Raw genomic sequence first — 72,089 nt, 5'->3', positions numbered from 1 at the left:
GTCTGCATTTTAAGTACAAGCAAGAAATATTGAATCCATTTTTTTTACTACACCTGTTCCATGATAATCATTTCTCTTGATAGGAGTCTCACATGATCTTTGGTTTTGATGTCTTATCAGGAAATAGAACTTCCTATGTTCTTCTTGTCCTTAGAATTGTGATGAATATTGATATGAGAGTGCTTCTCCCTCCATTTTCAATTGAGAGCTTTATTTGTTTGGCCGCATTTGTTAAAGAAGGAGGTAAACCAATTATGAACTGTTTGGCTAAACCCCATTGTTTCTTTCACGGTTTTTAAGAGAGGAAACTGATTGACCTTATCAAATACAGCTCTCAGTTCAAGGAGAATGAGAAGCTAGTAGTCTCCCTTACAAAGGATTTGCAGTCCATCAGCCACTGTTTGAAGAACAAAGGTCCCTGGGGCATATTTAAGAGCTCCTAGCACCATCTACTGACACATTAGCGTAATTTTTATTTATGCTAATATTTCGTTAGATGGACAAACTCCCTGCGCCATATTTACAAAGTGGTGCAATGCGTGCATTGAGCCACTTTGTAAATCTTTGGGCCACATTATGCCTGCGCGAGGCATAATGTATGCAAGGGGTGTGTTACCCCGTTAGGGAGTGGAGGTAAAAAAATGGCGCAAGGAAATTTAAGAGATTTCCTGGTGCCATTTTGTTATGCACTTTTAACGCCTGTTCAGAGCAATAAAAGGGGGAATACCATTATTCATAATGGACCCCTATGTTCTCTGCATGAGTAGCGCCAATAGTTTGGTGCTACACCTGCAGAGTACATCAATAGTCTAATAAAAAAATGACGCTATTGCCTCCTACCCTGCGCCATGGTGCACCATATTTTAAATACAGCGCATACATGGTGGTGGTAGGGAGGTGGTAAGGAACGCAAGAAATATGCCCCACTGTGCTTCATCCATACCTTAACCCAAACTGAAAATCGTCAATAAAGTAATTTTAAGTGTATAATGTATTTAGCACTTTTTACATGCACATGTCTATGTTTTTGGCATGGAACTGTAGGACAGAAATAGGCAGGATGTTTAAGACAAGGGCTAACTCTGGCTTGAGGAAGGAGTTAATAAGTTTGGTACAGAGAAGGAAGATGCTGATGGGTTTCAGAGGGTTAGTGGGTATCAGGTTTAGGATTCAGAGCAGGGTTTTAGATTTGCAGTTTTCATCTTCCGGTTCAGATATTTAAACTACCTTTGTCTTATTATTTTGCGTTTTAACACTTTAGTTTGCATGTTACAAGATCGACAGGGATCTCGGCCATAGTCTCAGTTTTCAGAATGTCCTAATTAGCAATAAGGAGACCAATGGGGCACCTCCTCCATAAGTGTGGGGAGAACACATTTGCTTGATCTGATTGTTAAGTAGGAGTTATTAAAGTCTGTATAGTGCAGATGAAATACTCCAAAGAAGATGTTATTGGAGAAAGAGCACAGATTAGCAACAGTGGGTTCCATCAAACGTATAATTAATGAGTGGGGATTTCCGAGGAGTAGTATACTGTTTGAAATTTGATATTTTTCGAGTCTGCAGTTTTCATTTCCTCTGACATTTAAAGGTCAAACGCTGTTCACAATTCAGGCCTTTGCATTGTTTGTGAATTTTGTGTGCTGTCACCTGCAACTGAACTCTCCTACCGGGCTATGGTGCTTCACCACAATCAATGGCATTTCACTAAGTTTTCCACTCTAAGTGAGCCATCTGCAACATAACCCAGTAGGACAATCCCAGTGTCCAGTTCCAACTGGAAGCCAATTATGTCCACAATTATCCCAATTACTTTACGCAAAAAATTAAACTACATTACGAGAAGGGCTGTAATACACTCGTTTAAGAATTTAAAGTGAAGTACCTTATGTCTCTGATTTGGGAAACGCTTTGACCTGAGAACCACAATACACCTACACCTTGTCTTCAATGTCTGCGCAAAGTTCTATTTCCCAGCACCTCTTAGCCGGTGGGGTTAATTTTACCATGGGGTTTGTAAAGCTTACAGAGCTCAGAGACCCATCTATGGTCGCTAGTTCAGGTTAACATATCTGCCAAGGGGATAATCTCAGGAGGGGCCGGGGCGAATATGCCAAACACCACCTTAGTGGGCTGCACAAGCCTAAAGTAAGTGAGTATATCCAATGTAGCGGATTCACCACTCTATTAGAATTATTCGAGGAACAAAAACTACCCCAGGAAACAAGTATCCAAGCTGGACACAATTCGAAAATAAAATCATCACCGAAGTCTTCAGGAAGCAGGAGGGTTCTGTTAAGAGGATTAGCTGTGGAGTTAAATTGGTCCAACCTGTCCTAACTGGTTAGTGCCCAGCAAGCCTTAAGTGCACAATGTACCGTGTGTGTTTTAGAAGCTGGCTGAATATTGCTTGAAATACAGTATATTTTGCAACATACCTAGTTCAGACTTGGGAAACAATAATTATTCGGCAAAATGGGCCTGAGCTGTTAACTGGTATCCGTAAAGGACTGGTACACCCAGCCCCCCTTTATCGAGGGGGTGGCTTAAGGTGTCCCCGTTCTGGACTGCTTCTCAGACCATCTTAATCTGGTAAGTAGGGATTGAAAGGCATTGAAGAAGCACAAATTCAAGGCCATCGGTCAGTTGTAAATAAGTAAAGATATTTGAGGAGAACCGCCATCTTTACTAATGCAACCTCATTAGTCCTCTATGTGCCCAGACGTCGTTTTTAATCTAAATAAGCCGGCAACAACTGATCTTTCTTGGAGTTATTAAATCCCCGACATTACATGATACACACTCAATCATTTATGATGACCCCTACAGATCTTGCATTAATAGCTGTAGAAACATAATTACATTGTGACTGTCACCGACAAGAATTGTGAAAAACAGAATCAGTAGCTATTAACGTCCAACTTATTAAACCATATCAACCACCCAAACTGGCCACCTCCTTCACACTGTATTTCCAAAATTGTTTACATTCAAATTGTTGCATACTTGGACTTTGCAGAAAGCACTAAGAGGCAAGATTTCCCCACCACCACCAACATAATCCAAACTACAAATAGTTGAAGAAGAGGCCTGGTTTACCAGCTCAAGCATCATCTAGATTCTAAGCAATGCATCATCAACATATACGTCAAGATTTGACCATAGGCTAGAACCCCCAACAAGTATCTCAATAGTGTGCAACAGATCACCTGCACACTCCACTTCACTCAATGATCGTTGGAAACTATTTGACGATAATGAGGCAGTATCAATTTTCTCTTTTTAGTGAGATTTCGAGCAAACTTAAGAGCCTTTTCCAGATCATGAAGCGGAATGTGTGAACTTCCGAAATCATTGTGAGTTTGGCAGGATAAAGCATAGAATATTTCAGTTCAGGTGTACCTGTTGTCTTCTTAACTTTCGTAAATGAACACCTGGCTTCTTGGACTGCTGCTGTGAAAAGGGAGATATTTGCCCCATGATATTGTATCTGACCATCTTCTCTAGTTAGCGCAAGATGAGGTGTCGATCTCTAAAATCCAGGAGGCTTGCAATAATTGGGAGTTCTGGGACTCACCCTGTGGTGGTTTTAGAGCAAGGTAAAAATGCTCCAGCTTGATGAAAAAGCACTGTGAGAACTTGTCCCTTGACAAAAGTGTCTGAAAGTAATTTTTCTACAAAGAGTTTAGGCTTTGCAAAGGATGTGAATTCAACAATCCCCATTATGAGAATATTCTTGCAATGGGAGTGCCCTCTAAATCCTTGTTTTTTAATTACTTTAATCATGGTAGCAGATTTTTCAAGGCAGATGAGCAAATCATTGGAAGTTCTTGTGCAATCCTCAGGGTCTGATATATAATGATCTACTTCAGTGGTTCCCAACCTTTTGACTTATGTGGACCACCACTGTATCTTTACGGGATCCCAGGGACCCCCACTGAATCATTATTGGAATCCAGGGACCCCCCCACTGAGTCAGTACTGAAAGCTAGGGACCTAATCTGTTAATATTATTTAATTTTCTAAGCAGTCAAGGACCCCCTGAGGAGGCCTCGCGAACCACCAGGGGTCCCCAGACCACAGGTTGGGAGCCACTGAATTCTACTTCAGCCAGTCTGCTTGCTTGTTTTTCAAGATGTTCCTTCACTTGGTCTAGACACAGTGTCACAGTGTCCATTTTCAGGTCTATTGCTTTAAGATTATTTTACATGCCCATTGTATAGGCTTTTATATAAAGTTGATGGATCTGGTAGCAGGGAGTTTCACAATGCGGAGCCTGTTGAGTTCACTGCAGTGGAAGCTCTTCAGTCCTCGAATTAGATTTTGGCCTGTTTGCCATTGTTTTTCTCCATGGTTTGGACCCAAGGGGGTATCTTCAAAATCAAAAATGGAGTCCCTAACCAATGTCACAGTCCCACCGCCAGCATAGTCCCAACTCCAAAAGGAATTCACCACACTTCACTATGGGCAGTTATGGATATCCTACTGCTCCCTCAACAACCTTTGGCAGTGCCAGTCACTCGGGGTTTGAAAACCAAGAGAGTGCTACCAACGATAGACAAGAAGAATTATATTTCACAGAAATGTTGGTATTACAGCTGCCTGGCCTACTATGGTATTCACTGACATAGTCCCATTGTGCAGCTTCATTTATTCAACTTGTGTGGCTCAGGGGAGGGTCACTTTCTGTAGTTTATCCATTGTAAGCAGGCTCACTCATAGAATCAGTCAGACAGAGCCGCAACATGTGGGGTCCAAAGTGAGCCCTGGCCCACCTACAAGTGACACACAGTAGTGGGCTGATGGCGCTCCAGGTGCTGAGTCCCAAAACCGCATGACCCACCAGTCAGGGTTGAGACCCCAGAGCCTCCTCCCTGGATGGTGAATCCCCACACCACCGGGCAGCCCACGCAACAAACACTAATCAAAGTATGGATGCCTCTTCATGTTGGTAACTTTGGTGGAATTTGGTATTATGGAGAGGGAGCTTCGGCGGCCATGGGATTGCCCACGCTGCTCTCAGGATAACGATATTCCAGAATGCTTTGCAGCTGCACCTTTGAGAAACTCTTCCGTCAATGTCAGCTATGCCCAATTAACTGTGATTATGCAAATTGTAAATTGTCTATCCACGGCATAGTGCAAAGTGTCCTGCAATACTGAGTACCATCTACTCAATCCCTTTTCCACAACTTCACCATAACCCCTGGACTAGTAAATGTCACCTGGGATTTACTATTGATCACACAAGACCGACAATATCACACAAATAGGTTGAACAAAGTGTTCATCCGATTTGTCTAGGGGAGGTAGTTGGCTTGTAAGACAAGGGGCGTGGGGTGTGTTGTATTGGCAGTTAAGGGAAAATGACAGTACGATTACTGAAGGTGAACTAAGGGCAGCATAAGAAACAATATAGTACAGAGCAATTAACTGAGTGCATGCCAACAGCATAAAGTGGTAGCATTCATGAGTAGTTGTGCATGAAGGTCAGAAAATTTAAAGAGGAAGAGAAAAGTAAAAGATGACTGCAAATGCAGCTTATATGGAAGAGGTGTTGCAAGTTCACAATATAATAAGGAATAGTAGAAAGTGGTTAGAAATCATGACTGTATTGCGCTGCACAAAGATATGCAGTGTTTGAATGTGAGCTATAAGTTAACTACTGTAAGTTACAGGATAGAGGTCAACCTGGCTTCTGTAATTCGACTCACCTCTGAATATCTTGAGTGCCTCAACCAAGTGAGTGGGATGTGACAGGGGTCACAATGGTAAAGTCTTAACATTCAGGAAGCATTGTATTGTCCAGAGAGAATAATGGTGTGCAAAGGTAAACACATGGGCAGACACAGATGCAAAATACTGTGGGAGAGTGATGAGAATGAGAGGAACTAGCTCTAGTCTATTGTATGGGGGAGACTGGTGCAACAAAAGATGTCTGAAAGAAACAAAAATTGGGGGAAAAGCATGATGGCTTCAAAAGGAAAAGATAAATAGCATTAGATATTAGTTCTTTGCACAGTAATTCTTTGAAAGGGTTTGAATAGGGGTCTATGTTATGTTAGGTAGATTTATATTGTGCAACTAGTCACCTGTGATGGGATCCAATCGCTGGAGCAGTAATGTAGGTTGGTGGAGCTCCTAGTTGAATAGCCAGTTCTTCAGTTTCTTAACCGAAGATGAGTTGCGCAGGGGTGGTCGTAATGTGTTGGGGAGTTCTTTACAGGTCTTGGCTGCGATGTAGGAGAAAAAGCACCCTCCTGACTTGTTTCTGCAGATGTGAGGGACACATGTGAAGGCGAGTGAGGCTAAGCGTGGCTGTCTAGTTGGATGGTAGAGCTGCAGTGGGTCCTTGAGGTATGCAGGTCCAGTGTTATGGAGGGCTTTGTAAGCGTGGGCAAGCAACTTGAATTGACATTGTTTCTGGATGGGTAGCCAGTGTAGTTTGGTGAGGTAGGGAGTGATGTGAGCACTTCTGGGGACATCTAGGATGAGTCTGGCAGCTGTACTTTGGATGGTCTGGAGTCTTTGAGTGAGCTGGTTGGAGATGCCAATGTAGAGCACGTTGCCATAGTCAAATCTGCTGGTTATGAGGACCTGGGTAACAGTGAGTCTTATGTGAGTGGGCAGCCATTTGAAAATGTTGTGGTGCATTCTGAGAATTAGGAAGCAGGATGAGGTCACTGGCAGCCACTGGATTAGCAAATTCTCTGCAGTGTCATAAAGTTATTTGCTGGAGTTGGAGCAGGATTCCAGTCTGAGTGCGAGGTCTGCTTTTCTGCATTCTTTAGTCTGGCTGTGATACCTTCTGAGTGCAGATTCCTAGGTGTCACTTGAGGTGTTCTATTGGCTGGTTCTCCATCTTCTCTCTAGTAATTTAAAGTGAAGTTTGGAGTTTCTTAAATCTTCTGTGTACCAGCAGACTTGGGCGATATTTCTTGCTTGCCTACTTTTCCTGAGGGGAGCCACTGTGTTGCCGCAGTTTGAGATCCAGTTGTTAAATGAGGGGAAGTTATTTTGCAGGTCGCAGGTGAGGATAGGCTGGTTGGATCCGAGGGTGTGGGTCCAGCTAGCCTCTGCTATTTTGTTCAGTTGTGTTTGAGGTTTCTGGCTACCGTCTGCTTGCTGGAGTGGGGTGAATTGATGTGGAAGTGTACAATGGAGTAAGGTGGCTGAAGACATCTTGCTGCTGGCTGAAAAGATGGGTTTGCGGGTGTGTCCTGTGTTGTGAGTCAGACCTTGGACAAGCTGTATGAGTCCAAATCTGTCAAAGCTTTAGAGAAGGGATGTGGAGTTGGGGTCTATTGGATCGTCAAACAGTGGTGGCTCCTCCTTGAGGCAAAGGGGCGCTGCCCTCTCGCATGAGCATCAATGAGCCACCACATGTAAAGCACCTGTTAAATAAACGTTAATGCTTAAACCCATTGCCTCTGTGTTGTTGGTCTGCTGTTTAGGGCACGACGGGGCCAAACCAAATTATTGGCAGGCAGCATGGGTGAAGGCAAGTGCGCATGTCAGATAGGACAGATGCCTTACTCTGACCTGCCAGACATGCGCACTTAAGGCTGTTTGAACGCACGCTGTGTTGAGCAGCTGGGGAAAAACAGCACAGCCCCTCTGGTCTCATGTGGAGCACTGGATTTACCTGACCAAACCAATCCTTGTGTTGTTCACATGCTCTTCACTACTATAATAAACAGCTTAAGAGCAGAGCAAGGATTTGTTGTCATCACAGTGCTTCAGTCTGGCCTGTCCTTGCAGTTCTGCGCTTTGAAGTAACCACGAGGGAGGATCAATTTAAAAAGTGCCCAATCACTGTGTGGCGTCATTTTAAAAGCACACAGTAGTTGGTCATGCCAGTTCCTTTACGGGTGACGTAGTGCTTTTCACCTCACGCACAGAGCCAGTGACGGCATTCTGTATAAGGACAGCAGTTTCATGTCGTCTTCCAGGTAACGCACGTGTTGCAGGCCATCCCGAAATGGGAATACCGACCGAATGAGATAAAATAAAACTGAAAGTAGTGGGAAAGAGGAACCTCGACAGTGAGATGTCAAACAGAGGGAAGCTCACTTCTGAGGTATTTTTAACTGATGCAGCTAACTAATGGTAAATGCAAAGGTTGCAATAAAAAATGTAAACTATAGTACTTGCTAATTAAGTTTCCTTTAAATGTGAATCTAGGTCAGAGCGCGTTATAGAAAGATACTCCACATTGGACATTCATAGGAGTAGGCCGGGTCTGAATCTCAACTGTTGATGCTCTATTCACGCACCCGTGATCCACGGTAATCAGTTTATAAGTCATGCCAAATATTAGGAATAAAAATAGCTTTTCTTTTCATAATAGAAGGGTGCATCTGAGCAAGGCAACAAACTAACAGGGCGAGATGCGCCATGAAACTGTAAGGTTGGGGCACGTTATGAGTTTAATCCGTCCTAACAAGTATCGGCAAAAGTACAAAAAGTGTAGGTACTATAACTGATCTGCGCTGCAAAGTGGTGGAAGGAGAGTGAGTTGTGTGCGGTGCTGTTGCAATTTCTGTCTTTGTCAAGCTCCGATACTCTCTCCTGTTCTGTGATTGGCTGCCTCGACGACCAGCTTTTGTATCGGGTGGCACCCGGTAATCCGTCACTGTTTGAACCCTTACAATTCCTAGTTTTTTTTAAATCCTATGATTCTCTCACTGCTGCCCTTCAGTGGTACCCTGGGCCCCTCTGTCAGATTTGCTTTCTTTTGTACCGCTACTTATCCCAAAGTAGGGTGTTGGAGCGCTTTATATCACACATGCACACGTTGTGTAGAGACTGTGAACCAAGAGTGTATCCGTGTATGGGAAACGTTGTGAAGGACAATGGATGCTCACTGTATGAGAATAGTGCATCGTCCACACTAGCGCCCACTGTATGTGGAAAGTATCTGTTCTGGGGAAACACAGCTCGGGGTTTGAGACAGGACATCGTGGCTGGGGTTGTCTGTACTAGTGGGCGTTCATTAGTGCCCAGGGAGAATCCTTCTGGAAGCCTTGAAATAGGGAAGGATTGAGAGAGAAAAAAATGTTTTTGAGTCAGTGCATGCAGCGCTGATTCTTGTTCATGGTTCACTGTGCTACATTTGAAGGATTTGAAGGATTGCGCCTAGGAAATGCAAGTAACATAAGGATTTCTGTCTGTGACGTGGATGGTGACCCACTGAGCTGTTTACTCGTGATACAGACCTATGATCTGCATTTTACACGTTGTTCTTAGCAACAGGCACATTGACCCTCTGTTCTACTTTGTGATGGGTTGGAACTGCATTTGGATGGGATATTGATCTCTCCACAGAGAAGTGAGAGGCTGTACAGTTTTCCATGACGTCCAAGTAACTTTTTAGAGCTGCTACTCAAACTGCTGGCATTAACACTCTAGGGTAGAGCCTGATGTCTGTGATTGATGGATGGCTTTGTTGCCTCCTGAGATTCCCAGCGCTCTATGAAGAGTCAACAACCTGAATGATAGGACTGACATCTATGGGTATGACTCACTCTGCACGAATAAGTGGCTTTTTTTAATATGCCGAAGAGTTTCACATGTTTAGATGAAATTAGATCACGGAATTAATGGAATTTATTTAAAAAGATAGTTTTTAAATAGAAACTTATTAAAAACATTATGCCCCCGTTTGTCCCTGACCTGACAATAATGCCATTAGTGAATTATGGAAAGTCATTTGTCAAGTACAGCCAACATTTGGCAAAGATTCATGCTCGACATGGAAAAACGTTGTAATCTAATAAATAATATACAAGAGGTTTTTGTACGTCCTGAACTTCTATATTTGAAACTTCTCTTATAAGTGTTAATGAAGATAAAGGAGGGTCTCTGAAATAACATATCTGCATAGAATCACGCCGTTTGGTTAAGTGGGGAAGCTGGGATTGGCCCCACATATTCTGTATTCACACTATGCAATTCAGGCCATGGGTACATTTTTCCATTTTATATCAAAGGTTAATGCTCTGTCTTTACTCCTTTGCAGATGAGGTTAGAATGTGGGTGGCAAGAAGAAGCTACACAAAGGCTTGGTTTGATTTGAACCGCAAGGTCAGCCAGAGCCAGGCATCTGGCTCAAGTCTACAGTCATTGGCCCTCAGTTTTATAGTGGTATGCAGGCAGCGTAATTCTTCAAGATATGGTCACTCTTTCAGTTTTTTTAATATTAAGATTACATAAACAAAATTGCTTTTTCACCAAATTCTTTATTAAAATGATCTTTAAAAGGCAGCATTTATCCCTCTATATTAAACATTTTCATTGGGGGGGAGAAATTATGTCCCCCCAATCCTTCTATGTCGGTCTTGCTCGCTAACGTAAACTCGCAACAACTTTTATGCCCCACCACTTCCAAAAGTCACCAGCCACCATGGTTGTTGAGATGAAGGTTGAGGTCGCTGAGCAGTAAGAAGTTGTTAAATCTGATGGCAAATGGATTGATGCAGCCAGTTAGGAGGTTGCTGAAGGTTATGCGTGGTCTTGATGGTTGGTAAGCGAGGGTGCCTGTGATAGTTGTGGCATGGCTGACTTGTAGTCAGAAATGCATGTGCTCAATGAACGCAGTGGGTTCACCTGTAGAGGTAGTGCAGGTGGTGCTGTCTCTGTGGATGGCCGCAAGACCTCCTCCAGGTTTGTGGTGTCTGTCCCATCAAGAGGTCTTGTAGGCAGGAAGGATGGCCTCAGCGATGGCAGGGGCAGATGAAGCACTGAGCCAGGTTTCTGTGAGAAAAAGGATGTCTGGGTAGTGCGTGTTGACGAGGTTCCAGATTTCTGTGGTGTGCTTGCTGAGAGATGAGGCGTATGTGGGGGGAGATGTGTGAGTGATGCGGCAATGAGAGCATGGTTCTACCATAGAGTGAGCTGTGGAGCAAGGACAGCAGTCATTGCGCCCTTTGGTGTTGAGCGCTTGCAAGTCGGAGGAGATGTAGTGGAGATATTTGGACGGACCAGGGTCTATGGTTCTAGGCGCAGTCTAGGTGTAGATGGGTGTAAAAGGGCTTGCCTTTGGCACGCCACTGGCGTGGTCGTGTAGCAACCACCATTAAGTAGGTCCTAGGAGGGGGAGGAGTGCAGGAGGTCAGGGCAGGGGGTGGGAGGAATCAGAGGCGGGAGGAGGCATGCCTGAAGACGCTGTAGAAACAGGTAAGGAGAGGGGGAGGTGGAAGCACTGGAGATGGGAGAGTCCGTGGAGCAGGGGGAGAACAGTGGGATGAAAAGAAGAGAAAGCACACAGAAAGGGATCAACAGGTCCTGGAAGGCCTGTCAGGACAAACTCCTTGACCTTTCCGGACCTCTGTATAAGATACTCCATATGGCCATTTCAAGAAAAGAGACTGACACTCCTATCGATCCCAATATACTGATGGGCTCGACTCAACGCACTCAAGGCCTCTTGAACAATGGCAATTGCGCACTATCACCAGAGCGCAGATGCTCAGTACTCATGAGTATAGCTCCTAAACTCACAGAGCTTGCAAATGCCGAACCGGGCCATCAGGCCAACGGAATGCTTTTTGGCGACAAATTCATCAAGAATCTTGAAAAATTTGTGCACACCTTCACGGCCTTGGACAAAGCCCAGACCTCCCTCCAGAAAGTTTTTCATCAGCGCCTTTTTCCCAAGGCCGGCCAATACAGAGGGCGACCCTCTGGCTGAATTTCATTTTGCAGCCCCCAATGTTCCTCTGCAGCCAGAGGCCATGGTTATTTCACCCAGGCATGAGAAACTTTCTACCCTGCCAGCGCACGTGGTGGCCAACCTCGCTTCAGCAGGGGTTCCTTCAATTCTCAGTCCAGTTACAACTCCAGAACACATACTCAAGGTAACCCTGATTCAACCCTCCTCTGTTGTGTTGGGGGACAGGACTCATCATTTTCTGACCAACTGGTCTTCCCTGACATCTGACCCATGGGTACTAGAGACAGTAACTGTATTCAAGATGGAATTCTTTGGGGATCTCCACCAATCTCTTCCCCACCAATCCATTTTCCTAACTAGATTAGTCCCATATTCAACAAGAAATAGACCAGCTTTTGACGAAAGGGTCAAGCTGTCCTTGCCAACCAGATCCCTCAGGTTTCTGCAGCAATATCTTTGTAGTGACCAAGAGAGGAGACGGATCCTGCTTGGTCATAAACTTGAAAGATTTTAACAGCTGGATCCTTTACGGTCATTTCAAAATGTAGGGGATTCATCTCCTCAGAGATATTCTTCAGGAAGGTGACTAGATGGTTTGCCTCCATTTGAAGGATGCATATCTCTCAATTCCAATTTTTCAACCACACCAAATGTTTCTTCAATTCAGGTGGAATGACCAATGGTTCCACTTCAAGGTTCTTACCTGCAGACTCTCTTCCTGCCCCCGGTGGTAGAGAATCTATGATCCAGAGGTGTTCATCGGAGCAGATATCTAGACAACATTGTCCTCATGGCAAAGGATGTACAAACCCTCCTTAGTCATCTGGACTGGACTATCCAGCTCCTACAGGAGCTAGGTTCCCTCAGCAGTGCAAAGATGTCTGTTCTTTCCGCCTCCTGTCGTATGGAATTTCTCAGATTGCAAACTGACTTCTCTACTTCCCTCCTGTCCCTTCTCTCCCAAACATTGAAACAGTCCTGAAGTAGATTTGAAGCACTCTTCACAAAGACAAAACGTTTCTGAGAGCTTTTGCCAGGATAGTAGGACTGTTGGCTTTCTTTATCCAATCGATCTTTCGGCTCCACTACACCACCGGGCCCTTCAACGCCTAAAGATACAACATCTCCAAAGAGGCATAACATACTCAGAACTAATCGTGCTCACTCCTGAGACCAGAATCGAACTCCAATGCTAGTTAGATCACATGTCAGCCTGGGACGGCAGAGCCATATTCAGCTCTCGGCCGGGCATTGTGTTACAATCAGACGCCAGCCGATGGGGCGCCAGGTGCCGTGACGTCTTACTGGAGGGCAGTAGTCCCAAAAGGAGGCCCACTTGCACATAAACTGCTTTTAGCTCTTATACGGGCCCTTCGCAATAAAGACACTAGCACCTCGCTCCAGTTGTTGTGTCCTGCTGAGAATGGACAACCTCTCGGTAGTCCGCTACATAAACAAGCTAGGAGGGACAAATCTTGAGTCCTAGTGGAGATTGCAAAGACCTTCTGGCATTATTGTCTCCAAGACTTCTTATCAGTAACAGCAGAATATCTGCCAGGTCAGCGCAATGTAGTAGCGTATTAGAACTCGAGGTAACTCATGGATTCCAGTAAGTGGAAGCTCCATCATGCAGTCTTCAAAGCCCTTCAGGCTCGGTAGCGTCAATGTCACACGGATCCATTCCACATTCCGGCTGTCCCACCAGTTAAGTCAGTTCTTCTCCCAGAGACCGGGTCCGATGGCCATAGCCATGGCCACTTTCCTTCCATGTTGGAAGAGTCCTCTTCAATACGCCTTCCCTCCCTTTTTGATGATCCCGAGGGTCTCAGCCCAAATCTCCGTCAGCTGGCGGAACTGATTCATATCACTCCCTTATGGAGAGTTCAGTGCTGGTTCCCTGTACTGTTGGAGATGTCACAGGATTTTCAGGTCCAAATTCCCTTGTTTCTGAATCTCCTGACAGATCCAGCACACCTGTCCCATCCTCTTCTCCTTCAGGGCAACTTTCAGCTCATTGCTTGGCGCATTTTAAGACACGCTGATTTGCGCCAAACCTTACGAAGCAGTCTATTACCTTTATATCAGCATCCTGATCTGACTCTACCCATAAACTGTATGCCTCAGCTTGGCAGAAATGGTTGGGTTGGTGCGACACATAGGGTTTGGAACCCCTGGGGGTCCCCGTTACATCTGTTGTTAATTTCCAGGCAGAAATGGCATCTAGTAACCTAGTCTATTTTTCTGTCAATAACTATCGATGCACAATTTCTGCGGGTCATTCCCTTATTGAGGTTAAACCGATTGGTGAGTCATGAGAGGTATTCGCCTATCCAATTCTCCCCTTCCGAAATATTCTTACCTGTGGGATGTTAACATCATTTTCAAATTCCTCCAAAGGTGGCCTGACAATTTGGATCGGTCTAGGAAACAACTGTCAGCTAAAGTAACTATCTGACTATGCTTGGTGTCATGTAGGAGGGTGTCAGATTTAAAGGTCTTAGCCATTTCAGGCACAGTTTTTCCCCAGATGCAGTCACCTTTTTCCATAAGTAGATGGTTAAAACCCTTACTAGACAAATTACTTATCCCCGCTTTCCAGATGATCCAAAACTTTGTATTGTTCATTGACTGAAGGAATAAGAGGATTGCACTAGATAATTCTGTCAGTCTAATGGGGGTCAGCTCCTAATTGCTCTCCAGAAATCATTCCATTGTGTGTCATCTGCTACTTTGGCTTGCTGGGTGAAATGGATTCTCTCTGAGACAGGCATAGATACTTCCAGGTTTGGTGCCCATTCAGCAAGAGGTGACTTGGCATCAAAATCTTTTAGCCTAGGTTCTCACCTTCAAGATATAATGAGAGCAGCGGATTGGTCTTCCTATTGTACATTTAAAACTTTTTATTACAAACCGATTTTAGATGTGACTTCCATAGTCCTATAGCAGCTTTGAAAAAGCATAATCCGAAGCTTCTGGCCCCAACATAGTATAAATAAATGTCTAGCTAACAAGTCAAAAATGTTCAGTTCCATTAAGGACATGGAGGACATGGTCTGGCTGGACAAGAGAAGGTGCCTACCAGACATTCCTGGGATAAATATGCTATCCATTTATGAAGCAAATGAGGGATACTACCAAGCTTTTCCCTCTAAGCAGGCAATTGTTTCATGCAATAAAACAAACATTGACAAAGCCAATTATTTTAGCTTTATTATTGTGAAGAGGTTTATACAAAGCTTCACTAACACCCAGAACAGGTAAAGCATGGACAGCAGAATTGGAAGGTTAGGGTGACCAGACATCCTGGATTTGCCAGGATATTCCTGTTTTTGTTTTTACTATCTTCCTCGACACATTTAAATAAATTTAGCACATGTTCCGGGAATCGACAGAGCACAAAGGGAAGCAAGTTTACATGTGGTCCAGCACAGAATTACTTGGCAGCTCTTAGCAGAAAACTATTTAATTAACACCAATGATTCTGTATGTGAAGATGGCATTTAATTCCACTCAGTAACTCACTGCCCTGCATTTCATGCTGGTGAGTGCTGTCTGTTAACTCATTCTGTGTCTCCCGGTCGATGCAATATTGTTGTCCTTCTTTAAGGTTTGTGATATGTCCCAGATTTTAGTTTTCAAAGCATGATCACCCTCAAAAGAATCCCTAACACAAAGAATGGATACAGGAAAGGTGGGAGCTGCAGAGAAGATTTTCCTTCTTCGCAGAACAATGGCAGAAGACAGCAGTAATGGGCACTACCATGCCCCACAGAACAGAGACTTCATGGCAGCCGTAGTGCAAGCTTTCCTCCATCACAGAACATGTACAGCTGAGGCAGCAGCAGTGCAGGCTGCCCTCCCTCACAAAACATGCACAGCTGAGGCAGCAACAGTGCAGCCTTCTGTCCTTCACAGAACAGATACAGATCAGGCTGCAGCAGTGGAAGCTTTCTTCCCTCACAGAACATGCACAGCTGAGGCAGCAGCAGTGCAGGCTGCCCTCCCTCACAAAACATGCACAGCTGAGGCAGCAACAGTGCAGGCTGCCCTCCCTCACAAAACATGTACAGCTGAGGCAGCAGCAGTGCAGCCTTCTGTCCTTCACAGAACAGATACAGATCGGGCTGCCACAGTGGAAGCTTTCTTCCCTCACAGAACATGCACAGCTGAGGCAGCAGCAGTGCAGGCTTCCAACCCTCACAAAACATGCACAGCTGAGGCAGCAGCAGTGCAGCTTTCTGTCCTTCACAGAACAGAGACAGATCAGGCCGCAGCAGTGCAGGCTTTCCTCCCTCACAGAACAGATGCTGCTCGGGCATCAGCAGTGCTGGCTTCATTCCCACACACAACACATACAACATAGGTAGAGCAAGTGAAAGTTTCTTCTCTCCCTCACGGATCAACAGCAGTAATAAACACTTTAATCCCTCACAATACAGGGTTACTATAGCAGCGGTAGCGCAGGCTTCCCTTCCTCACAGAACATGTCCAGCTCAGGCAGCAGCAGTGCAGCCTTGCATCCCTTACACAACAAGGACATCATGGCAGCAGTAGTGCACGCCTCCCTTCCTCCCTTCCTCACAGAACAGTGCAGCCTTGCATCCCTTACACAACAAGGACATCATGGCAGCAGTAGTGCACGCCTCCCTTCCTCACACTCACAGAACATGTCCAGCTCAGGCAGCAGCAGTGCAGGGTTCCCGCTCCCTTAGAAAATGTACAGTGCAGCAGCAGTCGTGCAAGTTGCCATCCCTCACTAAGTATATTCAGCACCAGCATCAGTGAAATGCAGATTCCACACATATTTCTGCAGTAGAAGCGCAATCAACTGATCTGATTGTAAGGATGTAGGAGTGAGTGCTTCTGTCACTCTCATTCAGGTATGACACCCTGGCAGGGTGGCAGCCCTGACACCCTTGCGTTCACTCTCTCTTTCCTCCTTTTGCTTGCAGTGTTGGAGTCATGTTTCTTTATCTATAAATTCTGCTCAGCCACTGTAAGTACAGCTGTGACCCAGGCTGTTATGGGATCCTGCAATATGTTGCTGCTATGAATCCATTCTATCCAGTGCTTAACCTGTAGAACAATAAGTGTTGGTGCCCAAAGTTCTGCTTTGCGGTCCAAATACCAAAGCTGGGTAGTCTTGATTCTAACTCATGGCTCTTTAAAGCACCACCAGACACTGCCTACCTCCTCAGCACACTCTTCCAGGTTCATTGTCATCCCTACTTCCTCCCTTTGTCATTGTTGTTCTGTATCTGTCTTCCTCTTTCTTTCCCACTTTTGTGTTTCTCGCTCTCTTGCCCTGGGTGAAAGTCTGTTGACGAAAAATAGAACAAAAAATAATCTGATGTCTCCGACTCTCACACACAATCTTGCACTCTCTGCTAGTCTGGATGTCCTTCCAATCGCTGTCGGCCTCTTACGCTGTGTTACAGCAGGAACCTCTACACATTAGTGGGTGCAGCTGTACCTTAGAGAAGCACAAAGATAGCTCAAAGGAGGGGGCATTTTGCTCTGCAACCTCAGTTACTGCATCTGATGAGGCTGCTCAGTATCCAGGGATGTGGAGATTGGAGGCACGTCTTGCATAGTGAAGCTCTGATCAGGGCACCTTCTGTTGAGATCTTCCCTCAACGCCTGCTAGCAAAGCTCCATCTTCCCACGTAGGGACATCTGGTCTGAGGAAACAGGTGACGTGCACCAGAAGTGGATGCAGGAGCAGTGCACCATGAGGAGCAAGTGCTTAGCCATATTAGGAGCTAAAAGAGTCCAGTGCTGGGAGGTCAGCAGGCTCTTCATCAAGCTTGAACTTTCTCACATTTACTGGGTATCCCCTGGTCTATGGCTGGCTACTTTCATACAGCTCATTCTAATGCTGAAGCAGTGTTTTGTGCTGTGGACATTCGCCGCAGTGGGTATACATGACTCCAGCTCCTTCACTAACATAAATGGTTGAATGGATGAGTATTCTTGTCTGACAAAATGTTTCTTGGCCCTAGATCAATAGGCCAGTAGACACACAAAGAATTAGTAGAATAGATGACTCAAGTGAAGATTTTGTGACCTTCACTGAAAGAAAATGTATGGGCAGAGCTTTTCAAGGAGAGGAAGCGGTGCCGAGAGGACAGTCACCTTAATGATTTGTTTTAAAGCATGCAATACTCAATCACAAAACTGATCCAGTGCACAGAGGTCTCTTGGGTGAATCTCTTGGCAACAGTTTCTCCTTTACAGAAGGAATGCTCTCATAGATAGCTTTATGGACTAGGCAAAGTACCTTAAAATTAATCCTTCTTGAAATAGGCGTCCGCAACCCTGACTAACCTTGTATAGTAGAAAGCAAGCCATACTGCAATGTCCTGTACACTTTGCAATTTGATAATTGGCAAAGTGGGTAGATTAAATAGCAGGTATTTGAATAATTCATTCTAAACCCAGTGAGGTCATTGACAACACAAAATTGAAATTTACTGGGGTAAAGGGAGGATTTCCATCAACACCCTCCTCTAATGGTGACACACTAAAGTTACTGGGTTGGTCTGCAACATTAAGATCTTTATCTAGCCAAAATCCCAGCGTCTTTCCCTTATTGACGGGACTTAGCACCGCTCATTCACCAAGGGCCACACATGTGAAGACACAGGGAATTCTGCCCAGGCAGCAGCATCTGCCTCGTGGAGGACTTGAAATGTAGAAAGCTGAAATGTATCCATTTTTAAATGTCAGATGGACAACCTGCCAGGAGTTCTTGTACTTGTTATGCTGGCTTGTTGAATCTCTGGATATTCTGTGTCATCATCACAACAGACCGCTTGAAATCCATAGGCTTGTATGATGTTGGCTAATTGGTAAAGATACATATTAACGAGACTAGGGAAAAGGGATGACCCTTTGGGGACACCAAGCCTGAGAGGCAGCAATTCTAAATGGAAGTGGGAGAGAGTTAGCGGCTGGGTTCTTTCCAATATAAATAAGGTAAGCTATTGGCTTGCCACTCCTTGAAGACCCACCTTCTCAATTTGCTGACCTAAAATGGAATGATCTACCATATCAAATGCAGCAGAGAAGTTGAGGAAAATGAGGCATGGGGCAGGATTTTCGTTTAGCATCAAAATAAGCTCATTAAATGCATTCACTAATGCCATATTTGTTCGAAAATCAGGTCTAAATTAATTTTGGTTAATATCTTAAAGATGTTGGTCTTTTAAATGACTGTAGAGCCAGCTGGTTGAGAATTATTTCCCCAATTTCGGAGGCTGTTGGACGGAGGGAAATAGGTTTGAGGTTCACTTTAAATGAGGTGGCTGAGTGTAGTTTATTTTTACAGGGGATTGACCAGTCCCTTTGCATTTCGTGTACATCACCCCATATGTAGAAGAAATTTAGAATGACATACGAGGCAGAAACCAAGAAAGATTCTAAGAATTATAGGACCCTAACATGACAAATGTTATCTGGAAGGCCTGTTTTTTCTGAGGTGAGTAAAGCATCCTCTTTAGAGATTGTGAGAAGTTTCCGCAATAGAGAGAAACAAGGCAGAAGGCCATTCTATGGTTTCTTGCCCTGGAACAGGGAAAGACACACACATCTTCGAGACATCACAATAAATGTCCTTAATCTTTTTGAGAAAGAAAGTGATTGGGAGGGTACAATATTCATCTTGACACTGTTAAGGTCGCGGTGCTCGGGCACCACTTGGAATGGTGCCCTCAAAGAATTTCGTCTCTGAAATCAAATTACCATGATGGGCCGTGTTAACGATAGTAAGACGTTGTGTATAGGTCCTAAGCTGTTGGTGGAAGGCTCTGCAGAACTCCCTAATGTGGGAGCGGTGTCTGATTTGCTTGACCTGCTGCAACACGTGTCCGGGTGTATTCACACGAGGACGTATTTAGTGAAAGGTTTCAGTGATGCATGCAGTGAAGCTATGACACAGTTCCAAGGGGATGGCCAAGTCAATGCTACTTTACACTCGCATATATTGTGTTTTTTTCGTACTTTCCTATATCAGTAGGCTCTTTTGTGAAAGGAAAGATACATGACTGGTTCTACTACTTCCTCCTTATACTCCCATTTCAATACCACTAAAATAGTTCTCCCGTGGCAGCGCTACACAGCCAGAACACCAAGATGTAACATTCTTCATTTCTGGATCAAACAAGAATGCTGACTGAGGAAGAGAGTGAGTGAGTGAGTGAGTGTGTGTTTGTGTGTGTGTGTGTTTGTGTTACTAGTGTTGATAGTAGCACTTGTTCAAGTCCCCAGAAGGATGGTTCTAAGCGCAGAATTAAATGACAATATATTTGCAAATTTGAAGCAGGATCCTGAATCCTGATTTTTTTCTTAATATTTTTCTATTCTTATTATATTTTAAAAACATTGGGAAAGGTTAGTCCCCACAAGGCAGGGATCCACACAAAGTCCTCACAAAGATGGTAACACGTGTATGTGTGTGTGTGTGTGTGAGAGAGAGAGACATAGAGAGAGAGTCTGTCTATCTGTCCTACTGTAATCGGAAACCGTGTGACACTCCTGCCATGCTGTCCTGTTAATTATGGGGAAATCTTGACAGGGATGAACAAAGCGCTGCAACAGATTGTGACAAGAACACAATAGATCATGGGGAGATACTAACAGAGAGGAGGTAAGATTGTTAACAGATAAAGAAAAAATCCAAGTGAGAGTTAGGAATTTCGCAGAGGAGAGAAATTAGTGACAGAAATAGAGTCAGGCAGGAAGAAAGGATTCCAAGTAAATAGATTGACTGAGCGCAATAGAATAGGACATACATTTTATGTACTTTTTAAAATAGGCAGCTGGCAGATAGTGGTAGCTCGAGCAGGGCAGTAGAGGTGCAACATGAGTGAATGCCCAATGAATGGCACAGTATCTGAGAATCATGCAGGATGCTGGAAGGAAGAGAAGAGCTTTGGGGGAAGGTTTGTGCACTTTGTAAATGATCACACAAATTCGCCAGGTAGAGGTTGAGCAGGCTCAGAACCAACGTTCATCCTTGTTGGAGTCCATTAATAGGAGGAACTTTCTTATGTAACATGTCACCATATCTAAGCAGATTCCTCACCCATAATCCTTGAATTAACCTAAGCAAATTGAGCTTAATATCAAAGACTTTACGATTATTCCACAGGATGTGAGGATCTATATTAGCAAAAACACCGCTATAGTCTTCAGAACAACTGTGTAGAAAGGTATCTTTTTTAGCCGATACTTTGAATGTCATCATCCCTCATGCATTCAGGTTATCATTAATCATGTTACCTACTTGAATGCTTGCTTGGGACCACTGAATAAAATCTTTGATTTTTACACAGTCAATTAGATATGTGGAAAGTATTTAGTTTTCCCTCTGAGATAGGGAGGGAAATCATTTGGCAGCTTTTTGGATCATCCCAATTCCCTTCCTTGAAAATTGGGAATCAAATGCTTCCCTGGATATTTTATTAGTGATGGGACACATATCCACGTCATTCAAAATCTCGCTGCGCAACATTAGGTCTTTGTACACCTTAGTGTTACGGTGCAATTTTCAGTTCTTCACTCTTGAGGGTGGCAGGCAGTTATCTTTGAGTCCCAATGTAAAATCATATAGTAGCTTGCATCGAAAGACCTACCAGCTTCTCTGGTCTTCCTCTTAGTTCCTTGTCTTTACTGCCAGTTCTTATACATTGAATGTGTTGTTTTTCGGCGTAATGTTCAGAATCACAGGCCCTCTTGCCAAATGGCGTAACTAGTAACAAGTGCACTTTAGGTGGCACACTTCTGCAGTCCTCGGACGACTAGGGTCAGCACAAGGTGCTCTTTATAAGTGATGTAGAAAAGAGAGACAATTTTCAAGACCCGGATCCAGGAATGTGGCCTTCCTGTCTCTCAGTTCATGACGTCAGCCCTTCCCTTCTCTAAGGAAAATGTGGAACATGAACTATTCCAGGCGCTGGAATTAGATACGGTGCTTAGGAAAAGGGTAAGTATCGAATGTTCATTTTTCAGGCTTACTCTAGCACACACAAACATGCATTTGACAATGCCACAGTAGCGAGAAAATGCCCTGCAGGTGTGATCTTTGAAACAAACTCTGTGCAATACTGTGGACCTAACTCAAAGTACCAATGACAACAAAACGGATCTCGGCTATTTGGGTTTTCAACTGTGAAAAAGTAACAAAATAAAGTTTGGGATAATTTAGAAAGTTCTGGGCTTTGATAAAGTAGGTCCCCCACACTGAAGAGAAGTACTTTTACAACTGCGAGCCTAGCAGGTCAAAACCATTAGAGGTTGTCCAGCCCCCTCCCAAGTAGCTACATACAAATCAGGCAGCCACACCCCTGCCAGCCTCTTGGAAATGTTTGAAATAGCGCGCTCCAGGAGATCCAGCTTTGGTGTTTATTTGTTCAAAAGTTAGGTGAAGATTTAAACAGCTACGTGTGATAGACATTTTCATTTATTTGGTTAATTTAGACACCTAAGATGAAGATTTAAACACCCGTGGTAGACATTTTCATTCATATGGTTAATTTATTCACCTAAGGTGAAGATTTAAACACTTACACGTGGTAGATATTTTCATTTATTTGGTTCATTTGTTCAGCTAAGATGAAGATTTAAATAGTTACGGGGGGTAGGTATGTTAATTTATGTGGGAGTGGCCTTAAATGTACTTTATACTATATGGGGTGACTGGAAATGCTATGTTTGCTGTAGACACTGAGCAATGGTTTTGTTTTTCCATCACTTTTTACAAGGGTATGGTGAGAAGTGTTGTGGTCCTAGCTTTGTAGCTTGCGGTGCCAATTTTGTTTCTAACAGGAGATAGCCCAATGGCTGACGGCCAGTGATTAGACAGATAACTTAAAATCGTCAGCAGGGTCGCCTGGGCTTTCTGCAAATGGGACTGGAAGCCCGCCGTGGCTTGACAGCTGGAGAAGGAAATTATATAAGAAGGATGCAGACTTTAAAGAACACGCACTGACATTAAAAATTAAATTCGAAGTATCAATGGAGTCGAAGAACAGATGCGTTGCATAATTTCATGATCCAATGTGAGGTTTCGGTATACATCACTCGGGGAGCCAACCTGCAAATAGTGGCTTCATCTGATAACAGAACTAGCAGACGGAGCAGCTGACACGACTGAACACTGTTTAATGGGGTTATTTATTTTTCACTGTTGCAAACTGATTAGATTGGCCTTTGTCTTACGTTTGACGTCCCTCCTCCCCCGAACCCCCAGGGCCAATCTAATTAGCTTCTCACTTTGAGGAAACTGATTATAAATCTGCAAGTAAAACGCGTTTACATAATTTAGAATGATAATAGACAGCCACAATTACAATGAGCTAAGCCTGTTGCTAATATCAAATAGGAAGCACAGTAAGCATGAACACTAGTTTGGTGTGCACTGCTATAATATTCAGTATTTAACATTCTCTTAATTTGCACACAAAATGTCACACAGTGCCTTTTATAACTGGGCATATAGTTTCCTTTACACATACTGCAGTGCAGTTCACTAGGGCTTTGGGAACTCTAGGGTACTGGGCAATTATTATAACATATTGCCTGTTGTATCTGGGATCACTGAAACCAGATAAAAGTGGGAGCTCACTGAATTTGTAAGGATGTCCTTTGCATGCGGGAAGGATGGTCGAACAGTCAATGTTTACCCTTGAAGGTTGTTTGCAAGAGTGGAAATTCCGCTACAGAGCACTTAAACAGTAGCTTGAGTTTTATGGCACAGGAAACACAGGACCTGCGTCTGGACATACACCTTGCACTGAGGAAAACAAAGAATTAAGCTACACCCTACTGGAGAGGCTCAAATAGGCCGAAACTGGTCTGAAGTTACTTGTGTTCCTGTACACAGGGGCCCTGGACATGCAGTTCGGGTTGGAGAGTTCCCATTGGACCAGCAGCAAGAATGATTTACATATGGCCCGTTTTCTGTCTGAGGTAGCTTGGTGGGCAAAAAACACACAATGGGCTGAAATGCGGCCCAAGCAATAACCAGTAGGTGAGATTGATTCACGCATTCCCCTCATCTCTTTTTTGTTTTCTGCAGTGTGATGTCCTAAGTGTGACAGGTATGCCCAGACATGGGTATTGTACTCACTGTGCCTTTGGAATTAAGCTACTGAAAGGGCCCAGATAGACTGCAACCCGTCTGAGATTTCTTGTATTCCCCTACAGAAGAGACCTAGTTTTGCAGTTTGGGCTGACTGTTTTTAGTGGAGTAGAACTAAGACTCATTCCATTTGGCTGCTTCCTGTCTGAGGTGGCATGGTGGGAAAAAATTATTGACTATGATGAGGTCCTGGGTTAATAGGAGTGGCTGAGATTATTACAATTATTTCACCCATCGCTTTTATTGCTTCTTTCAGTGTATTTATTTGTATTTAGAGCTTTTGATCTAATCTAAGGTGAAGGTACCTGCCTCAGAAAAGCACTTGCGTCTGTCCCTCTCGGTGCACTTATACTGTTCCTTTAAATACTTGCACATGCTTCCACCCTACTGGTAATGCTGCATAAAGTGGGTGGACGTTTCCCTATGCAGAACCTCTACAAACTTCCAGCTTCAGGTTCTCATTTTATCCTATTTTATCCTCAATCACACCAGGAAAAAGGATTAGGTTGCCCGTCAGTTAATGGCAGACAGTTCATACTCTGGGAGGACAGAACATTTTCAAACACACCTGTCAAGCCACTGTGTTCAACTGGACCCCCGACCCCCACATTGGAAACATCTCTTATCACGAAGGTAGATTAAATTAACACAGGTTACATGTGCTCATTAGTGGTGCTGGGGAAGGGATATGTTAGATCATGCAAATGGTTGGGGGGGTTAATAGATGTGCTGGGGGAGATTAGGTGTTGTTAGGTTGCAGGGACATGACTTTCAAGGAAGAAAAGGTTGTGATGTTTGAAATGAGTTGTGAGTAATTTTCAGAAATACATTAATAAAGATTAAGGCAAACATGCATGTGGCTTAGAAGGTCATGCTCAGGGAAGGAAGACGTGCAAAAAGATGTAAGGGAAGGCAAAGGACATTTGAAAGAAGAAAAAGGATACAATTAAATGCTTTGAGTTAAGGTCCATTTTCTTGCTGTATTTAAAACATATAGAGTATGCTTTTTGAGGTAGCATAACATTTGAGGCGCTAAGAGTGTAGAAAAAAACATTTGCATGTGAAGATAGTGCCATATTAGGTGCTTGTGACAGGCAGACAGGCCTTTTTATGAGCTTAAATGCCCTGCAACACAATATCCCACGAAAGACGAAACCCAACTTACTGCTGACTTTATTCATAAATGCTTTAGTAATGTAATATGTCATAAAGTACATTTCACCCGTGCCCTGCTTTGTCTCAAGGTGAACAGTCTGTCTAATGTTTGGCTGCTGTAGGATCACTGTTTTAGCAAGAAGAGCTGATCAGCTCAGGGGTTGGAAGTGTAAAGTAATGGTTGGATACAAATACAGGGAAATCATGAAATGTATAACCTGTGTTTAAAGGAGGCAGTAACATCAAGATCATATCACTGTAAGAAAATGGATGGATAAATGCTGCAAACATTGTAAAAGGAGATTCTGCCTATGCTGGATTGGAAGCCTTTTGATGTTCGTCTTAAAGTATGGTGTAGTATGGTGCAGGATATGGACAAAACAAATAAGTAAATCCAGTATATTTCCAGATATGACTTCAAGCTTCTTTATTAAGATCCACAGCTGACACACGCGTACTATTCTCATGAAGATAGGACCGCAAGTGCCAACCGAACAAAATAGAATCTTAAACGACATTCTAAAATGATGACACAATGAACAGCGGTTGATAAATAAGAAAGATGCAAAGGCACCTTCAAACGTAAACTCACATATTACCCATAACACAAGAGTTACCTGTGACACCTACATACACATATGACATGCATGTGACAACATATGACATCAACATATGACATATGGCTCACAGTATTAACCACAAGGCAAAGTGGAATCCTCTATTTTGACATTGCACAGTATGGAGGACGAGCAGAGCTTCCTCAAACAGTATGTATTGTCTGCATTCCTGTGGCTAGTGGGTAGATATCCAGACACTGTAGCAAGGGGTATGGCCACAGGCTCCTTTTAGAAATTCAGGGTGAGGAGTGGGACTGCAGATTCTGTTGTTCAAGCTGAATAGGAGGCTTTGGGAGAGGCATACACTTTTGCCTTTATTGATCACACTTTTGGTTGGGCTGATGACAGATAAGTGCACAGTGCTTAATTTGTGCTTATTGTTTCCGGTGGTGAGCACCAGCACTTATTTTTGAGTGCCGGCGCTTCTTCTTCTGCCTCAAGCATTTGCTGTGAGCAAAAGACACATATGGGAAAGACGGAGGAACAGAAAAACGAAAAGACGTCACACAGGAGAAAGCAGAAAGCTGCCAGAGTGAGCTGAAGGAGCAGGGGATGGCTATAAATGGATTGAAAAGGCCCGAGATGGCTTCAGGATTACGCTGCCTCAGTATTCCGTTCTCCCGCATTTAAATGCAGCTGCCGTGTGTGTAAGAGGAGGGCTTTGGGCACCGGCACGTTTTTATTTACAAATTAAGCACTGTAAGTGCAGCAAGCTCATACCTCTTTATGACTCTGTTGTGGCTGCTTATGGCCAGTGACATTCCTGCTGCAATGGGCAGCCTTACACAAAGGTTGTTTTCTAGAGAGCAGCCTGAAATATGTTAATCAACACATATCCCTACCACTAGGAACCTGAAGAAGTGCTAGCTCACAGGGGATAGGAAGTAGGCACTTCAGTGGCACTATCATCACAAATGAGAAAGCAGCGTCAAATAAAAGACTGCCGTAAGTAAGCTTGATTCCAATACATGATGTATTTGGCATGCATGGGTTAATTGAGTGGTTGTTCTTCCCAACTCCAGTTGTCTTTCCTGATCGAGTTGTTGAAAATCTGACTTTGCAGCATCAAGTTTGTCAAAGAAACGTTCAATAGTCTGATTTTGGGCTGATTCTGAAAATTTATATATTGAAAAGTTGTGATCATGAAAATCAGGCAGTGGGGAACACCAAGGAGGAGGGTTCTCACAGACAAGGCAATAAACATTTTTGAAGCCATTATCAGAAGTTTCTGATAGAGGCCAGATGAACAAAGAGATTTAGTGGCTGCAAACTCTACAATCTGCTAAATCACAGAGTTTGCGACCTCTAAATGGCTTTTTGGAATGTACTAAACCTATTCAGTAACAGGCTACCGAATCACAAAATGGCTTTACAATGCTGTAACGAATCACTATTTGAAAGGGGCATCTTTAGGGCGCCTCTGTAAGACAGCAACTCATTATCATACGTTTCAATGTTTTGCGATCAACATCTGGTTGCAAAACATTGAAATTTTCCAGACTCCCAACATGGGGTTGTAAAGCTATAAGCAAAGGGGTTCCTTTGGGACCCCATCCCTTTTTGGTAGAAAATAAAAAGATTTGTTGTATGTAGGCAGTGGTCCAGGGGACCATTGTCTAGTCTTAAACAAACTATTATAAAGTTTAAAACTTTTTTAAAACACAGCCCAGTTTCCTTGAAGGAAAGAAAACCATAATATATAAGTATATATATATATGTGTGTGTGTGTGTGTGTGCATATATATATATATATATATATACATATGTATATATATATATATATAAATATGTATATATAAAGGTATGATGTTCTGCGGACCCACGCAGCCTACCATCCTACTGATGACCTCCAGCCGTAGTGGGTTGTAAATTGTGACCTACCTCATGAATATTTGTGAGGTAGGTTGGATTGCAACCCACTACAATTCAGAATTTTGTGAACTGACGTACTAGTACATAGATGTATTTATAAAACTCTTTTCCATGTACAAAAAGTCAGTGGACATATTGCAACCACTTTTTGCAAGTTGATATTTCGTACTTTTGGCCCCAGGTCCCATTGTGAAATGTTTGCTACTTTAAGCCACAGGTGTAGGAATGACAATCTGTAAAACTGGGTGTTATTGTATTTCAGTTCTATCTTAACAGGAATTTCTGTTTTTTAATACTTCTACATTCATGTAAGTTTTGAAAATCATGTTTCAGTTCCCAATGGAAAACAAATCTTGCTATGAGACACAGACTTCCAGTTAGTGTAGTAATTGGCTTAAAGATGGCTGCTGAAGGCTAAATGAATAACCATTAGAACAACTTACACTTTGTTACCTAACAACAAATGTTGTACTAGGACCTGGGAAAGGTTTTATTGATGTGGACAGTAGTGCAGAGCCCTGGTGGCCTTTGTAGAAAGGTTTACATGCCACAACTGTTTAGAAGTCAAGGACTGTTTAAGAGCTGAGGAGTAAATGTGTGCCGCATCCCTGTCCCTAGACACTAATGCAAACCCAGCCTCCACTCCTTCCAGGCCACAAGATCCCCAATGCCTGCCTCAATGTCATGGAGGACAAGTGCCAGTTGAGATGCTAACTGGACAGAAGTCCCTCCATGGAACACTAGAGGGCCATGAGTCCTTTGGTGAGTTCTGAAATCAAGCCTTTCTTCTGATTATAACGTCCTCCTTGCAATGGAAATTTAAATTTGAATACCTATCTCACAGGACTAGCATGTGCTTTATAAACAATGGCAAGTTGACCACAATCACCTGGCCAATCACATTCAAAGATGCAGTCAAAAATTTGGGTAAAACAGTCAGTACCAGTCATGTTGGCAACGTCCTGGTAGAACAGCTTTCCGACAGATTCTGGGTTCCTTGGAAATGTTAGGAATCCCACAATGTCCACTGGCCATGACCCAGGCTGTCTCTGGCCAATCAGGGACTGTTGTTGAATTCATCTCTCTTGCCAGCCCTGGGCGATGTATGCTGCGGATGAGCAGGCAACCCATTTCTTTTGTGAAGCTATTTTGCTTTGGCGTTGTTCGCAGGTATAGTCTTTTGGCAATGGCTTCTCGCTCTATTAAGCCATAGGTCACCCTACTGGAACTAGCTTGTTACAAGCTAGGTGAAAACAAAGAAACCTTTTTGCTCCATTGAATGGAATGCAAATCCAAAACCAGAAACCTTGTACCTGACTTAAAGCAGCAGATACACAGCGGGGGAGGGGTGATAGGAGAGGAGCAAATGCGAAGAAGCAGAAAAGAGGGGGATAGGATACCCTCTGATATCACTAATCCTATCAAGTACATAGCAAACCTGGGGATACTTACATAAAGAGGGACTGTCATATTGGGATGACCCTATCCTCATGTATCAAAGCACTTAGGCTCGGATTATGAGTTAAGTAATTTATTCCGATCCATGTGTAAAACTCTTTATGCACAGGTTAGAATGACAAATTGTAAGGTATTTAACACATCCGATAATTATTGGATGCATTAAATACCTCAACCATTATTACATTTCGGCAGGTCAAACCTTCTGAAATGTAACAGGGGAAAAAACATACGGTATTTACCATATCATGTGGATTTAGGTGCATTAAACACAAAAATCTGCATGTTATTCCCCAACAACTCGTAAAAGGTGGTATTTATTGTACTCAATGAATACCGCACCAGTTGGGATCGTTCTTTATCATGTGCGATAAATTTAGGCTATACTTGTAATCAGGCCCTATGTGTTATGGTCAGATCATGGGATGGTGGCCACTCATGATAAAAGGAATTCACCTTTAGGTGGATCCCTACAGTCCAGCAGAGTTCAGAACAGTCTAGAACACTTCCAAAGAACAGCATCAATATCTCATAAAGCGCTTATCTGTCCTCTCACAGGAAAACACAACACAACATATCAATCAATCAATCAATCACTTGTTAAGCGCGCTACTCACCCGATAGGGTCTCAAGGCGCTAGTGGCTGGGGGGAGGAAATGAGCAGGACAACACATGACTTTTCTACCAACACATAACCTCGATAGCAGAGTTGGTTTATTCCCATTATTCCTTAATGAATGAAGCACTTATTGGCTCACTTAAAGTTTATCTTTCTTTGCAGTAAAACTACAAATCGAAAAACGCATTAGAATACCAAATAATAATGCTGTGACCTCGAATTTAGGTTTAAATGGCATCAGCAAGCGGACATCTGCAACTGAAGAACCCTTTTGCTAGTGCTATCAGCCACGGCTTTCCCATGCAGTGAAGTGGTATCATCAAATCTCTAATGTGATAAAACATGATTTAAGCAGCAAAATCGAGGTAATTGCACACATTTAGCACCAAATTTGTGCTCTTCCTACTGTCTTTAATTGAGGGACATGCAGTCTTTTGTAAACATTGTACATTCCATTTCTGTGGTGCAAAACATCTCGATAAGTGCTGGATTTGTGTGTCCGGGACGGCATTTAAACAGGGACTGACTTCCCCATTGTTGGAAATGCCCATTTTCGCAGGGTTATCCCTAAACCTTTTGCCTTCGTCCTCTTATTTTTTCAGATGTGTCTTGCTGGTTTATTGTCTCTGTGCACTTTAGCACTGCAAATCAGTGCTAAAGTGCAAGTGCTCCCGGTGTCAATTGTATTGGTGATTAGTAAATCCATGATTGGCATATTTAATTTACTAGTAAGTCCGTAGTAAAGTGCACTAGAGGTGCCCATGGTCTGTAAATCAAATGCTACTAGTGGGCCTGCAACACTGATTGTGACACCCACATGAGTAGCCCTGTAAACATGTCTCAGACGTGCCACTGCAGTGTGTGTGTGCAGTCTTGCACTGCCAATTTGACCTGGCAAGGGCACCCACTTGCCAGGCCCAAACCTCCCCTTTTACTACAAATAAGTCACTCCTACGATAGGCCATATGTAGCCCCACGGGCAGGGTGCAGTGTATTTAAAAGATAGGACATGTACTGGTGTGTTTTACTTGTGTGAAGTACTGCCAAATTTGTTTTTCACTATTGCAAGGCCTAGCTCTCCCGTAGGTTAGCATGGGGACTGCCTTTAAATATCTTTTAAGTGCAGTTTCCCGTTGGGAGCAGATGGAGATATGTAGTTTGGGGTCTCTAAACTCACAATTTAAAAATACATCTTTTGGTGGAGTTGGTTTTTAGATTGTCTGTTTGAAAATGCCACTTTTAGAAAGTGGGCATTTTCTTGCTTAACCATTCTGTGCATTTGCCTGCTTGTGGAATCCACATCTGGGTCAGACTGACATTTGGGCTGTTTGTGAATTCCCTCTAGACAGTGACACAAAAGGAGATGAGGTGTGTCCTGCATATCTTGATGAGTCTTCCTGGGCTAGAGTGGGGAGGGAGGAGCTGACACCTGCACCTGAAAGGGCTGTGCCTGTCCTCACACAATGCAGTCTCCGACCCCTTGGAGTGCATCTGGAGCCAGGCTTGTGCAAGGCAGGTGCTTGTGAACAACAGAGGCTTTCTTTGAAGTTTGCCTACTTTAAAGGCAGAAATGAGTATAAGTAATGGACCCAAAACCTCAGACTTTTAGAACACTTCTGGATCAAGAGGAAACTCTACCAAGGAGAAGAGCTGAAGAGCTGGAGGAAGAGTACTGCCCCTTTGCTGTGTGTGCTTTGCTGGGTGGGCCTGCAGTTGCTGCTTCTGCCTTAAAGAGGGTAAAGACTGGACTTTGCTGTGTATCCTGCTTGTGAAGTTTTCCAAGGGCTTGGAGTAGAGTTTGCCTCCTGTTGGAAGTCTCAGAGACACCAAAGACTTCAGATTCATATGCCTACAGCACTGGGGACTGTGTCTTTTGTGATGCAACAGAAAAAAACCACCACAATGCCATCAACGACACTACTGCCTGCACCATGACCTGGTGACGCTGCAGGCCGCACCACCCCACTTCGCACCGCAACCCTGGTCTCACCGACAACACCATCTGACACCATCACAGAGCCACTGTTTGCACTGGGACCTGTGGGCCCCGCACTCCACATTGCCTTGCTCACATTGCAGCTTTGCTATCCCCGACTATGACACTCTACATTGACACCGGTGCCGCTGCCTGCACCGTGGCCTGAGGACCCCGCTCGTAAGGTACACAAAGAACCATCCCGACCCGCACTACAGCCCTGATCCACCCACTCTAATGCCATGGACTCCAGCTTCGTCAACAGACACCCCTACCTGCACCACAACCCGTGGGCACCACACGGAGCTCCCCCCATGTCGTACCGCCACCTTGGGCCTACCGCCGACAGTGCTTCAGCAACAGCGACACGACTGCTTGCACCACGACCTGGAGACACTGCACGTCGCAACGCCCCGCTTCACACCTCACTCCTGGTCTCAACGATGCCACAGGATGCCTTCACCGAGCTGCTGCCTGCACCGGGACCTGTGGGCATCGCATGTCACATCATTCCGCTTCGCACCGCAGCCCCGATGCCATCAATGCCAGTGCTCCTGACTTCACCATCAGCCCGGAGTTTGATCTGCAACGTGTGTGACTTCAAGGGCCCGATGACTCCTGCACTGACCTTCGGAACCAACGCCTGCCGACACCAGCGACACCACTTTCCAGATCTCATTGCGAGGATCACGATTCTCTGCATTTCCAAGGTATTGTTTGCAGGTCTTCCCGACACCGTAGCTGGCCCGTGACCCAGCGGTCCGCCTGCACTGTTGGATTAGTTGTTCACGACACCATGGTAGCCCCAGACAAAGCTATCGACTTCAAGGAACTGTATTTTTAAGTAATTCTTGCAAAATTCACATCTTTATGACTGTATGTTGGATTTTTCTCGTTTTGGTCTTGTTTTACACAGATAAATATTGGCTATTTTTCTAAAATTGGTGTGGAGTCCTTGTGTAGTGTTTGCACTGTATTACTGAGTGTTATGTGCAAATGCTTTTGCTTCTGAGATAGGCCTGACTGCTTGTGCCAAGCTACCAAGTAGGTGAGCAGGGTTTATCTGAGCTGTGTATCTCCCTTACCCTAACTGGAGTGAGGGTCCCTACTTGGACAGGGTGTAAACCGACTGCCAACTAGAGACCCCATATTCACCTTCTTCCTCCTGTAGTTATCACCCTTAAAGGAAACTTGTGATGCCCAACCTTCTGTCCAGCATTCCCTAGATTGACCCTGTTCCACAGAGGCTCCAAAGTCTTCTTCTGAACCAAGCACTCATTCAGCCATGCCTAGTTGCAAATTATTTCATCCTTAGCTACTGAAAATTCCTGGCCTGAAAACAAAACAAACTTTGGAGAAAAGGGTAACGTTTCCCCACATTGCGTTGCAACCTGATACTATTCATTGGTTTGATGGGCAAAAGGTTCCTTCTGCTCTTAAAAATTGTTGGAAAAACACTGATATAAACATTGCAAATTGCAGCACCGTTTTTCCAATATATTGATTAGGCAATTTGGGGGCTTTTTATGGCAACTCTACAGCTGTAAATGAAGTGTACTAGCTTGTAGTCTAGTGGGAAACACCAGAGTGTCTGAAAGGCCAGTCTACCCATGTTTACATGAGTCAGAGATTGCCTCGGAGTCTGGTAGATCCCATCATCTTGGTTGGTTGGGCTTCAGGACATCTCCTTCTCTTCCTTCTAGTATAGATGGACTGGGTGACAAAGACGAGTCAGACAAGGCGATCTATTTTGTAAGTTTTTTTCATCCATCAAGTAACATAAACATTAGGGCTGATCAAGAACTATCCAAGGGACACCCACAGCACTGCTGAAAATAAGCAACCACCACCAAGTAGTTTCCTGTCAATTAGCATTCCTTCCTGGCTCTCTTGAGTGAAGAAAAATGGTATGTTTGTAGAGCAGTACTAAGACTGTCAGGAGTCAGAGGTTAAATATCTCCCACAATTCTAAAGGGGTTGCTTCCCTTCATCTCGAAGACTCCTCTCAAGGAGGCCCAGGCAAAATATTTTTTTAAAGCCTCAAATATTTGTTTTGGCTAAAGGACATTCTTCCAAAAACACTCTTGTAATGGTGGTTGAATTTAGGGGGGGTCTTACAAATCTATGCTGGTAGTCAGCTAATGACAATAGGTTAGTGGCAGTCCTACCTCTGCCTACCCTGGGGCAAACAGCCATACCCTATATAAACTGGTCCTCTGATCTAGTGCATCATTCTGGCAAAAATGCTTCAGCTGTAATTGTGGGAGCATTTTTAGCATAAGAAAATACAGGCTGCCATATCAAAGCAAAAATGTGTTTCCAAGAAACAACAAAACAATGTACCTGATGGAAAGGGAGTCTTCACATTCTGCGTGGGGGCCATAGTTGAAAATTTGCATCAGCAGGTCCTACTTAAATTCTGAACTAGGTAATGATGACAATCGTGTGGATAGGCTGTAGCCAATGATGGACGTTAGAGAAGGAGACGGAGACTCCGTTCCAATCAGCAATTTTTACAACTTCGGCAGGGTTGGAGCCGGCTGAATTATGGATAGGTTCCTACTTCACCAAACACCTAAATGAACCCCTCAGTGTTGGTTTCGGCTAGGGTTTGCAAAAATAATTGCCTCCTTTAATTACTAGATTTTGGAGACTAGGGTCAGATTTATACATTGGCAGAGAGGGTACTGGATCGCAACAGCGGCTAAGTTCCTTCCCCCCAAGATAGTGGTCTTCCTGCCATATTTACATATGGATGGACCTTAGGGTTAATCATGGCCGAGACTACTCTGTCTCCCATTATTAATCCCCTCTGATGGCCTTGGGAAGTCAGGGCCGCCGGAGAAATGGTTTCATGTATTTAGATGGGAAGACATGTAGGCATTTGTTACTGTTCCTTACCCCAGAAGAAAAAGTGAAAACATTATAAGCCTCATGGCCAGGGGAGCATTTCTTTTCTTTTCTTAAAGAAAATCCCATTCCTTGGGAAAAGAAGAAATGAATATTATTTGTTACAGGACTGAGTCGTTCTTACGCAGCCCCCTACCAAACAATAAAATGCACTGACAGGAACCACAGTGACAGTGGTTCCTGACAATGCCTTTATTAATGACTGCGAGATAGGTGGTCGTTTATAAATGTGGTGGGCCGAGTAGTCTTGGCCTGGCAGACGTAAATCCCTCCGCCAAGCCAATGGAGAATACTCCGTCCGCCAGAACGTAAATTGGTCCCTAAGACACAATATATAAATGAAAGACATCATGGGCCTGACTCACAAACATCTGGGTAGGGTTCATTATACATGTTCATAATGTACACCTGTTTAGCTAATTCACCCACCCTTTAAGTGAGACAAGCATTAAGGTCAGTATTTTGCAGATACTAGATATGAAACAATGAGACCGGTTGCATGTCTTGAGAACCCTAGCAATCGTTCCATGTGTAAAAATTCTGTGAGCTAGGGAGATTCAGGAATTTCATGTTTTTATTTTTATTGACTTTTCCTTTTTCATGACAACGTTTTTCTTGTTTCACAACAATTTGTTCAGAATCTGGTGCACTTTTCCAAACCTTTAGCAGTACGTAGAGTGGTATAGTCCGGATATAACTAAAATGTAATATAATAATGGGATATGTCTTTAAAAATGTTTTTGAATCCTCATTAAATTCACCACATTTGCATGCATCCAACAAACCTCTGGCATCCCCACTGGCCTGTCTTAAATACAGTGAAATTAGGACTTTTTGGGGAATAGTTACTTGTAGCCTATGAGTAGCCCAACCTCCAGTGGAGGAAAGAAGTGGACATGTGGGGCCTACATGTGGTTGCTGTACATTGCAGAGAGCATTATGTACAGTACTTCCTACTACCAAAAACAAAACATAGCCGGTCATTACGACCCTGGCAGTCTTCAGACCGCCAGGGCTGCGGTGGAAGTTGGACCGCCGCCAGTGTAGCAGTCCAGCAGCCACATTACGACTGTGGTGTTTGCGCCACTGTTGGACCGCCAGCCCCGCCACTTTTTTGGCCACCCGATGGTCTGGCGGTGCTGGTGGTCCCAATCCAGGTAGTGCTGCCCTGGGGATTAGGGTCTGCCGGCGTTTACATGGTGGTTGCCCCACCATGTAAAGGCTGGTGGAGACGGGATGCAGGGGGCCCCATAGAGGCCCATGCACTGCCCATGCACTTGTCATGGGCAGTGGAGGGGCCCGCATGGCCAGCCCTGTCACGCTTTTCAAAGCGCAAAGGGTGCTGGTGCACATTACGCACTGCAACATTGCCGCCGGCACAATTATGAGCCGGCGTCAATGTTGTGGGCTATTTCCCGCTGGGCCAGGGGGTGGAAACTCTGTCTTTTGAAGATGGCCAGCTGCCAAGGACTGTGCATATAGGCTCAAGTGTTCCTCTAGAAAACAGCACATCTACATGGACTCAGGCCTGCATAAACCCTGCTTCAGAGCTTCTCAAATGTAGAGATGCATGTTTCAATTTCCTCTAGGTTAGACTATATTTGATGCTATTCTAAAACTCTGATTTGTCGTAAATGCTGCTACTTACATAGCCTGCGTGTAATCTCCCAGCCAGCAAGAGTAATAGATCCAGACAGAGAGCTCCAAGAAACCATCTCTATTTTCTACTCATCAAAAAAGGCTGGAGGAGAGCTAGTTAAGATGCATAAGATCTATCTACAATTGCAGCTTGAGAGCCCTGTTGACTCTTTTCAGTCAAAACACTCTCTAGTGTACCAATGTTGTAGCTTTTCATCTTGAGTGGGGCCCCCGTGTTTCGTACGCCCCCCCAGCCTTCACCTGAGGTGGTGTAAGCACAGACCCAACACTACCCTGACTAGGCTGCTTGCTAAAACAAGCACCCCGGGCCACATGGTGCTTCTCTGACTCTGCCTTGCTGTTACGCACTCAGCATCCTTCTATGCTGAATGCTAGCTAGATCCAGAAGTCCTGCATTTTTTTTTTAAAGTGTTCTATGGCACGAACAAGACCCTTTTGGGTGACAGAGCTCTTTACAATAATAACGTGAGGATGTTATGAAAGAAATAATATGCTATATACATAAAAGTGGACAGTGAACATTGTTATCGTGCTGGCCAGGGGGGGCTCTGCACTGCCCAATCTAAGTGCTTGGGCAGTACAGGGGCCCCTCTGGGGCCCCATGCACCTGTTCTCTGCCAGCCTTTTCATGGCGGTGAAACCGCCATGAAATCGCTGCTGGAGAACAAAGTTGTAATCTCTGGTGGATTAGGACCACCACAACCGCCAGACTGCCGGGACGACTAATCCTGGCTGTACTGGTGGTCCAATCGTGGCACAACCAATGCGGTTGTAATATGGTGCTTGAAACGCTGCATTGGCGGCAGTCCGACCTCCACCGCAAACCTGGCGGGCATGAGACCGCCAGGTTTGTAATGAGGCCCCTAGTCTTTTGAGATGTTTATTGAGTCCAAAAGGTGTTGGGGTGGTGTGTGGTTAGTTGGGCTACAGGCAGCCACCGCATATCTCAGAGATGTGGCTGGGCATGTTAAACAGAGCCACATGCAAGCAGGTTCTTTTAGATATGCATCACAATTATCCTTGAGAAATAAATACAATTACTCCCTTTGATATCAAAGCTTGACCTCTGTCGACATAGAGCCATTAACCAGGTGTCATTGGCACCTTTGGTGAAATTGGCAGAGTTCTTTACTAATTAAAAACCATGTAAAACCCAGGTTTTCTAGGATTAACAAGACTTGAACGTAGAATTTTAATTTTACCATACCTGGGAATCATAACCCTGCATTGCCTATGGGCCTCATAGAGACCAGTACAAGCCTACATGTCTTCTGTGGCACTTTCTCAATACTTGAGATCAGCATCCTTGACCCAGGGCACACAAGCCAAAGGATTCTTTGATTGTCTTAGTGTTTGCGTCACCATTGAGGAAATTGAGCTGTATGTTAGGAATGGGGCAGAGGTAAAGAGGTCCAAGATTTCTTTTTGCAATCAGTTGGAAGGCTGCTGTCTGAAATAGAAGGAGTGAATGGCTTAGAGTTAATGTAAGTCAGCTGAAATCTGATTTTGGTGAGCCTTTGATATAGTTCTTTCAGGACTTGAATGGGGTGGCCAAATTTTCTGGTATCTGACAGTCATCTAGCTGCTGAGGGTAGGATTACAGTGAGAGGAGAAAGCATGGTTTTAGGAACTCCCAGAGCGGCATTGCCATAATCATTATAGTAGACTTTAAGAGCTTGGACCATTGAGCGCAAAGTCATCTGTTGACAAAAAGAGTTTTTGTTCTTAGCAAGAGTAAGGAGACTCTTGCAACCTTTGCTGTGTGATCATTCTGTAAAGGCATTGATAGGAAACACTAGATCCAGAAGCCAAAGAAATGTACTTTGTTTGAAAAAGAGAAACAGCACTGAAACATCAATACACCACTTTTGTGATGACATTCTTCACATCATGGATGATGGTGTGACATATCTTACTGCGCTTTTGGGACATGACACAAAGCCAATCCAACATCTTCTCCACCAGAATGGTTTTCATTCTTTGTCACATTAAGGTCACATCTCATCCCAGCCCATCCCATGACCTCTGGCATTCTTCAAGCCTTCATCCTCTCCTCCTTCTTTTTCATACTTTACCTGGAGCCTCTAGGTATATTGCTGCTTCATATATGAAACATTCTGATGCTACAGCTCTGAAAATCCCCATGAAAGTGTTGGAAAATAGGATAAGTGAGTATCTGGAAATCTAAATCCAATTAAAACAGAATCCTACTTTTAAAGTCCAAGGAATCTCCACCTGAATTTTTAAAAATGGTTTGAAAATCCTTCACACTTTTACTTATCCCCAACGTTAGTCTCCTTTGCCAAATTATGAGCCTTTGCCGCAGAGCAAAGTGTATCATTGAAACCCACCAGCTCCAAGCTCACTAATTCAGCCTCCTTCCAACTTATTATCTAAGAAAACTGAAACACTCCTTCCCACCATGAGACTTCATAACTGTTATTCTCGCCTTGAGCCTCTTGCACCTCCTCAATTCCTATTACCCTTGAATGCTGTGTTTCGTTCAATGCCAGGGTTGGTAAAAAGTGAAAAGAATTGGATTTCACTACACTTATTCTGAAGGTTCTGCACTACCTCTCTCTGGAGCCTACACCTGTATCTGAAAGTCAAATGGAGCATCACAGGAAGAGTGAGAGACATTAGAAACAAATCACCCCAACTCCTTGAAATTTCAAATATGATAAAGTAAGCAATCCTTCTCATGTAAAGACTTTTAACAGCTCATTTCCGAATAGTTGGCTCAATATTAACCTGCTCTTGTTTTGAAAAGGGCGTGCAAACTCACCTATTCAATATTTCCTTGAAAGTCTAACTCTTCTCCCCTACAATATCTTTAACCAATTATTAAAATGTAGTCCTTAGTTCTATGTAAAGTGCTCCATTACACCAGTGGCTAAGTCCATGCCATATAAATAAGTAGGGAGGGATTGAAAGAACTATTCTTTTTTGAGTTTGTCTTTGTGGTGCCTCCAAGAACAAAATCATTGTTTTCATTGTTTACACTAAGCAAGTTTCATAACATCCAGTATAGTATCTTATTAGAGCCAGCCCATCAACGAGTTACTGTCGTGGAGGGAAGTAGTTTTCAGGTAAATATACATGTACCAGAGAATTAGTCAATTTTAATAGCTGCTTCCTCCACCAGATTACTCAGCGACTATATATGCAAACTGAGCAACAGATTAGCAAATATTGAACTTTGTGTAACTCTGCCTATGAATGGGGTTAAGTGAGTGGTGGCTACCCCATCTGACCAATTATTTGTGATTAATAAGAAATGTGCTTCCTATTCGAAGCACATCTCACTTTTGATAGCAGCTTGTGTCTGTGACTAGTTTGTTGCATACTTTAATGTGAACTACTTAACTGCACAATTTAATGAAAAGAATCAGTAAAAACAAACTCAGACTAACGTGCTACAGGTTCGATGAACCCTCGTCCCTAGTGGCTCACTGGAAATCAGACATGTCAAATATTTGAGTCACCAGATAAATGAATCAATGTTGCAGCCATGCAAGGTTCCTAAATGGCATAAAAACGATGGGGCCTATTCACAACCTAACTTTACAAATGAGTACATTTATACGTCTAAATGTATTCTTACACTTAGTAGTAACTTTACTATCTTCTTCTACTCGCCATTTCCAGTGTGAAGTTACTACAAAATGTAGAACAGGGAGTGGAGCCAAATTTATGAGTGCACCCATTATTAATAACTTTTCACATGTAGGCGGAGGTCTCTGCCATCAGGCGAAGATCTACCTATGGGAAGGCATAGGTAAAAGTAAAAAAAGTTTATTGCTCTCTAAAAAACATTGTAAAAATATATTCATGTTAAATATTCATGTAAAATCATTGTATATATGTAATTTTTTTTTTTTAAATGCTACAGCACCGTTAATTTTATTTTGAATTACAAATGTAATTAATGTAATTAACTTAAATATATTACATTTAAGCTATTTTTATAAACTTTTGTCGAAAATCCCACCTAAAGTAAAATGTTTATATGTAATTATTATGTATTAAAAACTAGTAAAATTCATGTATAGAATTAATGTAATTTACTAATGATTAATATTTTTTAATTTCAGTTATTTTAAAATTCAAAACAGGTCAATAACATATTTTATAATACAGTAGTATTCATTTGTATTTATATATTTTTTACAAAGTCCAAATACATTCATTTATTTTAACAAACTTTTGTACAGGATTTTATTTTAAGTTTGTTCCTCCATTACTTTCTATGGGAGGATGTTTCATTGTTAGGGGTTGACCATGTGTCTCAGCTGGAGTACTACTATTTTGGGTCCTTTGTGGTTGTGGTAACTTTAGAAGTGCAGGTTTTGCTAAGGAATGGGCTTACTTTTTTGGGGGTGAGTGATTGTCCCTCCTTAAACCCACCTTAGCCCTTCCTTAGTCCCTCCATATTCCTCACGTAACCTCCCATTTAGTTGTTTTCCAGTCATGCCGCCCTCCTGCCCACATTTACTACTAATAGTAGTAATGGCGGAGATCTCGTACATAAGAGATAGAAGGAGGTAGGGAAAGAAGGCTAGTGACAAGTAGTTTAGTGACAATAATTTTGTAGTATGAGTAGGACTAGTGTAGTACTACTAAATGTATTTCACATTGGAGTCTGTCACTAGGACCCTCTCTATTTTCCCCCTTCCCTTATATAAAACAATATCTTAGACCTATAGAATCTCCAATACCTGGAGCAGTTGCAGGACTTCCATTCCACTCGAAAATAATTCAAAGAGCGTTTGCTTTTTTGCCCAATTACAGCAACTTGGGGAGGACCATAAGTGTCCGGATAGGTGCCAGTCAGGTGTAGGACCCGAACATGGGAAAGAGTTGGCTATGTTGCCTCTTCTTGATGATGTCTCGGCAGCCTCTAATGAAAGAAAAATGTCATTATTCATCCTTTTGTGCTTGGGCGCTTCATTCATCACTATCGATTTCGACCAATCATCGACTCATTCATTTGAAATCAGAGGCATTCGCTGAGGTGGTTCTGGTCCTTCTTTTTCTTTCATCCTCTAAAAGACTAAAATGAACGGTCCCTCAAGGCGTGCCACTGCCCCTCTACTGTCTAATACTGTCAACAAGCCACTGTTTAAAGTTGTATATCCCAAAAGACTAGTGTGGAACTAGTGTTTCCAGCCTGCCGGCAGCATGCGTATGTACTCAATGGTTGTGGGCCTGCAGGTTGACTTACAGATGTTGAATGAGTGCCTGTGTGGAGGGATGAAGTGACAGAGCCATATTTGACGATTAAAGTTAATAGTACACACCCCTCACTTTGTGCACACACCTCACTTTTTCACACAAAGCAAGTCTAGTGAAGATATCAATGCAGCTTGTAGCGCTACATGCTTGCTATAGAAACCCTCAGTGAAGCTATCAATGCAGCTTATAGCGCTACAGAAACCTTCAGTGAAGCTATCAATGCAGCCTGTAGCGCTAAAGAAACCCTCAGTGACGCTATGAATGCAGCGTGTAGTGTTACAGAAACCCTCAGTGAAGCTATCAATGCAGCTTGTAGCGCTACAGAAACCCTCAGAGAAGCTACGAATGCAGCTTGTAGCGCTAAAGAAACTCTCAGTTAAGCTATCAATGCAGCTTGTAGAGCTACAGAAACCCTCAGTGAAGCTATCAATGCAGCTTATAGTGCTAAAGAAACCCTCGGTTAAGCTATCTATGCGGCTTGTAGCGCTAAAGAAACTCTTAGTGAAGCTATCAATGCAGCTTGTAGCGCTACAGAAACCCTTAGTGAAGCTATCAATGTCACTTGTAGCGCTAAAGAAACCCTTAGTGAAGCTATCAATGCATCTTTTAGCACTAAAGAAACACTCAGTTAAGCTATCAATGCAGCTTGTAGCGCTACAGAAAGCTCCAGTGAAGCTATCAATGCATCTTGTAGCACTCCAGAAACCCCAGTGAAGCTATGAATGCCGCGTGTTGCGTTTCAGAAACCCTCAGTGAAGCTATCAATGCAGCGTGTAGCACTACAGAAACCTTCAGTGAAGCTATCAATGCGGCTTGTAGCACTAAAGAAATCCTTAGTGAAGCTATCAATGCGGCTTGCAGCACTACAGAAACGTTTAGTGAAGCTATGAACGCAGCTTGTAGCGCTACAAAACCCCTCAGTGAAGCTATGAATGCGGCTTGTAGTACTAAAGAAACCCTCAGTTAAGCTATCAATGCAGCTCGTAGCGCTACAGAAACCCTCAGTGAATCTATCAATGCGGCTTGTAGGGCTAAAGAAACCCTCAGTTAAGCTATCCATGCAGCTTGTAGCGCTAAAGAAACTTAGTGAAGCTATCAATGCAGCTTGTAGCGCTACAGAAACCCTTAGTGAAGCTATCAATGCAGCTCGTAGCGCTACAGAAACCCTCAGTGAATCTATCAATGCGTCTTGTAGGGCTAAAGAAACCCTCAGTTAAGCTATCCATGCAGCTTGTAGCGCTAAAGAAACTTAGTGAAGCTATCAATGCAGCTTGTAGCGCTACAGAAACCCTTAGTGAAGCTATCAATGCGGCTTGTAGCGCTACAGAAACCCTTACTGCAGCTATCAATGCAGCTTGTAGCGCTACAGAAACCCTTGCTGAAGCTATCAATGCAGCTTTTAGCGCTAAAGAAACCCTCAGTTAAGCTATGAAAGTAGCTTGTAGCGCTACAGAAACCCTCAGTGAAGCTATCAATGCAGCTTGTAGCGCTACAGAAACCTCCAGTGAAGCTATCAATGCAGCTTGTAGCGCTACAAAACCCCAGCGAAGCTATCAATGCAGCTTGTAGCGCTAAAGAAACACTCAGTTAAACTATCAATGCAGCTTGTAGCGCTACAGAAACCCTCAGTGAAGCTATCAATGCAGCATGTAGCGCAACAGAAACCCCCAGTGAAGCTATCAATGCAGCATGTAGCCCTACAGAAACCCTCACTGACGCTATGCATGCAGCTTGTAGCGCTCCAGAAACCCTCAGTGAAGCTATCAATGCAGCTTGTAGCGCTACAGAAACCCTCAGTTAAGCTATCAATGCAGCTTGTAGCGCTACAGAAACCCTTAGTGAAGCTATCAATGCGGCTTGTAGAGCTACAGAAACCCTTAGTGAAGCTATCAATGCAGCTGGGAGCGCTACATAAACCCTTACTGAAGCTATCAATGCAGCTTGTATCGCTACAGAAACCTTTAGTGAAGCTATCAATGCAGCTTGTAGAGCTACAGAAACCTCCAGTGAAGCTATCAATGCAGCATGTAGCGCAACAGAAACCCCCAGTGAAGCTATCAATGCAGCATGTAGCCCTACAGAAACCCTCACTGACGCTATGCATGCAGCTTGTAGCGCTCCAGAAACCCTCAGTGAAGCTATCAATGCAGCTTGTAGCGCTAAAAAAACACAGTTAAGCTATCAATGCAGCTTGTAGCGCTACAGAAACCCTCAGTGAAGCTATCAATGCAGCATGTAGCGCTACAGAAACCCCAAGTGAAGCTATCAATGCAGCTTGTACCGCTACAGAGACCTCCAGTGAAGCTATCAATGCAGCATGTAGCCCTACAGAAACCCTCAGTGACGCTATGAATGCAGCTTGTAGTGCGACAGAAATCCTCAGTGAAGCTATCAATGCAGCTTGTAGCGCTACAGAAACCCTCAGTTAAGCTATCAGTGCAGCTTGTAGCGCTACAGAAACGCCCAGTGAAGCTATCAATGCAGCTTGTAGCGCTACAGAGACCTCCAGTGAAGCTATCAATGCAGCATGTAGCCCTACAGAAACCCTCAGTGACGCTATGAATGCAGCGTGTAGTGCTACAGAAACCCTCAGTGAAGCTATCAATGCAGCTTGTAGCGCTACAGAAACCCTTAGTGAAGCTATGAATGCCACTTGTAGCGCTAAAGAAACCCTCAGTGAAGCTATCAATGCAGCTTGTAGCGCTACAGAAACCTCTAGGGCTACAGAAACCTCCAGTGAAGCTATCAATGCAGCGTGTAGCACTATAGAACCCCCCAGTGAAGATATCAATGCAGCTTGAAGCGTTACAGAAACCACCAGTGAAGCTATCAATGCAGCATGTAGCCCTACAGAAACCCTTAGTGACGCTATGAATGCAGCTTGTAGTGCTACAGAAACCCTTACTGAAGCTATCAATGCAGCTTGTAGCACTACAGAAACCCTTGCTGAAGCTATCAATGCAGCTTGTAGCGCTAAAGAAACCCTCAGTTAAGCTATGAAAGTAGCTTGTAGCGCTACAGAAACCCTCAGGGAAGCTATCAATGCAGCTTGTAGCGCTACAGAAACCTCCAGTGAAGCTATCAATGCAGCTTGTAGCGCTACAGATACCCCAGCGAAGCTATCAATGCAGCTTGTAGCGCTAAAGAAACACTCAGTTAAACTATCAATGCAGCTTGTAGCGCTACAGAAACCCTCAGTGAAGCTATCAATGCAGCATGTAGCGCAACAGAAACCCCCAGTGAAGCTATCAATGCAGCATGTAGCCCTACAGAAACCCTCACTGACGCTATGCATGCAGCTTGTAGCGCTCCAGAAACCCTCAGTGAAGCTATCAATGCAGCTTGTAGCGCTACAGAAACCCTCAGTTAAGCTATCAATGCAGCTTGTAGCGCTACAGAAACCCTTAGTGAAGCTATCAATGCGGCTTGTAGAGCTACAGAAACCCTTAGTGAAGCTATCAATGCAGCTGGGAGCGCTACATAAACCCTTACTGAAGCTATCAATGCAGCTTGTATCGCTACAGAAACCTTCAGTGAAGCTATCAATGCAGCTTGTAGAGCTACATAACCTCCAGTGAAGCTATCAATGCAGCATGTAGCGCAACAGAAACCCCCAGTGAAGCTATCAATGCAGCATGTAGCCCTACAGAAACCCTCACTGACGCTATGCATGCAGCTTGTAGCGCTCCAGAAACCCTCAGTGAAGCTTTCAATGCAGCTTGTAGCGCTAAAAAAACACAGTTAAGCTATCAATGCAGCTTGTAGCGCTACAGAAACCCTCAGTGAAGCTATCAATGCAGCATGTAGCGCTACAGAAACCCCCAGTGAAGCTATCAATGCAGCTTGTAGAGCTACAGAAACCCTTAGTGAAGCTATCAATGCAGCTGGGAGCGCTACATAAACCCTTACTGAAGCTATCAATGCAGCTTGTATCGCTACAGAAACCTTCAGTGAAGCTATCAATGCAGCTTGTAGAGCTACAGAAACCTCCAGTGAAGCTATCAATGCAGCATGTAGCGCAACAGAAACCCCCAGTGAAGCTATCAATGCAGCATGTAGCCCTACAGAAAACCTCACTGACGCTATGCATGCAGCTTGTAGCGCTCCAGAAACCCTCAGTGAAGCTATCAATGCAGCTTGTAGCGCTAAAAAAACACAGTTAAGCTATCAATGCAGCTTGTAGCGCTACAGAAACCCTCAGTGAAGCTATCAATGCAGCATGTAGCGCTACAGAAACCCCCAGTGAAGCTATCAATGCAGCTTGTAGCGCTACAGAGACCTCCAGTGAAGCTATCAATGCAGCATGTAGCCCTACAGAAACCCTCAGTGACGCTATGAATGCAGCGTGTAGTGCTACAGAAACCCTCAGTGAAGCTATCAATGCAGCTTGTAGCGCTACAGAAACCCTTAGTGAAGCTATGAATGCCACTTGTAGCGCTAAAGAAACCCTCAGTGAAGCTATCAATGCAGCTTGTAGCGCTACAGAAACCTCTAGGGCTACAGAAACCTCCAGTGAAGCTATCAATGCAGCGTGTAGCACTATAGAAACCCCCAGTGAAGATATCAATGCAGCTTGAAGCGTTACAGAAACCCCCAGTGAAGCTATCAATGCAGCATGTAGCCCTACAGAAACCCTTAGTGACGCTATGAATGCAGCTTGTAGTGCTACAGAAACCCTTACTGAAGCTATCAATGCAGCTTGTAGCACTACAGAAACCCTTGCTGAAGCTATCAATGCAGCTTGTAGCGCTAAAGAAACCCTCAGTTAAGCTATGAAAGTAGCTTGTAGCGCTACAGAAACCCTCAGTGAAGCTATCAATGCAGCTTGTAGCGCTACAGAAACCTCCAGTGAAGCTATCAATGCAGCTTGTAGCGCTACAGATACCCCAGTGAAGCTATCAATGCAGCTTGTAGCGCTAAAGAAACACTCAGTTAAGCTATCAATGCAGCTTGTAGCGCTACAGAAACCCTCAGTGAAGCTATCAATGCAGCATGTAGTGCAACAGAAATCCCCAGTGAAGCTATCAATCCAGCATGTAGCCCTACAGAAACCCTCACTGACGCTATGAATGCAGCTTGTAGCGCTCCAGAAACCCTCAGTGAAGCTATCAATGCAGCTTGTAGCGCTACAGAAACCCTCAGTTAAGCTATCAATGCAGCTTGTAGCGCTACAGAAAACCTTAGTGAAGCTATCAATGCGGCTTGTAGAGCTACAGAAATCCTTAGTGAAGCTATCAATGCAGCTGGTAGCGCTACATAAACCCTTACTGAAGCTATCAATGCAGCTTGTATCGCTACAGAAACCCTCAGTGAAGCTATCAATGCAGCTTGTAGCGCTACAGAAACCTCCAGTGAAGCTATCAATGCAGCTTATAGCGCTACAGATACCCCAGTGAAGCTATAAATGCAGCTTGTAGCGCTAAACAAACACAGTTAAGCTATCAATGCAGCTTGTAGCGCTACAGAAACCCTCAGTGAAGCTATCAATGCAGCATGTAGTGCTACAGAAACTCCCAGTGAAGCTATCAATGCAGCTTGTAGCGCTACAGAGACCTCCAGTGAAGCTGTCAATGCAGCATGTAGCCCTACAGAAACCCTCAGTCATGCTATGAATGCAGCTTGTAGTGCTACAGAAATCCTCAGTGAAGCTATCAATGCAGCTTGTAGCGCTACAGAAACCCTCAGTTAAGCTATCAGTGCAGCTTGTAGCGCTACAGAAACGCCCAGTGAAGCTATCAATGCAGCTTGTAGCGCTACAGAGGCCTCCAGTGAAGCTATCAATGCAGCATGTAGCCCTAAAGAAACCCTCAGTGACGCTATGGATGCAGCGTGTAGTGCTACAGAAACCCTCAGTGAAGCTATCAATGCAGCTTGTAGCGCTACAGAAACCCTTAGTGAAGCTATCAATGCCACTTGTAGCGCTAAAGAAACCCTCAGTGAAGCTATTAATGCCACTTGTAGCGCTAAAGAAACCCTCAGTGAAGCTATCAATGCAGCTTGTAGCACTACAGAAACCTCTAGGGCTACAGAAACCTCCAGTGAAGCTATCAATGCAGCGTGTAGCACTATAGAAACCCCCAGTGAAGATATCAATGCAGCTTGAAGCGTTACAGAAACCCCCAGTGAAGCTATCAATGCAGCATGTAGCCCCACAGAAACCCTCAGTGACGCTATGAATGCAGCTTGTAGTGCTACGGAAACCCTCAGTGAAGCTATCAATGCAGCTTGTAGCGCTGCAGAAACCCTCAGTTAAGCTATCAGTGCAGCTTGTAGCGCTACAGAAACCCTTAGTGAAGCTATCAATGCCACTTGTAGCGCTAAAGAGACCCACAGTGAAGCTATCAATGCAGCTTGTAGCGCTACAGAAACCTCTAGGGCTACAGAAACCTCCAGTGAAGCTATCAATGCAGCCTGTAGCACTATAGAAACCCCCAGTGAAGATATCAATGCAGCTTGAAGCGTTACAGAAACCCCCAGTGAAGCTATCAATGTAGCATGTAGCCCCACAGAAACCCTCCGTGACGCTATGAATGCAGCTTCTAGTGCTACAGAAACCCTCAGTGAAGCTATCAATGCAGCTTATAGCGCTACAGAAACCCTCAGTTAAGCTATCAGTGCAGCTTGTAGCGCTACAGAGACCTCCAGTGAAGCTATCAATGCAGCATGTAGCCCTACAGAAACCCTCAGTGACGCTATGAATGCAGCTTGTAGCGCTACAGAAACCCTTAGTGAAGCTATCAATGCAGCTTGTAGCGCTACAGAAACCCTCAGTGAAGCTATCAATGCAGCTTGTAGCGCTACAGAAACCCTCAGTTAAGCTATCAGTGCAGCTTGTAGCGCTACTGAAACGCCCAGTGAAGCTATCAATGCAGCTTGTAGCGCTACAGAAACCCTTGCTGAAGCTATCAATGCAGCTTGTAGCGCTAAAGAAACCCTCAGTTAAGCTATGAAAGTAGCTTGTAGCGCTACAGAAACCCTCAGTGAAGCTATCAATGCAGCTTGTAGCGCTACAGAAACCTCCAGTGAAGCTATCAATGCAGCTTGTAGCGCTACAGATACCCCAGCGAAGCTATCAATGCAGCTTGTAGCGCTAAAGAAACACAGTTAAACTATCAATGCAGCTTGCAGCGCTACAGAAACCCTCAGTGAAGCTATCAATGCAGCATGTAGCGCAACAGAAACCCCCAGTGAAGCTATCAATGCAGCATGTAGCCCTACAGAAACCCTCACTGACGCTATGCATGCAGCTTGTAGCGCTCCAGAAATCCTCAGTGAAGCTATCAATGCAGCTTGTAGCGCTACAGAAACCCTCAGTTAAGCTATCAATGCAGCTTGTAGCGCTACAGAAACCCTTAGTGAAGCTATCAATGCGGCTTGTAGAGCTACAGAAACCCTTAGTGAAGGTATCAATGCAGCTGGGAGCGCTACATAAACCCTTACTGAAGCTATCAATGCAGCTTGTATCGCTACAGAAACCTTCAGTGAAGCTATCAATGCAGCTTGTAGAGCTACAGAAACCTCCAGTGAAGCTATCAATGCAGCTTGTAGCGCTAAACAAACACAGTTAAGCTATCAATGCAGCTTGTAGCGCTACAGAAACCCTCAGTGAAGCTATCAATGCAGCATGTAGCGCTACAGAAACCCCCAGTGAAGCTATCAATGCAGCTTGTAGCGCTACAGAGACCTCCAGTGAAGCTATCAATGCAGCATGTAGTCCTACAGAAACCCTCAGTGACGCTATGAATGTAGCTTGTAGTGCGACAGAAATCCTCAGTGAAGCTATCAATGCAGCTTGTAGCGCTACAGAAACCCTCAGTTAAGCTATCAGTGCAGCTTGTAGCGCTACAGAAACGCCCAGTGAAGCTATCAATGCAGCTTGTAGCGCTAGAGACCTTCAGTGAAGCTATCAATGCAGCATGTAGCCCTACAGAAACCCTCAGTGACGCTATGAATGCAGCGTGTAGTGCTACAGAAACCCTCAGTGAAGCTATCAATGCAGCTTGTAGCGCTACAGAAACCCTTAGTGAAGCTATGAATGCCACTTGTAGCGCTAAAGAAACCCTTAGTGAAGCTATCAATGCAGCTTGTAGCGCTACAGAAACCTCTAGGGCTACAGAAACCTCCAGTGAAGCTATCAATGCAGCGTGTAGCACTATAGAAACCCCCAGTGAAGATATCAATACAGCTTAAAGCGTTACAGAAACCCCCAGTGAAGCTATCAATGCAGCATGTAGCCCTACAGAAACCCTCAGTGACGCTATGAATGCAGCTTGTAGTGCTACAGAAACCCTTGCTGAAGCTATCAATGCAGCTTGTAGCGCTAAAGAAACCCTCAGTTAAGCTATGAAAGTAGCTTGTAGCGCTACAGAAACCTCTAGGGCTACAGAAACCTCCAGTGAAGCTATCAATGCAGCGTGTAGCACTATAGAAACCCCCAGTGAAGATATCAATACAGCTTAAAGCGCTACAGAAACCCTTAGTGAAGCTATCAATGCGGCTTGTAGAGCTACAGAAACCCTTAGTGAAGGTATCAATGCAGCTGGGAGCGCTACATAAACCCTTACTGAAGCTATCAATGCAGCTTGTATCGCTACAGAAACCTTCAGTGAAGCTATCAATGCAGCTTGTAGAGCTACAGAAACCTCCAGTGAAGCTATCAATGCAGCTTGTAGCGCTAAACAAACACAGTTAAGCTATCAATGCAGCTTGTAGCGCTACAGAAACCCTCAGTGAAGCTATCAATGCAGCATGTAGCGCTACAGAAACCCCCAGTGAAGCTATCAATGCAGCTTGTAGCGCTACAGAGACCTCCAGTGAAGCTATCAATGCAGCATGTAGTCCTACAGAAACCCTCAGTGACGCTATGAATGTAGCTTGTAGTGCGACAGAAATCCTCAGTGACGCTATGAATGCAGCGTGTAGTGCTACAGAAACCCTCAGTGAAGCTATCAATGCAGCTTGTAGCGCTACAGAAACCCTTAGTGAAGCTATGAATGCCACTTGTAGCGCTAAAGAAACCCTTAGTGAAGCTATCAATGCAGCTTGTAGCGCTACAGAAACCTCTAGGGCTACAGAAACCTCCAGTGAAGCTATCAATGCAGCGTGTAGCACTATAGAAACCCCCAGTGAAGATATCAATACAGCTTAAAGCGTTACAGAAACCCCCAGTGAAGCTATCAATGCAGCATGTAGCCCTACAGAAACCCTCAGTGACGCTATGAATGCAGCTTGTAGTGCTACAGAAACCCTTGCTGAAGCTATCAATGCAGCTTGTAGCGCTAAAGAAACCCTCAGTTAAGCTATGAAAGTAGCTTGTAGCGCTACAGAAACCTCTAGGGCTACAGAAACCTCCAGTGAAGCTATCAATGCAGCGTGTAGCACTATAGAAACCCCCAGTGAAGATATCAATACAGCTTAAAGCGCTACAGAAACCCTTAGTGAAGCTATCAATGCGGCTTGTAGAGCTACAGAAACCCTTAGTGAAGGTATCAATGCAGCTGGGAGCGCTACATAAACCCTTACTGAAGCTATCAATGCAGCTTGTATCGCTACAGAAACCTTCAGTGAAGCTATCAATGCAGCTTGTAGAGCTACAGAAACCTCCAGTGAAGCTATCAATGCAGCTTGTAGCGCTAAACAAACACAGTTAAGCTATCAATGCAGCTTGTAGCGCTACAGAAACCCTCAGTGAAGCTATCAATGCAGCATGTAGCGCTACAGAAACCCCCAGTGAAGCTATCAATGCAGCTTGTAGCGCTACAGAGACCTCCAGTGAAGCTATCAATGCAGCATGTAGTCCTACAGAAACCCTCAGTGACGCTATGAATGTAGCTTGTAGTGCGACAGAAATCCTCAGTGAAGCTATCAATGCAGCTTGTAGCGCTACAGAAACCCTCAGTTAAGCTATCAGTGCAGCTTGTAGCGCTACAGAAACGCCCAGTGAAGCTATCAATGCAGCTTGTAGCGCTACAGAGACCTCCAGTGAAGCTATCAATGCAGCATGTAGCCCTACAGAAACCCTCAGTGACGCTATGAATGCAGCGTGTAGTGTTACAGAAACCCTCAGTGAAGCTATCAATGCAGCTTGTAGCGCTACAGAAACCCTTAGTGAAGCTATGAATGCCACTTGTAGCGCTAAAGAAACCCTTAGTGAAGCTATCAATGCAGCTTGTAGCGCTACAGAAACCTCTAGGGCTACAGAAACCTCCAGTGAAGCTATCAATGCAGCGTGTAGCACTATAGAAACCCCCAGTGAAGATATCAATACAGCTTAAAGCGTTACAGAAACCCCCAGTGAAGCTATCAATGCAGCATGTAGCCCTACAGAAACCCTCAGTGACGCTATGAATGCAGCTTGTAGTGCTACAGAAACCCTTGCTGAAGCTATCAATGCAGCTTGTAGCGCTAAAGAAACCCTCAGTTAAGCTATGAAAGTAGCTTGTAGCGCTACAGAAACCTCTAGGGCTACAGAAACCTCCAGTGAAGCTATCAATGCAGCGTGTAGCACTATAGAAACCCCCAGTGAAGATATCAATACAGCTTAAAGCGTTACAGAAACCCCCAGTGAAGCTATCAATGCAGCATGTAGCCCTACAGAAACCCTCAGTGAAGCTATCAATGCAGCTTGTAGCGTTACAGAAACCCTTCCTGAAGCTATCAATGCAGCTTGTAGTGCTAAAGAAACCCTCAGTTAAGCTATGAAAGTAGCTTGTAGCGCTACAGAAACCCTCAGTGAAGCTATCAATGCAGCTTGTAGCGCTACAGAAGCCTCCAGTGAAGCTATCAATGCAGCTTGTAGCGCTACAGATACCCCAGTGAAGCTATCAATGCAGCTTGTAGCGCTAAAGAAACACTCAGTTAAGCTATCAATGCAGCTTGTAGCGCTACAGAAACCCTCAGTGAAGCTATCAATGCAGCATGTAGTGCAACAGAAATCCCCAGTGAAGCTATCAATCCAGCATGTAGCCCTACAGAAACCCTCACTGACGCTATGCATGCAGCTTGTAGCGCTCCAGAAACCCTCAGTGAAGCTATCAATGCAGCTTGTAGCGCTACAGAAACCCTCAGTTAAGCTATCAATGTAGCTTGTAGCGCTACAGAAACCCTTAGTGAAGCTATCAATGCGGCTTGTAGAGCTACAAAAATCCTTAGTGAAGCTATCAATGCAGCTGGTAGCGCTCCATAAACCCTTACTGAAGCTATCAATGCAGCTTGTATCGCTACAGAAACCCTCAGTGAAGCTATCAATGCAGCTTGTAGCGCTACAGAAACCTCCAGTGAAGCTATCAATGCAGCTTGTAGCGCTACAGATACCCCAGTGAAGCTATAAATGCAGCTTGTAGCGCTAAACAAACACAGTTAAGCTATCAATTCAGCTTGTAGCGCTACAGAAACCCTCAGTGAAGCTATCAATGTAGCATGTAGTGCTACAGAAACTCCCAGTGAAGCTATCAATGCAGCTGGTAGCGCTACAGAGACCTCCAGTGAAGCTGTCAATGCAGCATGTAGCCCTACAGAAACCCTCAGTGATGCTATGAATGCAGCTTGTAGTGCTACAGAAATCCTCAGTGAAGCTATCAATGCAGCTTGTAGCGCTACAGAAACCTTCAGTTAAGCTATCAGTGCGGCTTGTAGCGCTACAGAAACGCCCAGTGAAGCTATCAATGCAGCTTGTAGCGCTACAGAGGCCTCCAGTGAAGCTATCAATGCAGCATGTAGCCCTACAGAAACCCTCAGTGACGCTATGGATGCAGCGTGTAGTGCTACAGAAACCCTCAGTGAAGCTATCAATGCAGCTTGTAGCGCTACAGAAACCCTTAGTGAAGCTATCAATGCCACTTGCAGCGCTAAAGAAACACTCAGTGAAGCTATCAATGCCACTTGTAGCGCTAAAGAAACCCTCAGTGAAGCTATCAATGCAGCTTGTAGCGCTACAGAAACCTCTAGGGCTACAGAAACCTCCAGTGAAGCTATCAATGCAGCGTGTAGCACTATAGAAACCCCCAGTGAAGATATCAATGCAGCTTGAAGCGTTACAGAAACCCCCAGTGAAGCTATCAATGCAGCATGTAGCCCCACAGAAACCCTCAGTGACGCTATGAATGCAGCTTGTAGTGCTACAGAAACCCTCAGTGAAGCTATCAATGCAGCTTGTAGCGCTACAGAAACCCTCAGTTAAGCTATCAGTGCAGCTTGTAGCGCTACAGAAACGCCCAGTGAAGCTATCAATGCAGCTTGTAGCGCTACAGAGACCTCCAGTGAAGCTATCAATGCAGCATGTAGCCCTACAGAAACCCTCAGTGACGCTATGAATGCAGCGTGTAGTGCTACAGAAACCCTCAGTGAAGCTATCAATGCAGCTTGTAGCGCTACAGAAACCCTTAGTGAAGCTATCAATGCCACTTGTAGCGCTAAAGAGACCCACAGTGAAGCTATCAATGCAGCTTGTAGCGCTACAGAAACCTCTAGGGCTACAGAAACCTCAAGTGAAGCTATCAATGCAGTCTGTAGCACTATAGAAACCCCCAGTGAAGATATCAATGCAGCTTGAAGCGTTACAGAAACCCCCAGTGAAGCTATCAATGTAGCATGTAGCCCCACAGAAAACCTCTGTGACGCTATGAATGCAGCTTGTAGCGCTACAGAAACCCTTAGTGAAGCTATCAATGCAGCTTGTAGCGCTACAGAAACCCTCAGTGAAGCTATCAATGCAGCTTGTAGCGCTACAGAAACCCTCAGTTAAGCTATCAGTGCAGCTTGTAGCGCTACAGAAACGCCCAGTGAAGCTATCAATGCAGCTTGTAGCGCTACAGAGACCTCCAGTGAAGCTATCAATGCAGCATGTAGCCCTACAGAAACCCTCAGTGACGCTATGCATGCAGCTTTTGGCGCTCCAGAAACCCTCAGTGAAGCTATCAATGCAGCTTGTAGCGCTACAGAAACCCTCAGTTAAGCTATCAATGCAGCTTGTAGCACTACAGAAACCCTTAGTGAAGCTATCAATGCGGCTTGTAGAGCCACAGAAATCCTTAGTGAAGCTATCAATGCAGCTGGTAGCGCTACTTAAACCCTTACTGAAGCTATCAATGCAGCTTGTATCGCTACAGAAACCCTCAGTGAAGCTATCCATGCAGCTTGTAGCGCTACAGAAACCTCCAGTGAAGCTATCAATGCAGCTTGTAGCGCTACAGATACCCCAGTGAAGCTATAAATGCAGCTTGTAGCGCTAAACAAACACAGTTAAGCTATCAATGCAGCTTGTAGCGCTACAGAAACCCTCAGTGAAGCTATCAATGCAGCGTGTAGTGCTACAGAAACCCTTAGTGAAGCTATCAATGCAGCTTGTAGGGCTACAGAAACCCTTAGTGAAGCTATCAATGAGGCTTGTAGCGCTACAGAAACCCTTACTGAAGCTAACAATGCAGCATGTATTGCAACAGAAACCCCCAGTGAAGCTATCAATGCAGCATGTAGCCCTACAGAAACCCTCACTAACGCTATGCATGCAGCTTTTAGCGCTCCAGAAACCCTCAGTGAAGCTATCAATGCAGCTTGTAGCGCTACAGAAACCCTCAGTTAAGCTATCAATGCAGCTTGTAGCGCTACAGAAACCCTTAGTGAAGCTATCAATGCGGCTTGTAGAGCTACAGAAATCCTTAGTGAAGCTATCAATGCAGCTGGTAGCGCTACATAAACCCTTACTGAAGCTATCAATGCAGCTTGTATCGCTACAGAAACCCTCAGTGAAGCTATCCATGCAGCTTGTAGCGCTACAGAAACCTCCAGTGAAGCTATCAATGCAGCTTGTAGCGCTACAGATACCCCAGTGAAGCTATAAATGCAGCTTGTAGCGCTGAACAAACACAGTTAAGCTATCAATGCAGCTTGTAGCGCGCTACAGAAATCCTCAGTGAAGCTATCAATGCAGCATGTAGTGCTACAGAAACCCCCAGTGAAGCTATCAATGCAGCTTGTAGCGCTACAGTGACCTCCAGTGAAGCTGTCAATGCAGCATGTAGCCCTGCAGAAACCCTCAGTGACGCTATGAATGCAGCGTGTAGTGCTACAGAAACCCTCAGTAAAGCTATCAATGCAGCTTGTAGCGCTACAGAAACCCTTAGTGAAGCTATCAATGCCACTTGTAGCGCTACAGAAACCCTCAGTGAAGCTATCAATGCAGCTTGTAGTGCTACAGATACCTCTAGGGCTACAGAAACCCCCAGTGAAGATATCAATGCAGCTTGAAGCGTTACAGAAACCCCCAGTGAAGCTATCAATGCAGCATGTAGCCCCACAGAAACCCTCAGTGACACTATGAATGCAGCTTGTAGTGCTACAGAAACCCTCAGTGAAGCTATCAATGCAGCTGGTAGCGCTACAGTAACCCTCAGTTAAGCTATCAGTGCAGCTTGTAGCGCTACAGAAACGCCCAGTGAAGCTATCAATGCAGCTTGTAGCGCTACAGAGACCTCCAGTGAAGCTATCAATGCAGCATGTTGCCCTACAGAAACCCTCAGTGACGCTATGAATGCAGCGTGTAGTGCTACAGAAACCCTCAGGGAAGCTATCAATGCAGCTTGTAGCGCTACAGAAACCCTTTGTGAAGCTATCAATGCCACTTGTAGCACTAAAGAGACCCACAGTGAAGCTATCAATGCAGCTTGTAGCACTACAGAAACCTCTATGGCTACAGAAACCTCCAGTGAAGCTATCAGTGCAGCCTGTAGCACTATAGAAACCCCCAGTGAAGATATCAATGCAGCTTGAAGCGTTACAGAAACCCCCAGTGAAGCTATCAATGTAGCATGTAGCCCCACAGAAACCCTCTGTGACGCTATGAATGCAGCTTCTAGTGCTACAGAAAGCCTCAGTGAAGCTATCAATGCAGCTTGTATCCCTACAGAAACCCTTAGTTAAGCTATCAGTGCAGCTTGTAGCGCTACAGAAATGCCCAGTGAAGCTATCAATGCAGCTTGTAGCGCTACAGAAACCCTTAGTGAAGCTATCAATGTAGCTTGTAGCGCTACAGAAACCCTCAGTGAAGCTATCATTGCAGCTTGTAGCGCTACAGAAACCCTCAGTTAAGCTATCAGTGCAGCTTGTAGACCTACAGAAACGCCCAGTGAAGCTATCAATGCAGCTTGTAGCGCTACAGAGACCTCCAGTGAAGCTATCAATGCAGCATGTAGCCCTACAGAAACCCTCAGTGACGCTATGAATGCAGCGTGTAGTGCTACAGAAACCCTCAGTGAAGCTGTCAATGCAGCTTGTAGCGCTACAGAAACCTCTAGGGCTACAGAAACCTCCAGTGAAGCTATCAATGCAGCCTGTAGCACTATAGAAAACCCCAGTGAAGATATCAATGCAGCTTGAAACGTTACAGAAACCCCCAGTGAAGCTATCAATGCAGCTTGAAGTGGTACAGAAACCCTTAGTGAAGCTATCAATGCAGCTTGTAGCGCTAAAGAAACCCTCAGTTTTTTTTTTTATTAATTAAAGTATTTTTAGCACGACCGAACCAAAAGTAATCAGAGTGCAAAGTAACTCGGTTAAACGTCTGCGGTTGTGACAGCTGTTGACACAGGAGAACATGGAATAAAAAAGCACAACATACAACTCTTCTGTATGACAATTTGACATGTTTCGAACACTTAACATATTCTCTGTTTTTGGTGTCGCCTAATCTGAACCAAAAGTAATATTTTCAAGTATTTTAAGCTACCTGCTGCTCCGGAACATTTCTGCTCCAGACACAAATGTTCCCGCACATTAACTCTTTGTCACAGGACATGTAAATGACAACAAAGGCTCACCGAATTAACCTTGTTGCCATCGTGCAATGCACCACCTGACTGGAGTGGGTTCTGTGAGACTGGATTTCATTACTGCCAATTCGATGAAAACCACAAATGTTGTCACCAAAATGCAAAAGAGCGAAAAAGGCCGAACTCCAGCCCTGAAGCACAAGCAGCTGGTAGCAGGGCCAACAGCAAGGCTAATACCTGCACTTCTCCCATAAGGCGCGCACATCAACCCACAGTAGACATTCACTCCAGTGGGTGTCGCTGTAAACAGTGCTTTAAATGGGCCAGTACTGTCCGGTACTGAGTACCGGCACTTTTTTATTTTGAGAGGGAGAGTATCTACACTTCTCAAGAAAAACGTAATATTTTAATTGGGGAGTACCGGCACTTCTCAGAAACTTCTATTTTTCCATCTAAAGCACTGGTGATAACCCATGACATTAAAATCCACCCCACAGCATCTGCGTAGTAATGTATTACGCAAGCCTAACTTTATTACCAGAGCTTGACGCGAGTTCTGTGGGCGGGGTCAAGTTAACATATCGCAGAAAAGGTGCGAATTATTAAAAAATATTGTTGCACTTGTGCTGCTAATTCTAAGGGTATGGCAGAACTAAATAACACTTCTTCTCCGATCCCCCCCCCCCCTCACCCCCCCGTCCTTGCCTGATGGCTTGAGAAAATGCAAACATGAGCTATGGAACATAAACTCCAAATGTAATTAAGTGAAAGAGGTTTTGGCAGGATCCGTTCCTCAAGGTTTATGAAGTGCTCGGCGCCATCACTTAAAGTAAGGTCTGTCCTCCAATGACACCTACGGGTAAGACAAAAAAAACAAAAATAATTACCGAATAAATTCGATTGAATAAAATAGTCTGCAATGCTGGCAGGACATTAGCCAAGGGAGCAAAGTGAAAAGTTGATGTTTTTTATACTGTAACATAACAATGTCAATTACAATATCAAGCAATCCAACCAATAATAAAACAACGGTTGTGGTGGAATTGGGAGAGTAAAATAATTAAAAAGTTAACGCACCATTAAAGGAAAATATAGCACTGAGGGCGATAGAAGTGAAATGTTGATGGGGGGGGGGAAGGGGGGAGCTAAAAGGACACAGAACACTAACCTTCGCCTTTTCCTGTATTAACACCATCATAAAATGAATTGAAATTGATGCTACAAACAACTTTTCAAAAGTATCTGTTAAGTAAAGTAGATTTCTGAGGCTCATATGAAGGAGGCTTAGTGATGAGCATATAATGATTAAGGGAATAACTCTAAAAAGTGTGATAAGTGTGATTCTCAGAGTCGTACAACATGACCTGATAACATATAAAATAACCGTTGTTATGGTGATCAGACTTTCAATTTATCATTGCAGTACTTTCCTATTAACACAATATGTAGAATTAAAACATGCATCATTGTTCAGTCCTTCTTTCCATTTTAATCATTTATTGGACTTCAGAAATGAAGAAATACACATTTTGAGTGCCAAAACATACATAAAACCAACATCTAGTTATAGACCTGTTATCATACAGATAATCCCACCATAACGTGTAAAATTAATGATTTAACTGCAATGTCTCAATGGCTGGCAACATGAATTTGCTATTTGGTTTGTCTATATTTTGTAATAGATATTTTTATATGGTCTTTATTATTGAACTGCATATTTGTCTAATTTCACATTAAACCAGCAAAACAAGCAGGCCGTGGGAGTTGACCGACTGGGTGAAAAAGGGTTGGACCCTCCACTTTTGGTAGCGGTGACTGTTGCTTACAACAATACTGCACAACTTGAGTCTATATGGATACTTGGGTATATATCAGCATTCTGAACCTTTAGCAGATCTGTAACCCGTGTATTGTGTTGTTGTCTGAGTCGGTATAATGTGGACTCTTAAGGCTAGCTCTGCTGTCAGAAGCTTGAGATTGTGAGATTTGAGCACTATTTCCTCCCCCATCCTTTGCAAGTAGTTTCACAGTCATATGTGCTGTGAATGGGCATGATGAGGCTATGAAAGGGACCGTAAGACAGAAGTGAAGTAATGGTACTTAGGTTTTTGTAATATCTCCTATTACACCCCATATGATTTGATCTGCCTGTTACACCTTGTAAAGCAGTTATCTTAGGCAAACAGTGCTGTAAATTGCACACTTTCTGTGCAAACCTTTGTTGAGGGGTCAAACCTCTCAAAACATTTAATCAAGGGTTCGGTCTGCAGCCAGGAATTAAAAAGTAGTGATCGGTGACATCCTAATGAGAACTACACAAGACACATCACAAAAAATAGGCAAAAGACAAAAGAAAAACTACTCGGGGACAAAAACAAAATGGAGTGTTGCAAAAGCCCTATTGTGCTGCACTGCGGGTCGAAGCCCTTGTCCTGCATTGTTTATTGGAAGACTTCTTAATTGGAAAAGCTGTAAGTAATGAAGCCTCTTTCAGAAACCAACCTAATGAGTGCTAAATCCTAGTAAAGGACAGACCTGTAATTTCATTAGCATCTGACCCAATAATTATCTACCACAGATCGATAGGGTGAGATGTTCGTGGCCTCCAGGCCGGCTTGGGAGTTTTTGAACGTCAATATTCATAGCACGTTGTCGCATTGAGCTTGTCACGCCTGAAGGTAGAAGTACCGTGTCCAGGCTTTGGCCAGACTTTGTGTCATCGTACAGTCTGTGCCCTCGGAGTGATCTGCTCATCAACGAATATCAACCTATGAGCTAAGGTTACTGCGGAGATTTATAGTGACTTTGAATCTCTGTTGAGGGCATCTCGCCCATATTTAGTGTACCATTAAATGATGATTCCATCTGTATTTTTAAGACATTAACATCCAAAACAGTGTAAATCAGTCTACTTAAAAATACAAAGAATAAGGATGAAGTAAGCCACAACTGCATCTAAAACAAGCATTGGCAAAGCCAAAATGTTTGCTTTTTTTCTATAGAGCATACAGGTAGAGACACAGAACATATGGGTCATGAGCAGACACAAAAAGAACGCCTCCACACAGAGCAACACACCTAGAGCTCTCCGTGTTTCCGAAGTCCAGGTGATGTACACTTGTTCAGAGAGAACAATGGAGAAACACGGGTATCAGCGCACACAAACCAGCAGTCACATACGATGCTGTGCTGCAGGAGGCACAGGATGATGTGCATCATTGGAGTTCAGGGCGTCAGCGCTCAGTGAGGTAGCATTAAGTGACTGATGTGTCCCAAAAAAGCTCTAGGGATTCGCCTCTGGGTAGCACTGGACAGCGCAGTCAATTAGGAGGGCGGTGGGTTCTGTTTGCAGCGCAACAGGAGAGCGCTGTGTTCTCTGCTTCAATGGAGAACTTACTTTTTTGCATTAGGGGAGCTCAGGATGATGTGCATCAAGGGAGCACGGGATGATGTGCCTTTAAGGGAGCATTGGATGCTGTGCTGTACATCTGAGGAGCATTGAGTGTTGTGCATCAAAGGAGCACACAATGGAGAAGGACTGGAGTGGGCGAGGTGCATTAGGAAAACACTGAAGGCCTTATTTACAAGCCCCTTGCGCCATCGGTGCGCCACATTTTCGCATAGAAAAAGTGATGCACCGGCGGCACAAGGGTCTTGTAAATAAGCCCCTGAGTGTTGTGCATAGGGCAGTACTGTCCACTGTGCACCCGGGGTGGACTAGATGCTGAGCATGGTATGATGTCCTTATGGTGGGAGACTGGGAGCTGTGCATCAGGGGACCACTGAGGGCTGTGGATCCATCTGAAATAAGTCCCTCCTTTCCAAGCAGTATATAATAACATAGCAATGTGCTTCCTAAGAGAAACCCATTTAAATATAGATAATTAAACCATCCACAAACCCCTTTTTAATATCAGGGGATTTGCTGCCAGCTTCAGTTTCTATTGGCCAAAACCCTCGTCAGTGACCTACTAACAAGCAACGTTTGACGCATCAAGTTCCTCCCTAGCTGCCCACAATACAAGGCCTTAGGGGAATGTAGGCAGCCGCTTTATGACATTCTCAAAAGAGGCCCAGGACTGCAACAAATGACCTCACAAATCGCCTTGTTGCCAGGGTAAAATGCAAAATTGGCCGAGTATCTGATTGGGGCTCCAGAATCCTGGAACTGGAGCTGGCCTGCACATGGTAGCCATTCACTAACCTCTCTGGCGCCTTCACAACATCTTCTTGTGCCTTGTACAAAACACACTGTGCTTGGGTCTTGCTCCACTCAACTGGAGCAGCCTTCCTTCAAAATGTCTAAGCCTCGGCCTACTTTTATGTCTTCAAGTCAGAGGCCTCATTACTAACCCTAAGTACTGGAGCCCTCATTCCAAGTGCTGTGTACATTTTGATTCAGATGAGACCTTGCACCCGCAACGGGATTCCATATTTTGCGACAATTATGACACATACGTAGTTGTCCCAGGTCATCTTTTGCCAGCAAAAACCTGATGAACTTTGTCTGAGGCAAAATGGTAAAAAAGAGGGAAAACACAGTGTAATTACCTAGACTTTGGTACCGCGTTATGCCTCATTCCGACCGGCGAGACCCAGAAAGGGTGGTCACAAGTGACACGAACACATTTCAATGCTGGTCCCTCCACGACCACATTGAAATGCACCGCCACGCATGTACAGCTCCTCGCTGCCCCTCAGAAGTGTTTTAGGCTTTCTTAGGCGCTGTGACTCCCCGTGTCAGCAGACGGGCACACTGTCAGAGCCTCGAGAAAAGGAGAGGCGATCCTGGATATACTGACACCTAGTCATGACACATTTGGTGGTGGCTGGGATTTCAGCTCAGCTTCTCCCTCCACTTTATTGCTACCCGAAGCTGCCTGTAGGAAGTCCCAAACATTGACCTTTTTGCACATGAAAATCCTGTGCTTTGCCCAGGCTGGCTCTTTGTTAAACTCGTCCACCTGCAGTAACAAAAGTCTAATACTTGGACAGACTTCTCATATTCACTCTGTAAGTGGGCTGGATTTTTATTACAGATGGAGCACAATGGTATTCCATAAAATACAACTCAAGAATGTTTTGTACAACACATATCAGGAACTCACATATTTGAAGGCTTTCGAATATGATGTGATCATGAAGAAAAAGGGTGAATTCAGATAAAAGTGCATGGCCCTGGAGGGGCCATCACTGGTGGACGCAGAGGTCAGTTGCAAAGAGTGATCACTGCTTCTCCTTTCCCTTCTCCCACTGCGGAGGTTGCAGCTCCAGGAGCAGGGGCCTGTTACAGATTTCCTACTATGAATGAATCACTGAATGATGCCTTCGTGGTTGAGGAATGCCTGGAGAATGCAGAAGTGACAGAAAGTAAAAAAAAAACAACAGCGGAATGTGCCCAAGAGAATGGGTCCCTCTAGCCTGTTGGGAGGAACTGAGCAACACCTTGCAATGGAGACTGATGTGAACTAATGCACAATTGCAAGAGTGGATATATGAATAAAGGGAATCCTTGAGACAAAGGGCACATGTATGGCACATGAGAAGATAACACCTAACATGATGTAGTAGGCTACGAAATGTAGGTGTTGGGTGCCAAGGTAAAAAGCAAATTATTATCCTGATTCCTTGATTACTTTGCCTATGTGAATGCTTTGGATGTATGATGGAACAATGAATGCGATTACAACGCATGCCTTTACAACGCGGTCTTTAGAATGACCGCTTCTTTACCACGCATGTCTTTACAACGAATTTAGTTGTAAAAGCATGTTTGGTAACTAACATACATGGTAAATTCTCCCCTGCCCCCTAAACCTGACATCATAATCCACCTGCCCAAGCCCTTAAAACTGCCCCTTCCAACCCCTGCCCAGAGCCCTAACTCCCCGGCCTACCCTGCCCTGTCCTAAAACCTGTCCCAAACTTTCCTAAAAACTACCCCGACCCCCCCACCCTGCCCTAAACTCTAAAACCTCCCCTGGCCTAAACACGACCCCACCTGTCCTAAAAACGACCCCGACCCCGCCCTAAACCGTGAAACGTACCCTGGCCTAAAAACTACACTTCCCTGCCCTGAAAACTACTCCCACCCTCGCCCTACACCTAAAACCTACCCCGCCCTGTCCTAAAAACGACACAACCCCCTGCCCTAAACCCTAACATCTTCCCTGTCTTAAAACCTACCCCACCCTGTCCTAAAAACTACTCGACGCCCTGCCCTAAACCCTAAAACCTAACCTGCCCTGCCCTGCCCTAAAAACTAAACCTCCCCGCCCCAAACCCTAAAAGCTACCCTGTCCTAAAATGTACCCTACCCTGCCCTAAAAACTACCCAGTCCTAAAAACTACCCCACCCCTGCCTTTGCCCTAAACCCTACAAGCTACCTTGCCCTGTCACAAAACCTACCCCGCCCTGTCCTAAAAACTACCCGACCCCTGCACTAAACCCTAAAACCTACACTGTCCTGTCCTAAAACCTACCCTAACACCCTGCCCCACCCTGAACCCTAAAACCTAGCCTGCCCTGTCCTAAAACCTACCCTGCTCTGTTCTAAAAAGTACCCAACCCCGCTCTAAACCCTAAAACCTACCCTGTCCTAAAACCTACCCCACCCTGTTCTAAAAACTACCCCATCCCCACGCCCTAAATCCTAAAACCTATCCCACCCTGTCCTAAAAACTACACCGACCCCCGCCTTCACCCTAAACCCTAAAACCTACCCTTTCCCTGTCCTAAAACCTACCCCGCTCTGTCCTAAAAACTACCCAACCATTGTCTAAACCCTAAAACCTACCCTGTCCTAAAACCTACCCCACCCTGTCCTAAAAACTACCCTGACCCTGCCTTCTCCCTAAAACCTATCTTACTCCTGTTCTAAAACCTACCCTGTGCTGTCCTAAAAACTACCCTGACCCTCTGCCCTAAACCCTAAAACCTTCCCTGTCCTAAAACCTACCCGACCCTGTCCTAAAAACTACCCGACCCCCGCCTTCACCCTAAACCCTAAAACCTACCCTTCCCCTGTCCTAAAACCTACCCCGCTCTGTCCTAAAAACTACCCGACCACCGCCCTAAACCCTAAAACCTACCCTGTCCTAAAACCTACCCCACCCTGTCCTAAAAACTACCCGACCCCGTATTCACCCTAAAACCTATCCTACTCGTGTCCTAAAACCTACCCCATGCTGTCCTAAAAACTACCCTGACCCCCTGCCCTAAACCCTAAAACCTTCCCTGTCCTAAAACCTACCCCGCCCTGACCTAAAAACTACCCGACCCCCTACCCTAAAACCTACACTGCCCTGTCCTAAATAACTACCCCGACCCCCCGCCCCACCCTAAACCCTAAAACCTACCCTGCCCTGTCCTAAAACCTACCCCGCTCTGTCCTAAAAACTACCCGACCCCGCTCTAAACCCTAAAATCTACCCTGTCCTAAAACCTACACCACCCTAACCTAAAAACTACCCTGTCCCCCACCCTGAATCCTAAAACCTACCTCTCCCTGTCCTAAAAACTACCCCGACCCCCACCCTTACCCTAAACGGTACCCTTCCCCGTCCTAAAACCTATCCCATTCTGCCCTAAAAACTACCGACCCCGCTCTAAACCCTAAAACCTACCCTTCCCCTGTCCTAAAACCTACCCCGCTCTGTCCTAAAAACTACCTGACCCCTGCTCTAAACCCTCAAACCTACCCCGTCCAAAAACCTATCCCACCCAGTCCTAAAAACTACCCGACCCCGCCTTCACCCTAAAACCTACCCTACTCCTGTCCTAAAACCTACCCTGCGCTGTCCTGAGAACTACCCTGACCCCCCACCCTGAAACCTACCCTGTCCTAAAACCTACCCCGTCCTGTCTTAAAAACGAACTGACCACCTGCCCTAAAACCTACACTGTCCCGTCCTCAAACTACTGAGCCCCCACCCCACCCTAAACCCTAAAACCTACCCTGCACTGTCCTAAAACCTACCCCGCTCTGTCCTAAAAACCACCTGACCCCGCTCTAAACCGTAAAACCTACCCTGTCCTAAAACTTACCCCACCCTGTCCTAAAAACTACCCGACCCCACCCTAAAACCTAAAACCTACCCTTCCCTGCCCTAAAACGTACCCCGATCCCCCACCCTGTGCTAAAAACTACCACAACCCTCCCTCCCCAACCCAGGCGCCACTTACCTCTCTCCTTGGGTCGCTGCTCCTTCCTGCTTGCTTCCGTGCTTCCGCCCGCCTGCTCTCTCCACCCTTACCACGCACATGCGTGGTAAACTCATGCGTAGTAAATGCATATGCGTGGTAACGGCAGCTTGGTCAGTGCATATTGTTGCATTAATATTAGTGCTGTTTCCCATATGGGATATATTTGTAATTCCCCTGATGCGGTATACTACGCATGACAAGTAACAAGGTAAATGCATGTTTCTCCATAAGGGTGCTAAGATGTGTTGCAAGTTTATGTATGTTGCACCTCATTAATTTAACTGACCATGGGGGAGCAGCGAAGAATGACATAGAAGACAATCAGTGTGATTCGTGTAACTTGTCTTCAAGGGGGGAGGTGGGTGGCATTTAGGTGTTGGTGCACCTGAGGCTTTACTAAAGATGGGAGGCTGGTCCCTGTGGCTTTTAGAATGGCCTTGGGAGCCCAACACAGGAGGTACCTCCTGCCAAGATCATTAAAAGAATAATGTCTAGCTTCAGAGGCATGGTGAGCCTCCGCCGATTTGGTAGTAGCTCTGGCTATAACCAGAGCATGAAAGAGGTAATCTGGATGTCATTTCTTTGATTCCCTTTCTACCTCCATGCCGGTAATGCTCAGATCTTTCTTAGGCTTTAAGGGGAACGGATCCACATTGGGAACATTAAAGCACTTCATGATTGATGTGACCAATAGGACTGGCTCAAGCTCAACTTTGATACCAGTGAGATTGAAATTGAGATTTTGGGCCTTAAATTCTAGTGTCAGGACACAAGCATGTAGACTACTACGCTGAGGGGTGTCAAGAACCTAGGTGCCAAGCTTCATTTGGATCTGGCAATCTTTTTGAATATTAAAGATGCTTCTCCCTCTTCCTTTTATCAGTCGAAGGCCCTGTGCAGCATCTGCATGTCTGGACCTGCCTTGAATAGGGGGAAGCGTTGTACCTTCCATTTCCTGTGTTACCAGATCTGCAAATTTTCCAACCATTTGTATCGATGCTACAACACACTCCTTGTCATCTTTGGTCATAACAAAAATTCCGCTTGAACATTCTACCAATCTGCAAACTGAATATTCCTCTGTAACTTGTATCCCAACCTAGCTAGATTCATAGGTACTTTTCCTAACCCCATCAACACATTGATCGGTAGGGAAGGAGCTTGTGATTTCTCCATACCTAGAAGATTAGGGGCCAGATGTAGCAATATTGCAAATTGCGACTTGCAATTTGCGAGTCCATCCGACTCGCAAATTGCAAGTCGCAATTTGCAATGCAGTACGGTGTCTCAGACACCGACTGCGACTCGCTATGGGGTCGCAATGACCCACCTCATCAATATTCATGAGGTGGGTCGCAAATTGCGGCCCCATAGCGAATATAGGCACTCGCAAACATGGAGGCCTGCTGTCGTCAGCAGACCTCCATGTTCGTGACTGCTTTAAATAAAGCAGTTTTTTTTTTTTTAAGTGTAGCCCGTTTTCCTTAAAGGAAAACGAGCTGCACTTAAAAAAAAAAACCGAAACCTTTAGTTTCGGTATTTTTTCAGGGCAGGGAGTGGTCCCTTGGACCACTCCCTGCCCTGAAAAAATATTTTTGGGTCCATTCACAAAGTGGAAGGGGTCCCATGGGGACCCCTTCCAATTTGCGAGTGGGTTACCATCCACTTGAAGTGGATGGTAACTGCGATACCAATGGTATTGCATACCACTCAGACTCGCAAATAGGAAGGGAACACCCCTTCCTATTTGCGATTCTGAAATGCATATTGCGAGTCGGTACCGACTCGCAATATGCATTTCTGCATTGGGAAACGCGTTTAGCTAGTCGCAAACAGCAATTTTTGCCGTTTGCGACTCGCTAAACGTTTCCTACATCTGGCCCCTAATTCTTACGTACAAAAATGTTTTGAAGTATTCGCCTACAACAGGACTGGTGAGTGTAAACCAAACGCTACTGTTAGAAATGGGGCCTTTGGTTGGCAATCAGGTTACTCCCTGTCCAAGCAAGGACCCTCGCTCTAGTCAGGGTAAAGGAGAATCACCCTCAGTTTACCCTGCTCACACCCTTGGTAGCTTGGCACCAGCAGGCAGGCTTAACTTCAGAAGCAATGTGTAAAGTATTTGTACCAATATACACAGTGATACAGTGAACCACTACAAAATGACACAACACAGGTTTAGAAAAATAGGTAATATTTATCTAAAACAAAACAAGACCAAAATGACAAAAATCCAACATACACAAATCAAGATATTAATTTTCAAAAGAATAAGAGTTTTAATCCTTAGAAAACTGAGAATGCTGTTGTTACACAAAGTACCTAGTTAGCGTCAAAAATAAAGGCAGAACGGGCGAGTGTGCTTTGGAAAAGGGTAGCGATGCGCCGATTCTGTACTCGCAAGTGAGGTCATGTGTCGTTTCCTTCTCCGATGGGGTCGGCGATGCGTCGTTTTCCTCCCCCGCAAGAGAGCGACGTGTCGATTTCCTGGGGGGGGCACCTCGGATCTGCGCAGTCGGGTTGACTTGTACGCCCAGGGATGATGTGTGGCAAATCTGGTTGCACGGTGTTAGAAAACCGTGCTTCATGTGGGTTGCATTAGTATATGTCCTACCTCAACCCCTTCGCTGCCAGGCCTTTTCCCCCTCAGGTGCCAAGCCTTTTTTTGGCTATTTGGGGCAGTTCTCGCTTAGGCCTTCATAACTTTTTGCCCACATAAGCTATCCACGCCAAATTTCCCTCCTTTTTTCTAACATCCCAGGGATTCTAGAGGTACCCAAACTTTGTGGGTTCCCCTGAAGGAGACCAAGCAATTAGCCAAAATACAGCAAAAATTTCATTTTTTTTAAATTGGGAAAAAAGGGCTACCAGAAGAAGGCTTGTGGTTTTTTCCCTAAAAATGGCATCAACAAAGGGTTTGCGATGCTAAAATCACCATCGTCCCAGATTTCAGGAACAGACAGACTTGAATCAGAAAACCCAATTTTTCAACACAATTTTGGCATTTTACTGATACATACCCCATTTTTACTACTTTGTGTGCTATCAGCCTCCTTCCAGTTAGTGATAGATATGGGTGTGAAATCAATGCTGGATCCCGGAAAGCGAAACATTTCTGAAAAGTAGATAAAATTCTGAATTCAAGGGGTAATTTGTGTAGATCCTACAAGGTTTCCCTACAGAAAATAACAGCTAAAATAAAAAAAAATTGAAATTGAGGTGAAACAAACAGCCATTTTTCTCCACATTTTATTCTGTAACTTTTTCCCACGATGTCAGATTTTTAAAAGCAATACACCGTTACAACTGATGGACTCTTCAGGTTATGGGGATATATAGGGCTTGTAGGTTCATCAAGAATCCTAGGTACCCAGAGCCAATAAATGAGCTTCACCTTGCAATGGGTTTTCATTCTGTACCGGGTATGCATCAATTCATTTGCTGAAATATAAAGAGTGAAAAATAGGTATCAAGAAAACCTTTGTATTTCCAAAATGGGCACAAGATAAGGTGTTGAGAAGCAGTGGTTATTTGCACATCTCTGAATTCCGGGGTGCCCATACTAGCATCTGAATTACAGGGCATTTCTCAAATAGACGTCTTTTTTACAAACTGTCTTACGTTTGGATGGAAAAAATGTAGAGAAAGACAAGGGGCAATAACACTTGTTATGCTATTCTGTGTTTCCCCAAGTCTCTGGATAAAAATAGTACCTCACTTGCATGGGTAGGCCTATTGTTCTTGACAGGAAACGCAACATGGACACATCAGATATCTACATTGAAATCTGACGTGTTTTTTGCAAAGTCCGTAGCTGTACATTTTGGCCTCTAGCTCAGCCGGCACCTACCAAACCTGTGCATTTTGTACAACTAGACTCCTAGGGGAATCCAGGATGGGGTGACCTGTGAGGCTCTCACCAGGTTCTGTTACCCAGAATCCTTTGCAAACCTCATAATTTGGCCAAAAATACACTTATTCCTCACATTTTGGTGACAGAAAGTTCTGGAATCTGAGAGGAGCCACAAATTTTCTTCCACCCAGCGTTCCCCTAAGTCTCTTGATAAAAATGGTACCTCACTTGTGTGGGTAGGCCTAGTGCCCGCGACAGGACATGCCCCAAAACACAACGTGGACACATCACATTTTCCCAAAGAAAACAGGGCTATTGTTTGCAAAGTGCTTAGCTGTGGATTTTGGCGTCTAGCTCAGCCGGCACATAGGGAAACCTACAAAACCTGTGCATTTTTTAAAAGTAGACAGCTGGGGGAATCTAAGATGGGGTGACTTGTGGGGCTCTCACCAGGTTCTGTTACCCAGAATCCTGTGCAAACCTCAAAATGTGGCAAAAAAACACTTTTTCCTCACCTTTCGGTGACAGAAAGTTCTGGAATCTGAGAGGAGCCACACATTTCCTTCCACCCAGCATTCCCCCAAGTCTCCCGATAAAAATGGTACCTCTCTTCTGTGGGTGGCCCAGGTGCCTGCAACAGAAAAAGGACAAAAACCTGTAGAGATTGAGGGGATAGCATAGCGAGTTGATAAGCACATATTTTTCTTTTTTCATCTTTAGGCTGACTCTGCTTTGGGGACCTACACAAGTGAGGTATCATTTTACTTGGGAGACTGAGGGGAATGCTGGGTGGTAGGAAATGTGTGCCGGAACGGTGATCCTACAAAGAAAAGTGAGGAAAATATGCTTTATTAAGCAAATTTTAGGGTTTGCAGAGGAGAATGGGTAAGAAACTGTTGGGGGTATCCACGCAAGCCACACCTCTTAGGACTCCTTGGAGGGTCTATTTTAAAAATATGTCTGGGTTTGGTAGGTTTCCCTAGATGAAGGCCGCACCTGGGACCAAAAACATAGGTGCCCCCTCAAACACAGATAGTTTTGTCATAGATCATTTTGCTGTGTCCACATACTTCTGTGGTGTTCCAAACACAAACATTGTGAAAAGAAACGCACTTAGGTTATGTTAAAAAGACCCCTCACCCAGCAACCAAGTTGTTGGCATGCTTCATCATCGGGGTCCCACCCGAGACACCAAGCGTGTCACAGGTGTTCTGCGATGCCTAATTACAGCAGAGCAGATTTTGTTATTTTTACCACACATACTGGTTGGATTTGGCACGAGGGTGAGTGATGGTTCTGTAGATCAAATTTTATTAACAAGATATTTCACAAAAGTGAAATGCACTGTTAATAACTGAAAGGCCAAAAAACTGAACCAATGACTCACAGCTCGTGAGCTGTAAAGCCACGTGAAGGCACCAACCGCTTTACAGTCCATTCACACACCTTTCATACATGACATGCACAATACCATTCACGCCGCTGGCATGGGCCCAGCACATTACAACACTCGCATCAATAGACAGCACCATTCAAGGGCCCGATCACTTTCATACGCCCACATGCCTGATACAGCAATCACACCTGCCACTCCACGCACGCCACCAGCTAAGCGCCACCCCACACACACCGCCAGCCAAGTGCCACCCCACACACACCACCAGCCAAGCGCCACTCCACACACACTGCCAGCCAAGCGCCAGTCCAAGCACACCGCCATCACTTTTTTTTTTTAAACAACAAAGAAACCACTAATTATAAATAAGTACAAAACTACAAACAAAAAAGCTCTAACTGAATACATGACAGTAATGCCAACTGTGAAACTGAACATATGAAAATATAAAACAGCAGTTTACGCTCACTGTATTTTCTTCTGAAACAGCCACACACACACAGCCTAGGCTTTGAAGGACAATCAGGGCAGTACACCCTAGTCTTCTTCCTGATACCTCTTCGAGTACAGACTCTACATCTCTTAGCAGGAAAGTATTTTTTGGCCGTGGGAGGAATGTGCTCAGCAAAGTGACGATCTTTCAATCTAATTAAAAGAGGGGGGAAGGACCGGGAGGTTATGTGGTCCAGTGTACAATCTCCCAGCTATAGTAATGTAAACAAAGGCTGGCATCATCATCGGGAAATGCTCCTCGCCAGGCCGGCACTGCAACGCCTGACGGGCTCCCCGAAAGGGGGGCTCTAAGCCATACTGCTCTGATAGTGACTGGTGGGTTCAAACTATACAGACAGAGATACCTGCATTCAGGCACCAGCACACGTAGGAGAGAACAGAGAAAAAAATATACTTAAAATTGGTTATTCATCGCACAATACACATCATAATTTTAATCAGTACACAAGGATGAAGACCAAGATTAAAAACAAGGAGGAAAGTAACAGATTGAGTTATGATGCTCAATTACTCTCAAAGAGCAGCAAACTACAGAGGACTACAACTGTTATAGTGCTTCTAAACCAGGGTCGACATGTTTCGCGTCTTACGGTCCAACCGAATCCATTGACGCTTCATCAGGACCAACAACAAAAGACTTAATCAGCTCTTCTCCAATAAAGAAAAAATCTTAATATAGGGTTAGAAAAAAACGGTCTCTTACATTTAAGTAAACTGGCTAAGTCAAAGTCAGGTCGCCCTAGAAGACAAAGAGATTAAAAATACACACACCAAGAATACCCAAAATGTGGTTATAAAGGTGTTTAAGTGAAATAAATATGTGATGGGTCATTAGGAGGGTGCAATAAGTCAGGCTTACCATCCCCAAGTCGGGATCAGGCTCCTTGGGAGGCACGTTCCAAGGACTCAAATTAACACTGTGCACAATAAACAAAAGATCATCAACATAAGCTACCACAAAACGTATATATATAGAAGGTATGGTCTGTCACGTATGGGGTTGTTTTAGTCTCAAAAACCTTGAAAAAACACACACAA

The sequence above is a fragment of the Pleurodeles waltl genome, chromosome 5 (genome assembly GCF_031143425.1).
Source record: "Pleurodeles waltl isolate 20211129_DDA chromosome 5, aPleWal1.hap1.20221129, whole genome shotgun sequence".
In the NCBI taxonomy this organism is placed as follows: domain Eukaryota; kingdom Metazoa; phylum Chordata; class Amphibia; order Caudata; family Salamandridae; genus Pleurodeles; species Pleurodeles waltl.
This window is presented reverse-complemented; position numbering follows the sequence as displayed.